The sequence below is a fragment of the Neoarius graeffei genome, chromosome 1, assembly GCF_027579695.1.
Source record: "Neoarius graeffei isolate fNeoGra1 chromosome 1, fNeoGra1.pri, whole genome shotgun sequence".
NCBI classification, from domain to species: domain Eukaryota; kingdom Metazoa; phylum Chordata; class Actinopteri; order Siluriformes; family Ariidae; genus Neoarius; species Neoarius graeffei.
In genome coordinates this window covers 75,007,222-75,079,310 of record NC_083569.1, presented here as the reverse complement: position 1 = coordinate 75,079,310, position 72,089 = coordinate 75,007,222, and the positions used below count along the sequence as shown (strand labels likewise).

The window sequence follows — 72,089 nt, the reverse complement described above, 5'->3', positions numbered from 1 at the left end:
GTTATCTTTAGCAAACTGCAGACGAGCAGCAATGTTCTTTTTGGAGAGCAGTGGCTTTCTCCTTGCAACCCTGCCATGCACACCATTGTTCAGTGTTCTCCTATTGGTGGACTCACGAACATTAACATTAGCCAATGTGAGAGAGGCCTTCAGTTGCTTAGAAGTTACCTTGGGGTCCTTTGTGACCTCACCGACTATTGCATGCCTTGCTCTTGGAGTGATCTTTGTTGGTCGACCACTCCTGGGGAGGGTAACAATGGTCTACTTTTGCCACTCACAGATATGTAATATTGGATCATTTCCTCAATAAATAAATGACCAAGTATAATACTTTTTTTCTTTGTTTAACTGGGTTCTCTTTATCTACTTCAAGGACTTGTGTGAAAATCTCATGTTTTGGGTCATATTTGTGCAAAAATATAGAAAATTCTAAAGGGTTCACAAACTTTCAAGCGCCACTGTATATGCCTTACCTTAGCCTTCATGTCAACTAGTCTGGTTATTCTGCTCTGAATTCTCTCCTTTCTTCTCTTGGAATTGCTACTATATGGGTGGGTGAGTGGGTTGGCTTTTCTCATATGTCCACTCTGTGCATGAAAATCCCAGATGATCAGCAAGAGGTTTTATTGAGCAATTAATCCAAAAACTTAAAATTGTCACATGAACACAATTGTTTTTGTGTCACTTTTAATTTCCAGGTAAATGGCAACTGGCTCATTTATTCCAATAAGCTGGTATTTTCCCCTGGTTCACCTCTAACCTTGGCTGGTGTCCTTGTATTACAACATCCACCTGCAGTCGTTCCTATTGAGTGCCGTTATCAAAGGTGGGTTGTATTGCTGCATTTGAAATGGTGTTGTGGCTTGTGGTGTATCCATCCTTCCTTCTTACCAAATGTTTAATCTCTTGCTATGGATTCTACAGAAAGTTTAGAGTGAGTGCAGAACCACTGAGCCCCACCTGGCTGCCCATGACTTCAACCATTGAAGCAGTAGGATTACTGCACTTCTCTCTCAGGGTTATTAAAGGTGAACTGTATGCTCAGATGTACCTTGGTTTTCAATGTCTACTGCTCCTTTTCTGCCATTTGTATCATTTTTGTTATGCATTAGATGTAGCTGCCAGTAGATTAGTGCTTGCTTTTTACTTTGTAACATTTCAGTGAGGTAGTAAGTTCCTCAACTCCATTTGAAGCTTCCTTGATTCCTCAATTCTACATCTTTCAGCCCATGACCCAGAAATCAAAAAGTCCACCATCTAAGAATATACCAGGTTTTAAAATGCAGTTTGCAGAATTGAAGGTGGACTCCTGAGACAAATGCCCCAGTGATCTTGCATATGTCTCCAAATCCAAATATTGAAATTTCCTGAAGGCATACTAATGTATATTTGGAGAGATGTACCAGACTGTGTTTCAGATGTACCAGACTGTTTCAGACTGTGATTCAAATCTATGGAACTTCAGTATATTTGAGGATGTATAAGTTCTAAGAATGTAGTCAGGGGAACGGAGGAGCTAGGAGGCTTTGAGAGCAAGGGGTCATGGGTGCTTCTTATGCACAAGTATTTTGTTGTAGCATGTGACTTGGGACAACAGTATAAATGCTCTACCTCCCCAAACACATTTCATTAATTGATGGCATAGTGAGAAACATGGATGCAAAATTAGATATGGTTTATACAGTGTCTCATCACTGTGTATATGCAGATCTAAAGATGGTCAATAAAGGTGGGCAACATGTCCTCAGTTGGTGCAATGGCTTTAAAGTAATGCTTCAGTAAACAAGGATGTTTCATTTGGCAAATGTTTGTTTTTGACTCCTTGTCTTTGTATCCTTTCTTCACTTCCTTGGAGAGAGAAACTAAGAAGCAAGGAAAGGAGTTGCTGTGTAGTTTGAGAAATGAGAAGCATCCATGTTTGTTTCATGTCAGGTGAGGTCAGCTCCCTTCATCAGTCCACTGTATTCCAGCAGGGAGAGCCATTGCTCCTGGAAGCAGCAGTGAATGGTCCTATGCACCGTCCATTGCGAATCTATGTGGACCGTTGTGTGGCTACTATTGATTCTGACCTGTTCTCAAGGCCTAGCTATGAGTTCATATCCAACCATGGGTTAGTGATACAGTGTGTATCCAAACATTATTGACTGAATGACTGTTCTGCTCTGACCAGCTGCTCTTTGCTCATGTTGTAGGTGCCTGATAGACAGCATGTTGCCGTACTCCTCATCCAAGTTTTACAGCAGGCCAAAGGAGAATATACTCCGGTTCAGTATACAGGCATTCTACTTCCCTCAAGATCAGAGAAAACAGGTGACTTTCTGTTCATGCAAGTAAGGCATAGGTCATTTGGTTGCTCCAAGTTCGTTGTAATATGATAAAGCCATGTACCCAACACCGTGTAGGTGCCTTACAGTTCCACTGGTGGTTATATGTAGCAGTTTATATTATTTGAAATGGATGAACTACACCTTTACCTACCAGTTATGACTTTGCATTTCTTAGGTTTTCATCAGTTGCCACTTGAAAGCTGCTCCTGGTTACAGTCTGCCTGACTCCCAAAAGAAAGCGTGCCATTTTCATCAGCCTTCATTTCGGTTAGTCCACTGATGTATGATGGTTTCAACTGCTCATCAGATAAGGAGTACAAGGACTTCATTTAGTAAAACTTGACCACTGGTACCATCTTGATTGCGGGGGGGGATGACTCCTTTGTTTTCAGAAGTTACTGGAGCTGTTGTAACTCATGAATGTTGATTTCTGCAGTTGGCATGAAGTCGAGGGGAGCAGCAGTGTGTGTCTTTGTTGTCAAACTGCAGACTGCAAATCTGAGATGGCCATGTCCAGCAAATATCTAGGTTTGTTTTGAGGGCAAATAATTGTACGTTCTCTGGGATCAGTGCTATAATGAAGTTTGCATGAGGGAGAATTTATTAATCAGCAGATCCCTTCTCTTGTCTCTTAAAGCTGAGCAGACCAGAGTGGTTGGCCCCCTTCAGATTCTGCCCTCAGATGTTCATTGGACTGGGAAACTTACTGCAGGGATACGAGTCTGACCTGAGCCCTTCATCTGAGGTATGCACCATTTTACACTTCACTTATTTGTGGATAGAAATGAACAGCATGATAGTTTGTGCAAAGAGTGTGTTGGCTGGCATCTACGTCCATCTTCCTAATAGATGACTTAGTTTGGAAATTTATTCAAAATGGAATCTTTGTTACCTTTAGGAATTTCACATTCTGATATTCCCGCTTGGAAAACAAGTTCAAATCTCAGGACTGCCAGAGAGCCACTGTGCCTTTAACCCTCAACTGCTCAGCTCTGTGCCATGAATGTATTCTGCTTCCCTGTACATGGCTTTAGAAAAATGCATCTGCTGAAAAGAAATTAATGTAAATATGTGGAGACCAAAATACTGAATTATACTTATTGATTGTTTTAAATGTAAATGACATGGTTTCCTTTCATGTATATCCTAATGGATCTGCATTGTCACTAAGCAATTACCAGCTTATTTGTACTTTGTCATTCTAGTCTATATTTGTAGTTTTTTTTTTTTGTTTGTTTGTTTAATTAAATCTACTATTGTGTGATGAAGCCTCATGAAATGGCATTTCAGTCTTTTGAATTCTGATCTTTCTCAGAGATTTGCAGGATCTGTATTCCCCCCCCCCCCCCCCCCCCCCCCCGTGCAGTGCCCTAAGCTTGCTATATTCTCAAATGGATGCTATCAGCACAGAAATGAAGAAAAAATGCCTTGTGCTGGTTCTTGTGTGTAAGCCATGTATACATACATGGGTATTTCTGTTTGCTCAAATGGTTTGGATTAAAGAGATTTGACAAATGCTTAGACTGTCGTCTTTGTTTCTCATAGTCATGTTTTCCATCTCCTATATGTTTGTTCGAACTGTTTGCTTTGCTGGTGTTTGGTTGTCGACCTCCCTGCACATTAAACTGCATTAAACCTTCAACCTGGTTTTGTGCCTTTCACAGTCTGTCATGATGGCTTTTTTTCTTTTAAAATATATTAAGGAGTTCTCAACAAATACATTTTTGGCCTTTTTGATTAATCATGTTGCAATGTAGGAAAGTGGTATCCTGTAAAGCAGTTTATATTTTCCTAGAAATATGGCAACAAGCTAGCTCTGCACATTTCAGCAAATGAGTCCCTTATCAAGCCTGTCCTATGTCTGCTTCACTGAAATGGTAGTACATGCTGGATCATCTCCACTACCCCCATCCTTCTAGAAGGTTTTCATCTTGCATGTCTTTTCAGCTTTCTTGCATAGCACCCCCCACCCCATTTATTTATAGTTATTAAATCCATTACACCTCTGTCTCTTCTGCTCTTAATGTTCCCAGTTAGGCTGTTCAGCAAGTTGGTCATTGCTTGGTGATTCTTAGCAGGAAGCCTGTCTTTCTGCTCGTGAGTTTGTTTGCTTTAAAGAGATGTTATAAAGTGAGAATTTAGTTGACCAACAATGTCAACACAACTCCTATTTAGTATAAGTTGCAAAGGTCTATGGACTACTGCAATATTGGTTTTCATAACCTTGTAGCAGTAGGAGTGTTTTTGTTTCTTTAAGGACACCTGTTTTGGTTTTGCACTAAAGATGTCCAAGTCCTCCTGTTTTTGTGGTTGTCCATGTTTTGTGGCATCACTTGACTCTTACTGTTCAGTTGGTAGGTAGATAGATATAACTGTCTATATCTGCACAAGTACACCCATCACTAATCAGTTATTGGTTACTTTGGATTATTGCTGGTGGTTGGCCTTTATTCATTCAGTCATCTGTTGATAATCTGTATGAGAAATGAGACCATGAACCAAGTTACACAACAGGTGCCTAAAGGCTTGAAGTATTCCACAAATATCTGTAAACAGACTGCAGACATAACAATGGGCAGCACAAACAAAGCACAATTGGAGCTGTGAACACTTCTGCTCCAGAATTTTACCCTATTGACTTGAGATGGAGTTAAGGAGAGGGAGGGGGGGGAAAGCACAACTTGGAGTGAGCTTGATGCGGTAAAGCACTGCAAAGAGAATGGAGCTGCCGGCAATACTCAAATGGCTTGAATCATCCAAAGGTGTGTAGCAATGGATGTAACTGGACACAGGGAGAGGTCCAAGACTGCAAAGAGATCTGCTGGTGTGTACTGAAGGGTTCTTTAATGCACTATTGTGGCACATATTTTGATTGCTGTTTTTTTTTAAATGAGAAAGTACAGCTTAATATGGAATCATATTTTTATTTGGGAATAACTGGTGTATTGCAGATTTACTTTGAGACAGATGCAAATTTTGTTCAATGGACTATTCACTCTTTGAGAAGTGTTCATGTTATCAAATGAGATTATAGATATACAATGCCAGTCAAAATTTTGGACACCCTTTCTAATTCAATGGGGTTTTTTTTTCTTTTTATTAATTTGAAGGCCCTTCATGTGTAAAAATAATGGACTGTTTCTCTTCACTTGGTGGAGTGGTTCTTGATGTAATATGTAACTACAGTTGTGGAATAGGGTTATTTACTCTTTGATCTTAAATGGATTAAGAAAGCAAGAAATTGTACTAATTAACTTTTGACGAGGCACACCTGTTAATTCAAAAGCATTCCAGGTTACTACCTCCTGAAGCTGGTTATGATGATGCCAATAGTGTGTAAAGTGTCCAAGGTAAACAGTGGCTATGCCTGAAGAATCTAAAATATGGAACAGATTTTATTTTACACTTTTTTTTTTTGTTTACCATATAATTCCATGTGGTACTTCATAGTTTTGATGTCTTCAGTATTGTTCTACATTGTAGAAAATAGTTGAAGTACAGAAAACCCTGAATAGGGGTGATATTTTTTTGTTTGTTCTCCATCAGCAATCAAACCAAATCCTCAGTATTTACCTCATCTAACATTGTGCTGATCTTGGCTAAAAATTCTTCCTACAAATAATTTGAAATCGATAAACCTACCTTAGAGTTTATCGTATTAGAAGCTTTTGCTTTAATCTACATCCCAGATTGTTTCATATTCTTGAAAACTGGGGTGGTGTGCCTCGCACTCATGGATATGACTTAACTTTAAGGCCATAGTTTTGTGCATTGATCTTGCTTTGCAAAGAGAATGTACCGATTTTCACTAAATATTTGGTGGTTTGCTCTGTATTTTTATTATTCCATGAGAAGTTAACAGGGGCCTGCTGCTCTGACATCACAAAGGGGGAAAAAGCTTTAGTTACAATGGTATTTGATAGGAGAGAACATAAGTATTAATAGTGAGGTTTTATTGTCAGCTCTTTAAAACCAAATAATCTTTCCTCCCCCGCACCATATTTCAGTGATTTTCTTCCCCCCAATTAATAAGAAATTCCATTAAGAAGTAGTAGAGAAGCAAATGTTGGGTTCAAAGTTCCAGAATGCAATGCAGCACGGGCGATTACTCTAAGACAACGAGGGAGGCTCAGCCTCCTCTAAAAATGACGAACATCGTGTAGGATGAATTGCGCTAGGCTTATGTTATAGCCGACCTTATAACATTGCTATTTCAGATCCAGAATCATAGAAATATGTGCTCAACCCAACTACAGTGCAAAATCATCCCGTTATAACTTTCCCCAGTTCGCCTAATGTGTGCGTGAGTTTTTCCCCCTCGTGACAGCGCGATGCAGCCCAGCCTCAGTGCACTTCAGTGGCATTTGGGAGCTATGCGCTCTTCAATATCAAAATGCAAGATGATTATTGGACAAATACTGCGAAAACACCTGCCCACGGACTCCCAGCCTCAGTGGACTTCAATGGCATTTGGGAGCTATGCGCTTTTCAATATCAAAATGCAAGACGGTTATTGGACAAATACTGCGAAAACGCCCACCCACGGACTCCCAGCCTCACAGTGGGAGGGACATGGCAAAGCTTTCCGCGGGGAGACTGGTGATTGGTGAAAGCGGCCGGATATTTTCTTTGATTGACAGCTCGTTTCAAATATAGACAGGCAGCGGTGAATCTCAGTTCAGTCCCATGCGGATTCGCAAGTGCTGTGGTGTATTGTAAGAGATCAGCTTACATTTCGATTTCATTCATTACATATGGTTTCTACCAGCTTTTTTAGTTTGTATATATTTTCATTGTAAATAGTGTAAATATAGTGTTGTCAAGTTTGCTATCTTAGTTCCAGAAATTTCGTTTGAGTGACTGAACTTGAGGGGGCTAGTCAGCTAGCAAGAAAGCTGCACACGGATGCCAAGCATTGCTGATTTAATTTTGGCGAAGCCATTTGCCAGTCTTCCTTTCGAGGAAAAAATTAAAGAGCAGGGTAGACCAACGCCTCAAATTGACTTGGTGAAAAAGGTAGGGAATAATACTCGTTCCTTTCAGCTCTCCTGGTACGAGAAAGTGAATTGGTTAACAGCAAGTGACCCACATCAACAACAGTAAATAGGCTACTTTAGTAATATGTCATGGATGGACCAAAAATATAGAATCTATTTTAAAATGTTTATGCTGAGTATATTATATTGGAATATATATTTTTCTGGATATGAATTAAACACAGCTACAATTTGGAAAACATTTTTAAACAAAAACACAGCTGAGAACATTTCACACTACAGACCTGGATTAAAAGTGAAGGGTTATCAAAATTGTCAATAAAACATTTCTCAGTCAAAATAAGTAAAATATAGGGAAAGTGTCATTGAATGAAATGTGTGGCACCCAGCTCTATGTTTGGCTCCCCAAGGTCAGTGCTTGTGCCTATTCCAGAACACTCTGCTGTTACTGCTGAGGTTCCTGACAAAGACCTGCTTTCAATAATGATCAGTTTTTAAACAACATGCCACAATTTTAAAATATCAAATGTTAAAATACCCCCCCCCCAACACCACCATCATGTATATTGGACAGTAGGCTAATGGGCCAAAAGAACCTGTTATTTCACAGTTTGTGACCCTGCCAACAATCAGCCAGATCAGAGGCAAGAGTATGGGCAAAATTGATGTGTTTTTTTCTTTTAAAATCTGGAAATATCGTAACCGACCAGCCTCCCCGTTTAAAAGACTACCAGCCGCCACTGCAATGCAGTTATATGACACAGCTGCACTGCATTATGGCAGAGACTTGTCTCTGCTCATTAGCCATCTGCAAGGTGACTAGCACAATAGCATTGATGGTACTGGTGTGAATGTTGAAGCTTTGGCCCTTTAGTTCTTTGAGAACAGAGTACAGATGAGCAGGTGAGCATTGGATCAATTCAAAGACTAAGGCCCTGTCCACACGGCAACGGATTCAGGTGACTCCGATACAATTGCTTATCGTTTAGGCCTGGCGTCCACACGGCACCGGCGTTTTGGGTGCCCAAAACGCAATCTTTTTGAGAACGGGTTCCAGAGTGGAAAGATCTGGCAACGTTGCCGTTGCGAAGTCATCTGGATGAGTAGAACGGATTTGTTTACGATGACGTCACAACCACATGACTGAGTGCTTCACACCGGGTAGAAGTGTAACGAATATCACCAGGAAAAAGCCTTACAGAGCACTAGTGAGAGTGAAACACGAGCTTGGATATTATTATTATTATTATTATTATTATTACAACCCCGATTCCAAAAAAGTTGGGACAAAGGACAAATTGTAAATGAAAACAGAATGCAATGATGTGGAAGTTTCAAAATTCCATATTTTATTCAGAATAGAACATAGATGACATATCAAATGTTTAAACTGAGAAAATGTATCATTTAAAGAGAAAAATTAGGTGATTTTAAATTTCATGACGACAACACATCTCAAAAAAGTTGGGACAAGGCCATGTTTCCCACTGTGAGACATCCCCTTTTCTCTTTACAACAGTCTGTAAACGTCTGGGGACTGAGGAGACAAGTTGCTCAAGTTTAGGGATAGGAATGTTAACCCATTCTTGTCTAATGTAGGATTCTAGTTGCCCAACTGTCTTGGGTATTTTCTGTCGTATCTTCCGTTTTATGATGCGCCAAATGTTTTCTATGGGTGAAAGATCTGGACTGCAGGCTGGCCAGTTCAGTACCCGGACCCTTCTTCTACGCAGCCATGATGCTGTAATTGATGCAGTATGTGGTTTGGCATTGTCATGTTGGAAAATGCAAGGTCTTCCCTGAAAGAGACGTCACCTGGATGGGAGTATATGTTGCTCTAGAACCTGGATATACCTTTCAGCATTGATGGTGTCTTTCCAGATGTGTAAGCTGCCCATGCCACATGCACTAATGCAACCCCATACCATCAGAGATGCAGGCTTCTGAACTGAGCGCTGATAACAACTTGGGTCGTCCTTCTCCTCTTTAGTCTGAATGACACGGCATCCCTGATTTCCATAAAGAACTTCACATTTTGATTCGTCTGACCACAGAACAGTTTTCCACTTTGCCACAGTCCATTTTAAATGAGCCTTGGCCCAGAGAAGACGTCTGCGCTTCTGGATCATGTTTAGATAAGGCTTCTACTTTGAACTATACAGTTTTAGCTGGCAACGGCGGATGGCACGGTGAATTGTGTTTACAGATAATGTTCTCTGGAAATATTCCTGAGCCCATTTTGTGATTTCCAATACAGAAGCATGCCTGTATGTGATGCAGTGCCGTCTAAGGGCCCGAAGATCACGGGCACCCAGTATGGTTTTCCGGCCTTGACCCTTACACACAGAGATTCTTCCAGATTCTCTGAATCTTTTGATGATGATATGCACTGTAGATGATGATATGTTCAAACTCTTTGCAATTTTACACTGTCGAACTCCTTTCTGATATTGCTCCACTATTTGTTGGCACAGAATTAGGGGGATTGGTGATCCTCTTCCCATCTTTACTTCTGAGAGCCGCTGCCACTCCAAGATGCTCTTTTTATACCCAGTCATGTTAATGACCTATTGCCAATTGACCTAATGAGTTGCAATTTGGTCCTCCAGCTGTTCCTTTTTTGTACCTTTAACTTTTCCAGCCTCTTATTGCCCCTGTCCCAACTTTTTTGAGATGTGTTGCTGTCATGAAATTTCAAATGAGCCAATATTTGGCATGAAATTTCAAAATGTCTCACTTTCGACATTTGATATGTTGTCTATGTTCTACTGTGAATACAATATCAGTTTTTGAGATTTGTAAATTATTGCATTCCGTTTTTATTTACAATTTGTACTTTGTCCCAACTTTTTTGGAATTGGGGTTGTATTATGTTCAGTGTTAGTTCACAGTAGTAATGCAAGAAGCAGAATAGTGACAGTAATAGTGAAGCAAAAACATGCAATTGTACAAACACTGCAGCTCTACAGCAAAATATTCATTTATAAAATGGTCTGATTCTTAACACCAGTAGTGCCAATGATCTTCTCATTGCGATGCGAGTTGTCAACAAATCCTATAACTTGGTTCATGAAACGCGCTTACGAAATATTTTCACTGTGAATATTTATTGTGTAATGGTGCAAAGTGAGAGAGAGAGAGACTCTGCCCTTAGGGCAGAGTCAATCCCACCAGCAAAAATAGGGAAAAAAAGGAGCGATCTCACCTCTTCAGATGCTGGTTTAAGTCCGACAATACATTCCTCAAAAAGGGTGTAGAGGAGCAAATTAATCCATCAACGTGTATCATTCAATTTATTCCGGACCATTAAAGACGCCGCCTTCCGCGTAGAATCATACGTCATCCTCGCCGCCATATTGGATAGGTCAAAGCGGAGAATAAAGATTCATGTGCTGCCTTTAACTGTACCAACAGGTTTACCATCCAAACGAGATCACATGGGATTACCTTTCACAGGTGAGAAACGACAAATTAATCCATCAACGTGTATCATTCAATTTATTCCGGACCATTAAAGACGCCGCCTTCCGCGTAGAATCATACGTCATCCTCGCCGCCATATTGGATAGGTCAAAGCGGAGAATAAAGATTAGCTGCGTTTAACTGTACCAACAGGTTTGCCGTCCAAACGAGATCACATGGGATTACCTTTCACAGGTGAGACTGGAAAAATACTTTTCATTGTATTTGGTCATTATAATGTAATTTTACGAACAGATTTTCCTGACTTTGTGGCTAATATGAAGTCTCGCGCATAATAGTTTATGCGCATGCGTCCTTACTTCTTCTATTGTTCTGGTGTCTCCAAAGGGACCGTCTTACAGCGCCCCTAGAGGTGTGGCATGTGTATTGCATCGTTTTCAGCAAGCGTTGCGTTGCCATATGGACCTGATATTTTACTGATTGTTGCCCATTTGGACGCGATATATTTTTAAATAACATCTCGTTGCCGTTGTCGTGTGGATGTAGCCTAAAGTGACACTACACTGGTCTCATTAAGTACAGAGGTTAGCAGCACCAGCACCACTATCAGTATTTGAAAGGCCTTGTGGGTAACGTCAAAAACTGCTGAAAGTGAAAGACCATATTGACGAAAGAAGTAACTAAAATGAGTTAACTAAAAAAAAAGTAAAAGTTACAAATTTCAGAATTTCATTATAAAATAATGGATTCCAATGAAGATCAAATGTTAATTATAAAGATCATGTTTTTCATGGTGGAGTCTTCATTTAATAAGGAGTTTTACGTTGTTAGTTGGGATCCTTAGTAAGGTTTGGTCTGTGGATTGGAGTTTGCATTTTGCTGCATTTTCATTTTTAAAGTAAGGGAATCAAATCTCACTCTATCCAATGTATGTTAATGTATTGCAAAGTAATTACATGTTTGCATTCACATACTGAAATTTAATGACTGCTGATTATTAATAGTGCAGCAATAAGTAGTTGAAATATGTAAGATCTCACATTTTCAGATCATTAAATATATCTGCTGAGTATCAAAGGAGTTGCACTGCAATTATTTAATAGGTACGAAGCATTTATAAAAGTTTAGAACGTGTTGCTTGTGGTTTTTATGCACAGTATTTTCATACTAGCTTCCAATCATGTGCTCAAAAGGGATTGAGCTTTTCTGTGGATTTCTTGAACTTTAGTTTTGGTCCAAACTTTCAGTGGTGGAAAGTACATTTCGTTCTCCAAACATATGTATGTGCCCCCCTGTCGTGTTGTGTTTGCACAAAAATGTGACCTAGTAGTGCACTAGGAACTGAACAACTCAGAGAAAAGAGTTTCACAATAAGAACTAAACGTAGGCGATAGAAATGTGGCAATGTCCAGGTCATCATACCCCTTATTGATTACTTTAAAAAAAATAATAAATCAATGAATCTCAAGTTGTGGTAACTGCAAGGCAGTAAAACACAAAAATGCTTGTGAAAACGGTTATCAGTTTTATTCAGTTTAATCCATGCTTACTCTTTTTATAGAAAGGATTATTCAACATATTAGATTTATATGGAGTATATTTAGTAACACACTGACCTCTGGAGTGCGCCTGTTGTTAGAGTTGTCTCAGGAATCTCACTTTCACCTTGCTACAATGGTGATGTTAACCTTTTAATACAAATGTTCTCATTAGAGCCATAGATAATGCAGTGTTTATTTATTTTCCTGCTGCTGCCAAGAGCAACAGGCAAGGCTAAAAATATCTGAGTGTTTCCATGTAGAAAAAATGACAATGTAGGTATGTAAGGTGCTGTTTATATCAGTACGTTATGTGGTTTTAATTTGGTTAAGTTTTTTTTTTGTCAAATATTTGGTTGATTTAATCTCCAATCACCTTGTGGAACACAAGTTTCACCCATAACACATCCATCAAACTCAATGCATTACATAATCAATCAAGGTGAGCCAGAAATAGTATCGGGACTGTAGGTGATGAGTAATTAAAATTTAACCAGACTATCACCCATTTCACCTATAAGTTCTGCACAACATTGTCAGACTATCCATCCATCCATTATCCATAACTGCTTATCCTGTACAGGGTCACAGGCAAGCTGGAGCCTATCCCAGCTGACTATGGGCGAGAGGCAAGATATACCCTGGACAAATCGCCAGGTTATCACAGGGCTGACACAGAGACAAACAACCATTCACACTGACAGTCAATTTAGAGCCACCAATTAGCCTAACCTGCAGGTCTTTGGACTATGGAGGAGACCAGAGCACCCGGAGGAAATCCATGCAGACACGGGGAGAACATGCAAACTTCAGACAGAAAGGCCCTTGTCAGCCACTGGGCTCGAACCCAGAACTACCTTGTTGTGAGGCAACAGTGCTAACCGCTACACCACCATGCTGCCCAATGTCAAACTAGATTTATATAATCAATTTGTCAGTCTTATGACTTTTTTTTTTCATTTTAGCAGTGTGCTGTCTCTGTTTTTTGTATGTATTTGTTTTCTTTATCTTTATTACTGACTGCTTTATGAGAAGGCATTGTACTAATCAGTTAGATACCCTTTTGAAAAACATGGTTGGTACAGAAGGCAACTGGAATTGCTTGAAATTCTTGAAGACATTTCACCTCTCATCCAAAAAGCTTCTTCAGTTCTGTCTGACGAGTGGGGAGTTTCAGGTATTTATCCTCTCGTGGATCAAAAGCAACCGTAAGGAGAGTCGTTGAGGTCACCTAGGTCATTGAGTCATCCTGTAGGTGTAGGTCACTGGGGGCCGGGTGTGAACGGTGTTAGCAGCCTAGAGAAACATTAGGGTGATCTGTGGGTCATTGGCTCTCTCTGCGATCATGTGAGTCATTGAAGTCAGCTGAGTTTTGGTGTGGATGTGTGTTCAGTTTTCTGGGAAGTGTGCCAAGGCCATTATAGGTGGCAGATAAGTGGTGTCTCAGACCACCTCCTATGTTCAGTGATGGTTGTTCTGGGTTGACAAAGATGGCTTCTTTTACTTCTCTTTCAAACAACTGGTCTTCTCTGGCTAAATTGCGTCCATTGCAGTCCTGAAATGAGTGCCCTTTGTTATTAAGATGAAGATAGACTGCAGAGTCCTTGCCTGAGGAACTGGAGCTCCTGTGTCAGAGAAGACCAGTGGTTTGAAAGAGGAGTATAAAAGAAGCCATCTTCATCAACCTGGAACAACCATCACTGAACAGAGGAGGTGGTCTGAGGCCCTGTCCACACGGCAACGGATTCAGGTGACTCCGATACAATTGCTTATCGTTTAGGCCTGGCATCCACACGGCACTGGCGTTTTGGGTGCCCAAAACGCAATCTTTTTGAGAACGGGTTCCAGAATGGAAAGATCTGGCAACGTTGCCGTTGCGAAGTCATCTGGATGAGTAGAACGGATTTGTTTACGATGACGTCACAACCACATGACTGTGAGTGCTTCACGCCGGGTAGAAGTGTAACGAACTCGATGCAAGTTGTCAACAAATCCTATAACTTGGTTCATGAAACGTGCTTACAAAATATTTTCACTGTGTATATTTGTGTAATGGTGCAAAGTGAGAGAGAGAGAGAGAGAGAGAGACTCTGCCCTTAGGGCAGAGTCAATCCCACCAGCAAAAATAGGGAAAAAAAAAGGAGCGATCTCACCTCTTCATATGTTGGTTTAAGTCCTACAATACATTCCTCAAAAAGGGCGTAGAAGAGCAAATTAATCCATCAACGTGTAGCATTCAATTTATTCCGGACCATTAAAGACGCCGCCTTCCGCGTAGAATCATACGTCATCCTCGCCGCCATATTGGATAGGTCAAAGCGGAGAATAAAGATTCATGTGCTGCGTTTAACTGTACCAACAGGTTTACCATCCAAATGAGATCACATGGGATTACCTTTCACAGGTGAGAAACAACAAATTAATCCATCAACGTGTAGCATTCAATTTATTCCGGACCATTAAAGACGCCGCCTTCCGCGTAGAATCATACGTCATCCTCGCCGCCATATTGGATAGGTCAAAGCGGAGAATAAAGATTAGCTGTGTTTAACTGTACCAACAGGTTTGCCGTCCAAACGAGATCACATGGGATTACCTTTCACAGGTGAGACTGGAAAAATACTTTTCATTGTATTTGGTCATTATAATGTAATTTTACGAACAGATTTTCCTGACTTTGTGGCTAATATGAAGTCTCGCGCATAATAGTTTATGCGCATGCGTCCTTACTACTTCTATTGTTCTGGTGTCTCCGAAGGGACCGTCTTACAGCGCCCCTAGAGGTGTGGCATGTGTATTGCATCGTTTTCAGCAAGCGTTGCGTTGCCATATGGACCTGATATTTTACTGATCATTGCCCATTTGGACGCGATATATTTTTAAATAACATCTCATTGCCGTTGTCGTGTGGATGTAGCCTGAGACACCACTTATCAGCCACCTACAATGCAGTCCTTGGCACACTTCCCAGAACACTGAACACACATCCACACCAAAACTCTGCTGACTTCAATGACTCACGTGATGACAGAAAGAGCCAACAACTCACAGATCATCCTAATGACTCTCTAGGCTACTAACACCATTCACACCCAGCCCCCAGGGACCTACACCTACAGGATGACTCAATGACTCTCCTTAGGGTTGCTTTTGATCCACGAGAGGATAAATACCTGAAACACTCGTCAGCCAGAACTGAAGAATCCTTTTCGGATGAGAGGTGAAACATCTTCAAGAATTTCAAGCAAGACCAGTTGCCTTCTTTATCAACAATGGTTTACTATGACCTGGATGACTGAGAACCTTCAGAGACACTTTTTTTTTTCCCAAAAAATCACAGTTTAAAGAAAAACCATTGCAACCCTTATATAACAGCTGTAATAAAACATCATCTGATGCTGTGCTAGGGTACATTTTCAGTAATGTTCCGAAGGTTATTGAGTGTTTCAGGTCTTTCAAGCATCAGACACTCACTCTTTGGTGACCCAGCTGAGGTTGATCAACCCTAACTTGTACCCTAGCAGCATTCTTCTATGGATCTGCTCTCTTAATCCAGAACCACCTAAAGGCTTTCTCTGCTGCCTCTGTGTTATTGTAAATGGCTCTCCTCCTTTTCTTGCCTGTGATGCCAAGTGGAATATAAGCTCTGCAAAGAGACTGCACTGAAAAGCACTACACTCCACCTCCACAGGTAAGCACCTTGACTTCCAGCCTTGTCTGTGGCGGTCACTGATGAGGTCCTCATATTTTTTCCTTTCTTCCTCTCATAGGCCTTATCCATGTGTTCCTCCCATATCACAATAATCTCCAGCATGATGATGACTCTCTTATGGCCTCTGACAACAAAATGATGTCAGGTCTCAGGGTGGTCTTGGCTACATGTTAGGGGAACTTGAGCTGTCTGCCTAAATCCACTGCCAGTTGTCAGTTCTGTGCGGTATTGAGCATCTCTGACAGGGGCTATTTCTCAGAGACAACAAGGGAAGCCGAGCTTCCCCTAAAATTCTCTCCCCAAACTGCGGCATCTATGACGTTGAATTCTCATTAAAACAATAACTTGCATAACATAATATATGCCCAAGATTGTATTTACGTTCATAACTATCCTGTAACTTATTTGAGTGATGTCTGACAAACTTGCAGTTCGCTATGAGAATCACCTTTGCTGCCAGGCTGTAACCAGCGTTGCCAGATACTGCTGACGTTTTCCAGCCAAAATATGTTCAAAACCCGCCAAAATGCACTTAAAACCGCCCAATCTGGCAACACTGGCTGTAACAAAGGGGCTCTATGCGCTGGCAGCCGGGTATCCGTTGCAGTCTATGAGAGGGCTCTGAACAGCCAATTTCGGCTAGTTGTTATTGGTTAAAATCGACAAAATCGTCACTTCCAGGGAAGCCGGGCTTCTCTGGGACTAAACGAGACAGTGGGAGGGACAAGAAGCCGGGCTGATGAAGGATTATTGGAGGTGGTGTTTGAAAGACATGAGGAGGGCGGGCTCTGTACTTCGGCGTCGGCGAGGAACACGGAAGCATGATCAGTCCCTAGCGGATGTCGAGAAAGTGTAGTCGTGTGCCAAAGTGCTGTCCGAATTTCTTTTCATATAAACGTTTCTTCTCATTGATGTCTCTGTACATTACTCTGTAAATAAATGTAAATATTACTCGTTGTGCTCTGTTAACTTTCATCCATTCTATCAGTTTGATCATTTGTGAATTCACTCATTTATTTCATTTGTAGTTCAATCTGGTTGTAGGCTAGCTTGAGCCTTATTGGGATCTGCAGTGCTAGCTGCTAACATAAATTGGTGAAGTCTCTGGAAAGCACAACCAGCTAGTATGACAGGGTCACAGACCATTTTCTGGAAAAGGAGCGGAGGGCAGAATTTGTGTATAAATAGTGTGCATCATATAGTGTTCATGAATCTGAAGTGTGTATATTGTTCAGTAATGTTAAAGGGATAGTTCGGGATTTTTGACATGAATCTATATGGTATCCCCGTCAGCAGTGTCGTGCATCCTCACTGACTTACCCCCGACAGTGTTCTGTGAGCCTAGATATTGTACAGTGTTGGTCAGTGCACAAGTAGTTCCGGCAGGTTTCCTGGGGTCTGCAAAGTAACACGTTTTTCTTCTCAAAACAGCTCGTGTTCAAATGAGTGATTTATTAGCATAACAAAACCCTTGTAGTCCAAAAAGTCACACCTTGTAATTGCTTGGGGCTACTTTCTCTCAATAGCCATCAGTGCGCGCTGTCACTGTTAACAGTTGTGTGCGAGCTAGCCAACAACTTTCATTAGTTGTTCGACAGTGTTTAGCAGCAGCAAATTGCTTTCCTCCTCAGTATACAAGTGCACTTCCATGGCAGGGAAAAAGAAACTACCACTGCTGCCTATGTAGTGCCCTATTTATACAAATAGGAGTCATTCAGGATTCAGCCATGTTTTTGCTCCGTGTCATGGCTGAATCCTGAATGACTCCTATTTGTATAAATAGGGCACTACATAGGCAGCAGTGGTAGTTTCTTTTTCCCTGCCATGGAAGCGCACTTGTATACTGAGGAGGAAAGCAATTTGCTGCTGCTAAACACTGTCGAACAACTAATGAAAGTTGTTGGCTAGCTCGCACACAACTGTTAACAGTGACAGCGCGCACTGATCGTTATTGAGAGAAAGTAGCCCCAAGCAATTACAAGGTGTGACTTTTTGGACTACAAGGGTTTTGTTATGCTAATAAATCACTCATTCGAACACGAGCTGTTTTGAGAAGAAAAACGTGTTACTTTGCAGACCCCAGGAAACCTGCCGGAACTATTTGTGCACTGACCAACACTGTACAATATCTAGGCTCACAGAACACTGTCGGGGGTAAGTCAGTGTGGATGCACGACACTGCTGATGGGGATACCATATAGATTCATGTCAAAAATCCCGAACTATCCCTTTAAGAGAATGGTGGGCTCTGTGTTATAGGTTATACCTGGGTATAATATTCAAGGTTCTGTGTGTTGCATAGCCTACCTGGTTATGAATTTCCAGACTGTGTTGCAGAAGATGTTCAAGGATGTGTTGCACAGCTGGGTGTTGTGTTAAAGACTCTGTGTTGCATATCAGGGTATGATGTTCAAGGCTCTTCGTTGAATAGCCAGTGATTTTTGGATGTTTGATATTTTTTATTAAGGATATAAGGCACTAGCCTGGCAAGCCAGACTATAGAGATCTTGCATGTGACGTCACAGCCGATCCAGATTGTGACAGACGCCATCTTGTAGGTCAAACGCCATATTCTGCCTTCTACTTCTGGTTCTACTTCTGCTTTTACTTCTACCTTTCCTTCTGGAAAACCCTACTATATACAATTCTACTACAATGGCTGTGGCTACAAGCTCTCCCTACCTGTGCACGGTTTTTATGTTTTTTGTGTGTATTTTTGCGTGTTGTTCGTCTGTACCGGACTTCAATATCCACTACAACCGTATGGACTTACTGGACATTGGTTTCCAGCAGAAAATGACGGTTTGTAGCGATTTCCATCGCATGCACAACATTCCGGACGAGAAAAAAAAAAACAAACATTCCGGACGAGACCAGATTGTGAGACCAGCGAGGTCTCCGTGGATTGTTATCGGAAGCAAAGTGAAGGAGGCGGCACCGGGAGCCGAAGCAAAAGCGAGGCTACAGGCAGAGCTGGCCTGTTGACTAAGCTCAGAAAACAGCTACTCAAACCTCCACTGCCAAGCCTCTACCTCTCCAACGCCAGATCCATGTAAACAAGACGGACGATTTGGAATTACCTTATTCTATTCTATAATCGGCTGGTCAGTGCTATACTCAATACTTAAGTGACTTACCCATCCAGTGAGGATCATTTTCTTGTTTACAAGATGCCACATCTGAGTCGCTGACAAATCCTGAATTTCTGTAGAGATAACTGTCCAGAGATTTATAAGCACGCAGTGCTTCACCACTGAACAGCGAGGGAAAGTTGATGAGGTAATCATACACGTCCGGGTATTCCGCTGGCAGTTCAAAATCCGGTCGTGAAAACTCCGTCCGGTAAGCCATAAGGGTCACAAATCTGTAGATCGTTTATTTTAGACATATATCTAGTTATCTGTTCATTAGAAAAATGAGCCGTGTAGTCCGTCGGTTGAAATTGATCCATTCTGTACACGAGTGCAGCAGTATTCAGCGGTGTTTTTGACCGACACGATGGCGGTTGTGTACTTTCCGGTCACGTGACTGCAAGATCTCTATAATATGAAATGTACAAGCAAAAATACTTTCTGCCACTAGGTAGGGTTGTCTAGTTCACTATGCTAATGGGGCACACCTTTCTATGCTTTGATATCCGGCCTACAGGTTTTACGATGAATGCATAAAATGGGCTTCCCCTGTTTTAAAAACCAGCAGCCGCCACTGATCTCTGATGTTGTCTTGGGTGTTTTCCTCAGCTTCTGTCCAGCTTTAATGAAGGTGATGGTTTGCTTGGTGGGTTGTGTCCTCCAGCAGCTGGTGATGGCACTACTGTCAAGTCGAGACAAGTTTATTTGTATAGCTATCCCCAATGAGCAAGCCTGTGGCAACGGTGGCAAGGAAAAACTCCCTCAGATGACATGAGGAAGAAACCTCGAGGGGAACCCATCCTCATTTGGGCAACAACAGACAACATGACTATAACATTAACAGTTTTAACATGGTCAGTTTCGTTGATGTTATAAACTCTTCATTGATGGAAACTTGAGTGCAAAACTGTTCATGACAACTGCAGTCCTATAGTTAGCAAGTCTACTGTAGTCCTCAGCCATAAAAGCATTACTGTAAGAGTCCAGCGCGTCCTCCAGGTGTGACTTTCAACTGTCCACATGGGGCCATCCTCCACAGGAGTGATGCGATGAGACTCCAACCAGACACAGGGCACCAGGATGGATCAGGCAGGTCCGAGGAGCAGAAGAGGTCAGCATCTCGATCCCAGGACTGACATGTAACTCAGAAGGACAGATTGGGGGAGGAGGGGGGGGAGAGAGAAAATGCAGGTTGTTAGGTATGCCCAATGTCACCTGAATAAGTAGGAACAGTATACATATTGCACTGAGTACAAGTAGGGATTCCGGCAAAACTAACTATGACAGCATAACTAAAAGGGGAGAGCCAGAAGGTAACACAGGCATGAGGGAGCCCTGGGACATAAAGCAGCCAGCCACTACACCATCAACAAACTCAAGTGAGGAAGCGAGTGAGGGACTGACAGCATCTATACATCCCGATTTACCAAAACACTCTATGTCTGAGGACCCTCCAGATCTACTCCTTTACCTCATAAACACCATTAACAAAAGGCTTGACTAAACAGATGTTTTCAGCCTAGACTTAAACGCTGAGACTGTGTCTGATTCCCGAACATTACTTGGAAGGCTGTTCCATAACTGTGGGGCTTTGTAAGAAAAGGCTCTGCCCCCTGATGTAGCCTTCACTATACGAGGTACCAGCAGATAGCCTGCACCTTTTGATCTAAGTAGGCATGGCGGGTCATAGAGGACCAGAATTCACTCAGGTACTGTGGTGCGAGACCATTCAGTGCTTTAAAGGTCAATAGTAGTATTTTATAATCAATATGAAATTTGATTGGGAGCCAGTGCAGTGTGGATAAAACAGGGGAGATGTGGTCATATTTTCTAATTCTAGTAAGGACTCTTGCTGCTGCATTTTGAACTAACTGGAGCTTGTTTATGCACTTATTGGAACATCCAGACAGTAAGGCTTTCATTATCTCCAGGTTAGAATAATCCAACCTGGAGATAATGAAAGCATGAACTAGTTTTTCTGTGTCATGTAGTGACATTAAATTTCTTATCTTAGCAATATTTCTGAGATGAAAGAAAGCTATCCGGGTGATGTTATCAATGTGAGTTTTGAATGAAAGACTGGGGTCAATAATCACTCCGAGGTCTTTTACTGCTGCACGTGAAGAAACAGAAAGGCCATCCAGAGTTACTGTGTAATCAGAAAACTTACTTCTAGCTGCATGTGGTCCTAGTACAAGTAGTTCAGTCTTGTCAGAGTTAAGCAGAAGGAAGTTAATAAGCATCCAATGTCTACTGTCCTTTACACATTCCTCAATTCTATTAAGTTGGTGTCTCTCATCAGGTTTTGCAGAAACATACAACTGTGTGTCATCAGCATAACAGTGGAAACTAATGCAATGTTTATGAATAATATCACCCAGAGGTAACATATATAAAGAAAAAAGCAGTGGACCCAAGACAGAACCTTGTGGAACACCAAACTTTACCTCAGTATGTCTAGAAAAATCACCATTTACATCAACATACTGATAGTGATCAGTTAAATAAGACCTGAGCCAGGAGAGGGCTGTTGCTTTAAAGGGATAGTTCGGGATTTTTGACATGAATCTATATGGTATCCCCGTCAGCAGTGTCGTGCATCCACACTGACTTACCCCCGACAGTGTTCTGTGAGCCTAGATATTGTACAGTGTTGGTCAGTGCACAAGTAGTTCCGGCAGGTTTCCTGGGGTCTGCAAAGTAACACGTTTTTCTTCTCAAAACAGCTCGTGTTCGAATGAGTGATTTATTAGCATAACAAAACCCTTGTAGTCCAAAAAGTCACACCTTGTAATTGCTTGGAGCTACTTTCTCTCAATAGCCATCAGTGCGCGCTGTCACTGTTAACAGTTGTGTGCGAGCTAGCCAACAACTTTCATTAGTTGTTCGACAGTGTTTAGCAGCAGCAAATTGCTTTCCTCCTCAGTATACAAGTGCGCTTCCATGGCAGGGAAAAAGAAACTACCACTGCTGCCTATGTAGTGCCCTATTTATACAAATAGGAGTCATTCAGGATTCAGCCATGTTTTTGCTCCGTGTCATGGCTGAATCCTGAATGACTCCTATTTGTATAAATAGGGCACTACATAGGCAGCAGTGTTAGTTTCTTTTTCCCTGCCATGGAAGCGCACTTGTATACTGAGGAGGAAAGCAATTTGCTGCTGCTAAACACTGTCGAACAACTAATGAAAGTTGTTGGCTAGCTCGCACACAACTGTTAACAGTGACAGCGCGCACTGATCGTTATTGAGAGAAAGTAGCCCCAAGCAATTACAAGGTGTGACTTTTTGGACTACAAGGGTTTTGTTATGCTAATAAATCACTCATTCGAACACGAGCTGTTTTGAGAAGAAAAACGTGTTACTTTGCAGACCCCAGGAAACCTGCCGGAACTACTTGTGCACTGACCAACACTGTACAATATCTAGGCTCACAGAACACTGTCAGGGGTAAGTCAGTGTGGATGCACGACACTGCTGACGGGGATACCATATAGATTCATGTCAAAAATCCCAAACTATCCCTTTAACTCCCACAACATTTTCTAGTCTATCCAGAAGAATGGAATGATCAATGGTATCAAATGCTGCACTAAGGTCAAGCAACACAAGCAACGAGACACAGCCCTGATCAGACGCCAACAGTAGGTCGTTTACTACTTTAACCAGAGCTGTCTCTGTGCTATGATTAGGTCTAAACCCTGACTGATACATTTCATGGATGTTATTCCTATGTAAATATAAGCATAACTGCTGTGCCGCAGCTTTTTCAAGGATCTTGGAGATAAAGGGGAGGTTTGATATTGGCCGATAATTGGACAGCTGACAGGGATCAAGGTCAGGTTTTTTAATCAGGGGTTTGATAACTGCTAGTTTAAAGGATTTGGGTACATAGCCAATTGTAAGAGAAGAATTTATTATTTTTAGAAGCGGTTCAGTTACTTCAGGTATTATCTGTTTGAATAGACATGTAGGTAAGGGATCTAGTACACAAGTTGAGGCTTTTGATGCCAAGATTAATGAAAGTAATTCAGTTTCTCTAAGGGGAGTAAAACATTCTAATTGCTGATCTGATACAGTTATATTGTTAACTACAGGGTCACTTACGTTGTCTGACCTTAAATTAGTAGTTTGAATTTTTTTGTTGGATATTCTCAATTTTGTCATTAAAAAAATTCATGAAGTCGTTGCTACTACATACTGCAGGTGTGCATGTGTCTATCGTGAACTTATTCATGGTTAATTTTGCTACAGTATTAAATAGGAATCTAGGATTATTTTTGTTATCTTCTATTCAGGAGGAGATATGTTGATCTAGCAGCACTAAGAGCTTTTCTATACTTCAGGAAGCTCTCCTTCCATGCTAATTTGAACACTACCAAATTTGTTTGACACCATTTACATTCCAACTTTCGAGTGGTCTGTTTTAAAGTGCAAGTGTCATCATTATACCAGGGTGCTAATTTTTTTTGTTGTTGTTACTACTGATGTTCTCCGTGATGGCCTTGAGCCACCTGGCCATGCCGCCACCGATATTGGCCTTCCCCCAGAGCCTTCAGACAGCAGCTTAGAATGTGCTTGAGAGTCCCCTTTCTCTGGGAAAGGGAGCATGCTAGTGTGTCAGCTAGGCCTCAGCAGTGCAGGTTGCACAGGCTGAGAAGGACATTGTAGATTGCCTGGACTTGATACAGTGTGGCTCTGCTTGCCACAGGTCTGCCTACATGATCTTTCTCTTCACAGTCTGCTCCCATCAAGTCCAGGCCCCCCGCCATGCCATTCCCACTGCTCTGCTGGACCTCTCCTCCTCAGTAGCTGCCCTCACCTCATTCTGTACTAGTTGCCTCTGCTCCCTTCCCAAAGTTTTGTCATACGGGGAAGAGGGTGCAAAGGTTCCTAGCCCAGCTCTTCTTCTGGCCACCACTCCTACCAGGGCTCCATGGCATAGCTGCTTCCTGCCAGTCTTGACTGTTACCCTTGTCCCAGAGACTTTAGGGTCACTTGACTCTCAGAACTGCAGCACCTCCCTTGTACACAAGACCTTGAACTCCTCCTCAATGAATTTCAGGAGGAGCTTCAGTTTGCAGGTCTTTCCATAGAGGGCGATGCTGCTCAAGCTCCTTGGTAGCCCTAGCTATGACCTCAGGTTGTGACCGATTCTCCTTTCAAGATCTGAATTGGTGGAGATCGGGAACTCGTAGAGAAGCAAGGGCCACAGGATCCTTGGCAAAATCCTATGCTGATGGATACATGCCTTGAATTTTCCTGGAAGGCCAGTCTTGTTAACATCTCTCAGCCATCTCTCCAGCTCCTCACATGTGCTCTTTATGGTTATTGAATCCCTGAGGCTGCTGTCAAAGATCTTCCCAAGACTTTTGACAGGTTTCTCAGAGAGGGTAGGGATGGGTGTTTGAGACAGAAAAATGAAATCTGTCCACTACTTTGCCTTTCTTGAAAACCAAGGATCTTGATTTTGTTGGCATAATGAAATTCCGGGGCAGCACGGTGGTGTAGTGGTTAGCGCTGTCACCTCACAGCAAGAAGGTCCGGGTTCAAGCCCAGCAGCCAGCGAGGGCCTTTCTGTGTGGAGTTTGCATGTTCTCCCCGTGTCCGTGTGGGTTTCCTCCGGGTGCTCCGGTTTCCCCCACAGTCCAAAGACATGCAGGTTAGGTTAACTGGTGACTCTAAATTGACCGTAGGTGTGAATGTGAGTGTGAATGGTTGTCTGTGTCTATGTGTCAGCCCTGTGATGACCTGGCGACTTGTCCAGGGTGTACCCCACCTTTTGCCCGTAGTCAGCTGGGATAGGCTCCAGCTTGCCTGCGACCCTGTAGAACAGGATAAAGCGGCTGGAGATAATGAGATGAGATGAAATTTTGTCCCATCCCATCAGTCTCTCCAGCCCCTTTAAGATCCATCTGCCTCCAGGCACTGACTCAGTGGTCACTCGTCAAGTCATCCATAAAAGCATGAATCAGTGGTTGGCGTATCCTGGTCTTGGATTTGGGGCCTCTACACTCTGGTTCAGTGGATTACACCAGCATGTTCATCACCAGAGTGAACAGGATCACCAAAATGGTGCAGCCTGTGATGAGTCTCACCTCCAGTTTGTGCCACTCTGATGTAGTTGGCCCTACTGATTACTCTCAAGCTGAACCCACCATAATAGTCCATGATGTGGTCTTTTACTTAGGCTGGAACAAGGTGCCTCTCCAGTGTCTCCTGCAATAGCTTATGAGGCATCCAGCCATAGGCATTGTCCAGATCTAACAACAGCACCACCAGATCACTCTTGTTCTCCTTTGCTTCTCTGAGAAGCTGTGTGACCATGCCTGTAACAAACCCTGGGATGCCACCCTTCTGCACTGAGGTGTTGATGTATCCAATTTTGAGGAAGAAATCAGCCAGTTTCTTCACTAAAATGCTGAAGAAGATCTTTCCTTCAGCACTGAGCAATGAGATGATCCTGAACCAGTTGATGTTCTTGGAGTCCTCCTCTTTCAGAATCCACACTCCCTCTTCAAACCGCCACTGCTGTACTGGTTTTTCTTCTACTCCAGATGACCTTCAGGTTCTCCAGAGCCAGTATAGTAGTATAGGATAGTAGTGGCTGCTTCAGGTCAAAATCTTCTGCCGGCCCTGATACTCTTATCACTGCATTTTATTGCCCTAGAGCTTGGTCTCCGATGGGATTGCTGAAAGTGTCATGGAGGTGCTGGTTGACTTCCTCCTTCAAACAAGTCCACTACATTTCTGTCCTAGGAACTGCCTAGTGAACCCAAATGGGTTGTTAATGAAGGCAGTCTGCTTTCTAGCCCTCTCTCTCTGCCACTGCTTATGATGTTCAACTCTGCATAAAATAGGGCGCCTCTTTCTCAGCATGCGGCAAAGTTCCTCCAGTGGTGCATGCTCCGCTTCGCTAGCTTCCTTGTGCTGCTTCTTGAGGGATTTCGGTTCTTTCCTGAAATTGTGAATTTTTACTGCTCTCTGGTTGTTTGGTGTATGGTTTCTCACCTCTCCTTGCCTCTTCAATGCCAAACCTCTCAGCAGCCATGCTCACTATGATAGTTGTCATAGTTTGTAACCTCCTCTCCGCATCACCTTTGGAGGTTACTTGCAGCACCTTATCTACATCCTTGTCAAAATTTTGTCACTCTGTTTTGCCAGCTTGAGGCCACCTGATCCTTCTCTTTTTGGATTGCCTGACTAAAGAAACCGGTTGCACCACTTGGAGGCTCTGGGCTCTGATGTGCTTCTGGGCCCGGCTCCTCCTCTGTCCCACCAAGTGAGACACAATCACCTGTGCATTGTGATGCCTGCAACTTCTCCTTGCATTTCATCCTAGACTGATGGATCTTCAGGCATCTCTTGTTTTTACAGATCTTGTTGTACACTGCAAAAGATTGAAAACTGAATTTGAGGAGAAAATTACTTAATACTAGTGAAATTATCTTGCTGCATGGACAGATATTTTTACTTGATAAGACATCTTAGAATAAGTTGGTTGCAATCTAGAACTAGGTTTAATAATCTCAGAATTGGTGTCTTGTATTCTTCTAATAGGAAATGGTAGATCGTTTCAACTATTTTCAAGATATTTTCACTTGCTAAGATATTTTTTGCAGTTCACAAACACTCAATACTCAATGTATTTTTGTTCTCAAAAACAAAATTACACAGTGCAGATTGATTTACAGTTGGTATCTCGTGTTTCAGGTAGCATGTGTCTGTGTGTGGTTCCCTCCACGATTATTGGCACCCCTTGTCAAGATTAGTATCGGTTGAAAGAAAAAAAATCTGCTTTTTGGTGAAGTAACTTCATCTCACGGGGGGGTAGGGAATGAGGAAAAAAATCCAACCTTTAGTTGAAATGGTTATTCAGAGAAAAACAGATCCCTCACCAAGAAATAATTATTTTCAACTAAAAAGACAGGTACCACTATTATTGGCACCTCTGGAAATTATAGTGTACACAGTGTAATTAAAGCATGTTTCCCATTTAAATTGTACATTTTTAAGTTGATTGCAGTGTGTTGGAACTTTCAAGTTCTAATCCATGACTTCCTGATTAACTGGAATACAAGTATGAGGTGATTCAGAGGCCAAATTCACTTAATATGTTGACCTTCATAAGTCAAGGAATTGTTTTTTTTTTAATTGCTACATGCCTGAAAATGTCAATTTAGTAGACACCAACTGGAACTGTTACAAGTTTGCCTGGAAGAGAACCCGAATTTATTTTGCTCTTACATACAGTGAAGAGGATGGTAAGAGAAAAACAATCCCCAAGGATCACTGTTGGTGAATTACAAGAAAAAAATATATATAAAATCTTGAGGTTTCCAAGTCTCCAAAACCACCATCAGATGCCACCTCCATGACAAGAGATTATTTGGAAGGTAGGCCAGAAAAATGCCTTTTCTGTCAGGGAACCACAAATGAAAGCATCTGAAGTTTGTGAAACGCTAAAACAACTTTGACTGGAACCATGTTCTATGGTTTGATGTTACAAAAATGGAGTTTTTTGGCAATAAATACTCAAGGTGGGTTTGGTGTAAAAAGAAGGATGGCTATAATGAAAAGAACCTTATCCCAACTGTAAATTATGGTGGAAGTTCTGTGATGTTCTGGGGCTGTTTTTCCTCCAAAGGCCCTGGAAACCTTGTTAGAGTACATGGTATCATGGACTCCATGAAATACCAGGACATTTTAAATCAAAATCTGGCTGCCTCTGCCAGGAAACTAAAACTGGGTCATCACTGGATCATCCAGCAGGACAATGATCTGAAGACTATGTCACTGCAAAAATGGTTAGCTGACCACAGAATCAAGCTTCTGCCATGGCCACCTCAGTCCCCTGACCTGAACCCCACTGAAAATCTGTGGGGTGAGCTGAAGAGGAGAGTGCACAAGAGAGGGCCAAGGACCCTGGAAGATCTGGAGAGACTGTGTAAAGAGGAATGGTCTCCGATGCCCTGCTCTGTATCTCCAAACTTATAAAATGTTATCGGAGACTCAGTGCTGTTTTACTGGTAAAGGGAGGTTGTACAAAGTATTAAATGCAGGGGTACATGAGTTTTTGTTGAAAATGATTATTTCTTGATGAGGGATTTTGTTTTTCTCGCCCATAGTCAGCTGGGATAGGCTCCAGCTTCCCCACGACCCTACACATAAGTGGTTATGGATAATGGGATGGATTTGTTTTTCTCTGAATAAATTTATTTTAATTAAAGGTTGGATTTTTCATTTTTTCAGTGTGAGATGAAGCTACTTCACCAAAAGATAGATTTTTTTCCTAATCCTTTTGAATAATATTTACAAGAGGTGCCAATAATCATGGAGGGCTAGTGTGTGTGTGTGTGTGTATATATGTATGTATGTGTGTGTGTATATATATATATATATATATACACACAGGTAGTCGGCAACTTACGACCGATCGACTTTATGACCGTCTGGTTATGACTGGCAAGTGTTTCCCAGCTGAGCTAGCTGAGCATACGACAGTTTCCGCCCCAGCTCCTGGCAGCGCCCAGCATCCAGCCTCTCGCCGCGTACAACAGTTTCCGCCCCAGCTCCTGGTTTATGAAACGAGCAAATCCTCCTGCCAGCCCAAGCGCTGCAAGAGCTGATGATGATGGAGACAGCCCACAGCCAAGCACCAGTGATGCCAGCGGTCACTAAGTTTTGTATTTTGCTATGTTTTACATTTGTATTTTGGTATGTTTCAAACTAAAATGTTTTTCTATTTTTCACACCTGTATTTTGTATTTTTTGTTTTGCACATATTAAACGAATTGTATTGTACGCAGTGTAGTATGCAGTGTTTGACTTAAACCAAATAATGAGCCAAGGTAATGAAATAAGAAAATGTTGATAAAATAAGACTTTAAGATGATTACAATATCATTACACATCACAATATACTTACGTTCATTTAACATAGGCCGACTTATGACCAGATCTGTTTACGACCGGTCAGTCGTAACCAAATGCAGTCGTAAGTCGACGACTGCCTGTGTGTGTGTGTGTGTGTGTGTGTGTGTGTACTGAACCTTTAGATGTCCAGTGGCAAAACCTCAGGCTCAGACGCAATCCCTGCTGAAGTGTTCAAAGCAGCTGGACCATCCACCCTCTTATAGCTGACCACCCTCTTACAGCTGACCAACCTCTTCCATACTATGTGGAATGAAGGAAAAATTCCTGAAGACTTCAAAGATGCCAACATTGTCCACATCCACTAAAGGAAATGCAACTGTTGGCTTTGTGACAACCATAGAGAAATCTCCCTCTTGTTAATTGCCGGAAAGATACTGGCCCACGTCTTGCTCAACCATCTGCTGGGGCACTTAGAACAAGGTTTGCTACTAGAGAGCCAATGCAGCTTCCGTGCAGGCCAAGGAACTGTGGATATGATCTTTGCTGCTTGCCAACTACAGGAGAAATGCCAGGAGCAGCACGAGACCTTTTATACAACTTTTGTTGATCTAACAAAGGCTTTTGACACAGTCAGCAGGGAAGGCCTGTGGCAAATCATGGAGAAATTTGGCTGCCCTGACAAGTTCATCACCATAGTGCAACAGTTTCACAATGGCATGATGGCTCATGTTCTTGATGACAGAGAGATGTCTGATGCCTTCCCAGTAACAACTGGTGTCAAACAAGGCTGCGTACTGGCCCCCTGCTTTTCAGCATGATGTTTACAGCAATGCTAATGAATGCCTTTGACAGCGGCAGTCTGGGAATCCACATCAAGTACTGCATTGATGGCAAGCTGTTCAATCCCCGCCATGTTCAAGCTGTAACTAAAGTCAAGGAAACTGTTCTCAGGGACTTCCTCTTTGCAGATGTCTGCTCTCTTAATGCTGGAAACGAGCATGAGATGTAGCAGCTGATGGACCAGTTCTCAACAGCATGTAACAACTTTGGTCTGACGATCAGTACAAAGAAGACAGAGGTCATGCATCAGCCTGTCCCTGGAAGACTGTACTGGCAACCTCAAGTCTCTGTCAATGGACAAATCCTGCAGACTGTCAACAAGTTCACCTACCTTGGCAGTACATGCTCAAGAGCAGTTAACATTGATGAAGAGGTCAACAGCAGAATCTCCAAAGCCAGCACTGCCTTTGGTAGACTACGGAAGAACATACTGTATGGGATTGCAGGAGTATTAGCCGAGCAGTTGCTCTCACAACCCTACTCTATGCCTACGAGTCCTGGACTATCTACTGGAGACACGTGAGAACTCGATCACTTCCACATGAGATGCCTCCATAGCATCATGCACATCCAATGGCAAGAAATGATCCCAGATACTGGAGTGCTCCATTGGGCCAACATCCCAAGCCTCTTCACCCTCTTGAAAAAGGCACAGGTGAGATAGGCTGGGCATGTCCACCACATGCCTGACCACTGCAACCCAAAGCAACTGCTCTATGGTGAGTGCAGCAGGGGCAAGCGTTCATTTGGAGGACAAAAGAAGAGGTTCAAAGACTGTCTCAAATCATTAAAGGACCTTAACATTGATGTCAACACCTGGGAATTACTTGCCCAAAGTCGATCAAAGTGGCACAGCCTAATCCACACTGGTGCCCACAATGCTGAAAACAAAAGGACCACTGCTGCAGAGAACAAGTGTACAGCCCAGAAAATGGGAGATAACACTTCCCAGAGCACCACAGCCACCCACCTGTGTACAACATGTGGAAGAGCTTTCTGGGCCCACATTGGACTTGTTAGCCATCTGTGGACCCACCAGCCCCATCAATGAATCTAGGAGTCTATGGTCATCCTCAACAACGAGGGACGATCAACAACATGTATAATATTTCAATCCACATTCACTGGATATGAGCAATCGGGCACTCTGATTACCTACTCTACTACTTGGATATCAGCTCCAGCTCTTATACCGTGAGTAGCAAAAAACAAAATGGCAGAGTGTGTTGCTGAACCAACCGAGGATGAAATAAAAACTCTACTCAAAAACAAAACCCCAAAAAATACAAAAAAAGCAACAAAATATGGAATAAAAGTATTTGGTGGTAAGAACATAATTCCATCTATCTATCTATCTATCTATCTATAAGAATTATTATTACAGCATTTTTCACAATCTGTGTCTGTTATTTCACCGGTTTGTTTACATTCAAAGCGGAAATGGTTTTGTCGGATGTTTTGTATAAAGTTTTTATTTATCAAATTTGCAAAAAATAAAAATGCTGTTTCTCAAAATCCAGTGAATGGAATAAAACAGTTATTCCACTCAGGCCACATCCACACGACAACGGCAACGTGATGTTATTTAAAAAAAATATCGCCTCCAAATGGGCAACGATCAGTAGAAATCAGGTCCATATGGCAACGCAACGCTTGCTGAAAACGATGCAATACACATGCCACACCTCTAGGGGCGCTGTAAGACGGTCCCTTCGGACACACCAGAACAACCCATACGAAAAAGAACAGTAAAGAACTTAAGAGTTTACCACTGTCTTAGTAGTAAATCCTTATAAATATAAATAAATATATATGCCATGTATGATTTACTCCTGAAAGTGGCCCATTTTGCATTTTCCTCATACAAATTTTTTATGAAAATCTAGTATGTATGAAGTGAACATTGTGCATGGTTTTTACAGATAATGTGTATGATGAATTACACTGTCTTTGTATGCTTCATGTAATGTTTGTAGTTTTAAATTATATTTTACAGTTTAAAATGTACATGCCTTTTATATGTAAATCCAACACAAACATATGTGGATTTACATATAAAAGGCATGTACATTTTAAACTGTAAAATATAATTTAAAACTACAAACATTACATGAAGCATACAAAGACAGTGTAATTCATCATACACATTATCTGTAAAAACCATGCACAATGTTCACTTCATACATACTAGATTTTCATAAAAAATTTGTATGAGGAAAATGCAAAATGGGCCACTTTCAGGAGTAAATCATACATGGCATATATATTTATTTATAAATCCTTATAAGGATTTATCCTTATATTTATAAGGATTTACTACTAAGACAGTGGTAAACTCTTATAAGTTCTTTACTGTTCTTTTTCGTATGGGAATAGAAGTAAGGACGCATGCGCATAAACTATTATGCGCGAGACTTCATATTAGCCACAAAGTCAGGAAAATCTGTTCGTAAAATTACATTATAATGACCAAATACAATGAAAAGTATTTTTCCAGTCTCACCTGTGAAAGGTAATCCCATGTGATCTCGTTTGGACGGTAAACCTGTTGGTACAGTTAAACGCAGCTAATCTTTATTCTCCGCTTTGACCTTTCCAATATGGCGGCGAGGATGACGTACGCGGAAGGCGGCGTCTTTAATGGTCCGGAATAAATTGAATACTACACGTTGATGGATTAATTTGCTGTTTCTCACCTGTGAAAGGTAATCCCATGTGATCTCCTTTGGACGGTAAACCTGTTGGTACAGTTAAACGCAGCTAATCTTTATTCTCCGCTTTGACCTTTCCAAAATGGCGACGAGGATGACGTACGCGGAAGGCGGCGTCTTTAATTGTCCGGAATAAATTGAATGATACACGTTGATGGATTAATTTGCTTTTCTACGCCCTTTTTTGAGGAATGTACTGTAGGACTTAAACCATCATCTGAAGAGGTGAGATCGCTCCTTTTTTCCCCTTATTTTTGCTGGCGGGATTGACTCTGCCCTAAGGGCTATTCTCTCTCTCTCTCACTTTGCACCAGGCATTACACAATAAATATTCACAGTGAAAATATTTTGTAAGCGCGTTTCATGAACCAAGTTATAGGATTTCTTGACAACTCGCATCGCATCGCAATGAGATCATTGGCACTACTGGTGTTAAGAATCAGACCATTTTATAAATGAATATTTTGCTGTAGAGCTGCAGTGTTTGTACAATTGCATGTTTTTGCTTCACTATTACTGTCACTATTCTGCTTCTTGCATTACTACTGTGAACTAACACTGAACATAATAATAATAATAATAATAATAATATCCAAGCTCGTGTTTCACTCTCACTAGTGCTCTGTAAGGCTTTTTCCTGGTGATATTCGTTACACTTCTACCCGGCGTGAAGCATTCAGTCATGTGGTTGTGACGTCATCGTAAACAAATCCGTTTTACTCATCCAGACGACTTCACAACGGCAACGTTGCCAGATCTTTCCACTCTGGAACCCGTTCTCAAAAAGATTGCGTTTTGGGCACCCAAAACGCCGGCGCCGTGTGGACGCCAGGCCTAAACGATAAGCAATTGTATCGGAGTCACCTGAATCCGTTGCCGTGTGGACAGGGCCTCAGTCTCGTCGTACATGACTTATAGCCAAATCAGCTCTATGCGATTTGTTGGCTATCAGCTCATGTATGACTCGATTTCATGGAATAACTGTGTTTAAAGTATAAAGAATCAAAATATACCTGGTGTAAAAAAAATAAAATAAAATAAATAAATAAATAATAATACAGGTTTCAATTGGGTAATTACCCTTTCTGGATATTTCAAACAATAACTTCTGCTCAGGCCACCATAGTGACTCCTATCTCCCTGTCCCCGATTCTTTTATATGGATTTCCTGTCTTAGTCGCGCCAGTGGACATGCAACCAAGGTCTATTTGGCTGTTTTCCCATTCAAGCGGCAAGACAGGATGAATAGCCATACACTGTTTCCTAGGCAAACGTTCCTCACATTCTCTTTTGAGTGCTCTGTGGCTTTGCATCAGTGACTCCTTGCTGTCTTTGTTTATTATCAGAAAGAGCTGTGGGTGGCCTTTAGTTACACATGCCTCCTTTCCTTTCTAATCGTATTGATTTCAGTAACGGCGTGCAAGCTGTGGAGTCACCGTGCCGGGACGCCCCCGTCCCCCTACCCTCCCCCCAGCCTTAGGCACATGTGTTAGAGCACGTACCTTGTGGCGCTCTCTGCTCTCAGTTTGGCTCAGACACAATCCAACTGGAGTTTGATCAAAAGGAAACAAGCGTCAGTAGGATAGACAGGGAACTATGCTAAAGTGACTACAGACGACTTCCTGTCTAAAAAAAAAAGAAAGTTGCAAACATCAAAACAGGATAATTTCCCAATATCACTGCCTTGAAATCACTGTAACTACTAGAAAGAACATTTATAATATCTCACCCATTTTTAAGCACTTCAGATTGTACTGAATTAACATTCTCCATTCGCAATCAAACTGAATCCTTCATATTTGCCTACTTTTTGTATTTGTACTTCTATTCGAACATTATAAGGTTAAACTGAAATTGATTCCTATTTGCAAGACCAAAGACCATAAGCTTTTGTATTAGAGCATCACAGAGAGAGTCATACTAACACGTTCCATAAGAGGAAGAAAATTCTTCCACTTAGGGAATTTCCATGATGATACGAGGAGATTTATAAACAGGGAGGCCATAGGGAACCTTTATAGCAGTCTAAGAAAAATCTTCCAACATAATGTTAATGTATGAATAAATAATTTTATAATAGTTAATAGATCATGTGATTTTGTATGACATGTTAAACTATGAAAGGAAATTACAAAAGAGGTAGCAAGAGTGCTCCACTACATTTCCACATTGTGTCTTGTCCTCTCACTGACCTTATATTTTTTCCGTAAAGCATTTCTTTCTTGATTTGCCAAAAGCTTAATTGGCCCCTCGTGCACAATTTAAGGCCCACCTCATACTGAACCCACTAAATATGGACCAGGCTTATTCTTTGTCAGGATCAGTAATGGCTAAATTGATAGAACCTATCCCATCTGTGCTACTTTTTGGTGCATCGTTTTTGGTTAAGCTGTTATGCCTGGGTATTCCCATGCCTCAGCTTGCACTGTCATGTGCAATGTAAAAGTACCATAAGCTCCAATCTAATTGTTGTATCTCTTTGCCAAGCTTTCCATGTGCTCCCACTCTCCAGTATATCTACTACTAGATCCTGACATGGTGCTTTTCATTAGTCATGCTTGCTCTCCAGACCTAGTAGGCAATTTCTGAGTCAGCTGCAGATACCATTATCATCTCCTTTTTAAGTTCCTGTTAGATTACAATTTCAGGAATCTTTACTGTGTTTGAGCTGAGTCTTTGTTAATCTCACTTGCACTGTTGTACTCTACTACTACTACTACTACTGTAATTCTACTGTCCAGTTTTGGTCAGAGAAGAACCTGTCCTCATAATAGGAGTTTGTGATAGGTTTTTTTCCCTTGTAAGGACTGTTTTTTGAAGAAATGTTATTGACAAAAAACTTTCACTGAAAGTCCAACATTTTCATTTTGGTCTCTGATGTCAAGGTTGCAGTTAGCAGTATGTGTAGACAAAGTTGTGCATGATTCACAGTGTCAGTGTTTCTTAGTTTTTATCTTACTTCAGATTATGTGCTGTAATGATGCCTTCTATATCTACTTTTGCATGTATTTTCTTCCCTTTTTGTGGCTACTGTTTCATAGAGGCAGGAGCCACTTTGTCATCGTGTTGTAAATTCTACTGCCTCATAGAGTAAATCTCATCTCATCTCATTATCTCTAGCCGCTTTATCCTTCTACACAGGGTCGCAGGCAAGCTGGAGCCTATCCCAGCTGACTACGGGCGAAAGGCGGGGTACACCCTGGACAAGTCGCCAGGTCATCACAGGGCTGACACATAGACACAGACAACCATTCACACTCACATTCACACCTACGGTCAATTTAGAGTCACCAGTTAACCTAACCTGCATGTCTGTGGACTGTGGGGGAAACCGGAGCACCTGGAGGAAACCCACACGGACACGGGGAGAACATGCAAACTCCACACAGAAAGGCCCTCGCCAGCCCCGGGGCTCGAACCCAGGACCTTCTTGCTGTGAGGCGACAGCGCTAACCACTACACCACCGTGCCGCCTCATAGAGTAAATATATATGCTATATTTACTGTGTGGACATGGTATCAGAAAAAATTTATTTATAAGCAGTAGCCACATGTACCCATAGGGTACCTATTTTTTGCATGTGTCTTCACAATCACAGAACGCCATGTGCACCTTGCATGCATTAAACCCTTAATGGGGGGATTTGGGGCCTGAAAGTTAGAGAAGCAGTCTTGGGCCCAAAAGGTCGCCAGTTCGATTCCCAGGACCGAAGAGGGGAATTGAGTGAATGAACAATATTTCCCCCTCCCTCTGTATCATGGCTGAAGTGCCCTTGAGCAAGGCACCTAACCCCCAACTGCTCCCCAGGCACTGTAGCATAACTGCATACTGCCCTGGGTATGTGTGTATGCTTAGTGCATGCATGTGTTCACTGCTTCAGATGGGTTAAACCAGAGGAGGAATTTCACTCTGCTTGTGACTGTACATGTGACAAATAAAAGCTTCTTCTACGTCTGTACATTTTGCAAGCCTTTATACTTTGGGTTTCATTACATTTACAAAGGCTTTATTGCAAATAATGGCTGTCTGGTTTTAGAGCAAATAATCATACCTAAATTAATTGTAGTGAAATGCATCTGCTGTGTGTAGTTGGAAAATCACTTGCTGTATGAAACACAGTTGAACAAAGCTATGTCTAAATCACACAAAATGCAAACTGCTAGACTGTTAACTGGGATAATTGTGTGCTGTTGGCACTCGGATGTCTATTACAGGGTTAATCTAAAAATTCACCTGATTTGGTTTGAGGCTATGTCATTATTAATAATGTTGACCTGCCTCACCAAAATCAATGGTCATGAAAATCTGCTTTCAGTTTCCTATCAAATTGGGGAATAAAACTAAATGCCATACCTGTCCAACAAGAAAAGCCTAAAATATATTTTATTTTATAGTACGATATTAGACTTCTCTTTCTTACTCCTATTTGTTTACATACTTTCTGTCTATTCATTGGTTCCCAGCTCCTGCCAGTCTGACTTCCTTTGCATCTAAGGTTTGGATGTGATGATGTTTGTCATAGCTGAACTGGTGTACAAATTCTGACCCTGCACTGACACAGTGCTGACTAAATTACTCGATCATATTGCAGGCTTGTCGGGGTGACTCAACAGCTCAGGGACATTATTTTATAAAATCTTGATTTTCCCTGACATGTAGGGGAGAGCGGGGTAAGATGAGCCAGGGGGTAAGATGAGCCACCCCCTGTTTCTAAGAAACAGTAAACAAATGTGACCATGTGACCACATTCAAAGGGGGGCGGGACCATTTACTTACACTTGTGGAGAGGAGCACCACATGTCAAACTTGGTGAGGGAGATATTTATAAAAATGTGTTTTTGTGCTTTCTAAGTCAATTCCATGTTTGTCCACAGTGAAGATGATTTAGAGAAGACAAAAGTAGAATAATATTTAGACACATTAGGGTTAAGTTAGTGGCTTTCTAAACTATGATACGAATGCTAATAAAAATAATTTTGATTAGCCTAATCCCCCTTTATTAGCATTTTTCTACAAAATGGTGGCCACGGGGTAAGATGAGCCATTAGATGTGGGGCAAGTTGAGCCACTGGCTCAACTTACCCCATTGGTGGCTGAGCTTACCCAATATGGATGACACTTAAGTTTTCACATTTACTGGTCATATATGACAACAACAACAAATAAACAAACAAATAAATAACATGTTAATGTAAATAATATGTTTAAAAGGTTTTTAATAAATAAAATAATGCCTTCTGTTATTACAGGTGTGCATGATGCCACGCTCATACAAAAGAAAAACAGACAGGGCCGCGCAGTCCCGTGCAGTTTTGGAGAGAGCCGCAGAGGAAGCCAGGAAAGGCAGGCCTATTCGGGCTGTGGCGAGGGATATGCATTTGGACAGGATGACTCTGACTAGGTTCATTGAAAAGATAAAGAATGGAGAGGTAGAGACAGGTTATACCAAGTTGGTGAAAGTGCATTTCTTCATTGGCCAGATAATCAAATTGGATGTCTTTGAAATAGAGGCAAGATTTCTCAAAAGAAGCCGGTCATGCCATGGCTCTGCAAGAAAGCCAACCTTTGTCTTCAAAGAGAAAGATGAGGCTGTCCTGTCAAGACAGGATATTGTGAAAAAATTGCCCCGCCCCTTTACTGTTGGGGGGACAGCACGGAGGGAGAGGCAAATGGTGTTCCCTTGCAATTTGAACGCTTGGAACACTGAATAACGATGAAATGAATGACTGATGGAATGATTGCTGCATGTTTTAGCAATGTTTTAACCTACTGAAAGAAATAAGATTTTTTTGGCACTGTTCTACTGTTTTAGTAATTTCTATAATATAGTATATCTCTCATTCCCTCGCTAACCATCCCTCTTTCTATCTATCTACGCATATCTCTCTCTCTATCCATCTATCTATCCCTCCCTATCCCATCTCGTTCTATCACCTCTTTCTTTATCTCCCCTTCTCTATGCAACGGCCCTATCCCCCACTTGATTGACTTGACTTGATTCATTGATTGCATTTCTAATAATAAAAGTTGTTTACTTTGTTAACCTACCATGTTTTGTGTTGGCTCAATTTACCCCACACAGTGGCTCATCTTACCCCGTGCATGGGGTAAGTTGAGCCACTTGACTTTTTTTTTTCAAGAGGTAATATCACTCTAACCATAAGAGCTTATCAATTATTTTTTGCTCAGATAGTAACAGTACACTTTGAAATTTGGTATGGTGTGTAGACTGGAAGCAAAAATGGCTTTAACATGTAGTTATGATGAAAAATGTAAAAAGTGGCTCATCTTACCCCGCTCTCCCCTACATCTGGTTTTTTTTAATGATATGACCCAGGCTATATTCAAATTTGTCTAAGCATTTGTTTCATTCGCTGTTTTCTTTTTATTATGCTATATTTATTTTCTATGACTTGTTCTCAAGAAATTTCTCCTCCTAGGATTTGTATTAGACCTTTTTCCCCCCTGACACTAGCCCTCTCTTTACTGCTCATTATGCACACACTGAGCATATCTCTCTCTCTTCCACTTCCTCCTCCACATGTTAAATGGCTCTCTGAGCTGCAGTCCAACTAACAGAAGTAGTGAGGAACTCTGCCTGGATCCATCAGCATTGTTTATCCGTCTCATCCGATCTTTGGGGTTTAAGCATCAACAACATCGTGTGAGATAGATGCTTGATTATTGCTATTAGGCCTATTTGTTTGCAGTGTCACCATTTATATGGATGTCAGCCAAGAGGAAAATACATAATCAGAGGATTAACTGGTCAGAGAGGAAACATTTTTAGGATTATTTAGGCTACCTCTTTGGACTGCTGCATAAAAATACACACTATGTGACAACAGTGAAAGAAAAACAACCTTTCCAAATAGGAAGTAGGCTAGTTCAAAAACCTTTCCAACCAATTGCATAGTCAAAGCTTTAAAAAAAAAGTCAAACGGATGCCACAGGATAAATCCGAACTCATTGACCGTTCCGTCAAAGGGCTTCACTTGCAATTAATGGGCAATAGACAGGACTGCAGGCAATGCAACAAGAATCCTGCAAGGGATTATGTGAATTCTTAGATGGAGATGCCCAGTGAGTAAATCAAACCATCTGTGTGCTTTTTTCTTTTTTTTTCTTTTTTTTTTGCATGACTGCATGACTTGTGAGTGTCTTATCAGTAGCTGGAGGTGAAGGTCAGGCCGCTAGCTACCAGTAGAGTGATGTAGTGGCAGACAGGCAGCAGATCAGATCAGCACTTCTGCAGGCTTTCCTCCCTCTCTCTCTTTCTCTCTCTCTCTCACTCTTTCTCCCTTTCTCTGCCCATCTGTGACAGAACTTGCAGTTTCAGGGACACATGTCTTTTCCCCAAGTGGTTAACGTTGGCTGTTTATTATTTGATGACTTGATTTGTTTTTCATCATGTGTTTGAAAAATGCTGGGGTGCTTCCCGAATGGTTTCTTGCACAGGTAAGTTGGGGTTTTTTGCAGATCTTGTCTCAGGTTGATTTTTAATTTCTGGTAATCTCTCAATAGTGAAGGCAATATCGATATTGTGATCTTTCATCTTTCCTGAACTTGTACCTTGTACCTTAGAAGTTAATGTTTATAACTCCTTTTCTGGAAGGTCAATTGTCATTGCCTTTAATTAACCCCGTAAATGCAAGTAATTCGCACTGACTAACTTGCCTAAAGCCAAAGAAAAAGCTTCAGCAATCCTTTGTTTGTTTGCAACTAATTTATCTGAGAATTTGTATCCACATAAATGAGCACTTTCAGCTTGTTCTTTTTCCAGGCTACTCATAGCTTTTTCATTTTCAATGAAACATAACCCCTGATTCATTCATTCATTATCTGATCAACTTAATGATTCATAACTTTATTCGTCTATGAACTGATTGTTTGTTTGGCTTTTCTATTCTAATTTCTCTTAACGTGCATAAAGATGATTGTCATTTGGAATACTGTTGCAATAGTAATCCATTTTTATGAAACACTTGATTTAGACAGTTGTCTTGCTTTTCTATTTAAATCCAAAAGGTTGTAAAAGGTTACTGTAAATCCAAAGCACAGCAGAATTTGAGCTCACAGTCTCAATTTCACAAGCATAACTTAACAGTCTTTAAGCATGACTTACTGTTCATGGTTGCTAAGAGAAGATTGCTGAATCGTTGAAAATTCTGCATGAGTTAAACACCGATTGTGCAGGAACTGGGTCAGGTGTATGGCTTTTTCCTTAACAATGCCAAGGCATCCTTTTTCCATTAAGTTTCTTTCACAAAGTGTTTGTAGGTAGCTTATCTAAAACTAATTGATTTGAAACGATAGTTGTTGGGATTTGCTTTCTTTTGTTTCTTTAAAGAATGGCTATTTAAAGGGGAACCTATGGAGAAGGGGGTTTTCCTCCATGCCCTTTCTTGCTCACTCATGCAATTCTCAGTCACTGGCTGAATAGAAAGTACAATAAAAGAAGCAGTTGTCATGTCTTTAATGTTAAGTCATAGGACCAGCGTGTGTGCAAGGCTCAAATTTAGGACTGCAGCCAGTCCTGTTAAAGGTAACAGAGACCGTGCCAACAGTGAATGTCAGCATAGTGTGAAATTTCTGCCTAGGAAGTGTAAGGTCTGGATTACTGACAAGTCCTTGTCCTGGCAATCTGAATGTTTTATTGTATGATATATTTGTTTGCCTTGCCCAATATTATCACGTAAAGCCTAATAAATGCAAAGTGCCCTAGTAAGACAATGTGGGCTGTTTATAACTATATAAGAACTTTTTAATGCATTGCAACCTTAGAGCATAGATAAAGTAACCTTGTGTCGGGGAATCACAAAATGTGCACTGTGAGAAACTGTAAAACTGTTTTCTAGGTACTTCACCAGAAGCGCAATCATGACTAAAGCTCTGCATATTTCTGACTAACATAGTTTTGAATGCTTTGATTTCCAGTTTCAGATTGTATCATAACTGTTTAAATTGGGGGGGGGGGGGGGGCGGTTCTGTTAACATACAACATTCATTCAATAACATAAAGACCAGGTTAAATCCTTCACTTCATACAGAACTTTATATTTGATATCAATGTGAATGTCATGTGTAACATCAGTCATTTTTGTGGGGAAAGAAATATTAGTGGGGCGGCACGGTGGTGTAGTGGTTAGCACTGTCACCTCACAGCAAGAAGGTCCAGGTTCGAGCCCCATGGCCGGTGAGGACCTTTCTGTGCGGAGTTTGCATGTTGTCCGCGTGGGTTTCCTCTGGGTGCTCCGGTTTCCCCCACAGTCCAAAGATATGCAGGTTAGATTAACTGGTGACTCTAAATTGACCGTACACTGTAAAAAAAAATCCGTTGTTTTTACTGGCAGCTGTGGTTGCCAGAATAATCCTGTTAAAAATACAGTGAAATGTAAACAACATTACAGAATAACTTGTACATTTCACTGGGATTCCATGTACAATTAATGATAACTAAATGTAAATTTTACAGGTATTCAATGTACAATAATCAATACATAACTGTTAATTCATCTAGGAATGAATTGTGAGTGTTCTCGATTATTGGTTTTTGTGACTCCAAAATGATGGTTACAAGCAATGATCTACTAGACAGATATTTTATTTGATTTAGAGTTTTACGAAATGTGCCGGAGAGCCTCTACTGACATTTTTTTTATTGTTTTAACAGGGCAATGATGTAATTTTAACTATCACATTCTGTTTTAGTATTACAGTTTTTCTGTGTTTAAACTACAACAATTTGTAAATTCTACAAAAAAATATGATCAATTCAACATATTCTTACTGTTAAATTAACAGTGGTATTTGGTTAGGAGTTTTACAGTATATTGATGTAAATTACACACTGCTTCATTGTTCTTGTATTTACAGTTTTTTTATGTCATGATTTTACATAAATTCACTGTTAATTCTACGGACATTTTTTTACAGTGTAGGTATGAATGTGAGTGTAAATGGTTGTTCGTGTCTATGCGTCAGCCCTGCGATGACCTGGCGACTTGTCCAGGGTGTACCCTGCCTTTCGCCCGTAGTCAGCTGGGATAGGCTCCAGTTTGCCTGCGACCCTGTAGGACAGGATAAAGCAGCTAGAGATAATTAGATAAGAAGAAATATCAGTATATTGTACTCTCTGGCTTTATTCCTGATGAACTCCAGTATACCCTGGTGTCAATGGAACTCACTAAGTGCATTTTGCCAGCACATCATCTTCTGATCAGCAAAGCCTGTTATCTTCAGTGCCTCATCATCTAGTTGCTATTAAAAGAGCACATCCAGAATGGGAACACAAATGTTCCCATGACTTGGCTGAAAGCTTGTGTTGAAAGACGGAGGTGTGGCATAGCTTGATGATTGTTTTAGCCACTACAAATTTAATATTTTCACATGATTTATTAGCTGACAAGGCAGGACATTTCACTAGTGACTTTTTATGGATATAGAAAATTAATCTCCTGCAGATTAGTCTTGCCTTTTGTGATTCATAAACATTAACTAACTATTCAGATGATATTACAACCTAATTCTAATAATAATTTAGCTTTTTAATTACATAGGTTACCTTACAGGAGTTGACAAGACTGACAAGACCAATATACAAAGACTTGGAGCACCTTTTGCCATATAAGATTTCTATTACTAAGGCTTGTTTTGGGTTTTTTTTTAAATATAAAAAAAAACCAAGCCTTAGTAATAGAAATTTTATATGGCAATAGGTGCTCCAAGTCTTTGTATATTGGGAGATTGCTAGTAAGATTTACCACTCTTTTTCTATGAGACTTATTTACCTTAATTTTACATTGAATACTTGAGGTCATATATGGGCAAATAACACAAATTTAAGCCTGTGGTTGCTTGCTGGTTGAAGAGACTGTAAAGCCATGAAGGAGACTGACTTAGGTTTAGAAACAAAAAGGACAGGTGAAGACTGCAGATCTCTGCCAAGGACAATCGTCGACTTGTCTATGATATGCAAATCTGCAACCACAATGACTTTATATGCCTGGATATATGTCCAAAACTATTAGAATTATGTGCTTACATGTGTCTCCCAGAAGATTACAGGTACCTGTGAATATGGGTTATACATTGGCTATGTTTTGTCACTACTGAACTTTAATGCCATCTACTGGATTTTAAGATATATGTCATTTTGAGCGCAGACTTCCACAAAGTCCAAATTCCGTTTCTCAAAACCTTAGTGAAAGAGAAAATCAATTTGTGGTTCTGTCCCATGATTTGGCTCTGTATCAAAATTTAATGGGCTCTTCCTTGACCCATACTACACCCTTCCACCAAGTTTCATGGAGACCAGGTTGGTTGGTTTAAGCCAATCATGTTTACAGACAAACAAACGGATAAACTGCACCAAAAATCTAAGCTACTTGGTAGAGGTAATTCGGAAACACTAATTGTAACACTAATACAGGTGCATCAAAATTTATAGACTTGACAAATATTAAATAGATTTTTACAGAATATTGCAGACAGTGTTTGTAAAATTGGTTGATATTAGCTAGTAATAGAATCCATTTTCCATTTTCTCGTATGGAATTTTGAACATGTTAAAATTTTGCTGAAAGAGTATGGCTTTCTCTTCAGTGTAGTCTTTGATTCAAGGTTCATTAACATTTGATTTGTGTTATCTTTGCTTAGCACTGCTGTGCTTTTAGTCCACCATAGCAGGACCACTACTGGTGGATGGTAGTCTGGATAAGAAGATCTATTAAATGACTAAATGTAAATAGTATTTGTGAGTCACCAAAACATCTCAGCCTTTAGTTTTCGGCATCTGGTCTAAGTGCAGTGGTTTGTGTGCTTCAGGACTCTTTGCCTTGCTGCTGATCGTGCTGGAGTGGATTCGGCCTGGCCTACCCTCCCCTTTGCGGCCCATCTGTGACCGGCGTGTTCTCGGCCGCTTCATTCAGGAGGCGCGGGATGCTGAAGCTGCTATGGTAAGACACATACACTTCCTACTGATTTGGTTGACATGGTCATGTATGCTACCAGTAATAAATAGGATCACTGCCAAACCTATTATAAGGGCTTACACTCTAAAAAAAAAAATAATGGGGCCAGTACCAGTTCTTCAGGGCGATGCCATAGAAGAACCTTTTTTCAGGGCTTCAAAGAACCGTTCATGCAACAGTTCTTTAAAGAACCATTTAAACCATTTGTTTGAGCAGTGAAGACAGATTTGTGTAAACATAGCCTATGTGCATTGACCAGCAAATGGTAAGAGAATGCCAGGCTCTGAAGAACCATTCCAATGTGAAGAACCTTTCGCATAATGTAATGGTTCATCACAGAGTTTTGACTCTCCATGGAACCATCCAGAGATTTGAAGAACCACTGAAGCACCTTTATTTTTTAGAGTGTATTGCATTAAGGGGAAACGTTAGAGGGTAATGAGTTTTACCAGTGCTATGTACCATGCAGTGACAGCCCTTTTACCTGTGAACCACACACTGCCATGTCAGTGTCACTGCAGTGTTGTTCTCCAAATAATATCTAGCCAGTGGTGATCCAGTGGTAGTTTTGAGAAATTGGTGGGGTGTAGGGGGGCTGGCAAATTGTGCATCACTGATGTACTGCTGTCAGTAATTATATCCTTACAAAGTGACCTTGGGATAAAATGGTTAAAGAACATGTAAATAAATGTCAGTGCCATAAAACTTTCCATATTACACTAAGGAAACAGGAAATTTTGGATATTATGCCTTCATCCTGGAATAGAGGGAAGCTTATGTTTATATTGTGTAACTAGGTCTGTGAATAGTATAAAGTAATATTTTAGATGACCGATAGACTGCCCTTACAAACATTATCTCTTTATCTTGATATCCTAGAGATTTTGTAAAGAGGAATGCAGTATTGCTGGACCTCTCACAGTTCCTCAGACCAAAGTGGATTTTGATGTGTGGGAAAAGAAGAATGTGAGTAGTTTTCTTGTCTTTATCTGGGATGTAGACAACAAAATCGGTTTATTTTATATTTCAGTCATATACTCAGAATTAGTCTTAGAGGTAAGCAAAAATTTGTTCTTGCAGACAGAGGAGAAGGCTCAAGAAGTCCAGAGAGGACTATGGCTGTTAAACATGGCCATCAGCTCATTAGATGCATCCATCACCAACTCTGCACTTCACTCCCACATAGACACGAGCGTCAGGAACATCGCCAGCCTCAAGCAGGTGCTGCGCAGCCTCAGTATACAGGTGAGTCCCAGAGTCATGAGAGATGAGTCAGAGGGTTGTTGAGTTCACAGAACAGTGACTGAACACAACTGCAGTTCTGTTTCTGTGCGTGCTGATACCATATGTGGAAGAAGGCAGAGTGCTAATAATTCTGCTAATAAGAGTTAAGCCAGAAATAGACAGAGGCTAAACAGCTTTGTGAGAGTGAGTACGTGTGATAGAGAGCGAGGACAAGAGTGCTGGATCCCACCATATCACTGACTTTGTGATAGTGATGGGTATGTTTGTAGAAGACACAGATTCACTGAATTCCTGGAAAAGCCAGATTATATCACGGTATTCAGAGGATGCTGGGAGACGGCCCAGCTATGTAGTTATTCATTCATGAAAACAAACCTCAGCTAAACCTAACCTATGTTTTGTGCCAAAGTATATCATGCCTGTAATCTGATTTCAGAATCTTCCGGTAAAGTGATTGATTTTTTTTTTTTTTATTTGAATCAAGTGCATGATGATATCAATTGGGCTGATTTCCTCATTCTCTCTCTCTCTCTCTCTCACACACATACACACACAGGACTATGTGCCTTCAGATGGTGTGACAACAGAGACATGGGAAGTGTCTTCAGTGTCGGAGCTCTTCCAGATCCACGTCAACTTCCTGCGTGGGAAAGTGAGCCTTTTGCTTGCCAGTGTGCCTGTCTGCCCGTAACATATCAGATGATTGGAGCATAAACAGAACAGGAACCCTTCTGATTGGGTCAGACCATATTAGAAGGTGGGACATTAATACTGAACATTTCAAAGGCCTTGTGCTTGCCTGTATATTGGAAGCTGGTGGACTTTCTCACCCTGAATGAAGCATGGAATAAAATATTTATCTTCATGAATTCTAGATGGCCTTAGGATGTTCACCGCTGCCTTGACCAACACTGCACACGTTTCTGTATGTGACGCGGCCTGTCACTCCTTTATCCCCATTTGACTGACATTAATTATACCTTGGATACATCTGCATCAAGCCTGATCAGATACCACCTTTAATATTTTTTTACATGTTGATTTTATGACCACTTAATATTTATATAGATTTCTACTAGCTGGATTATGCTATAATTTTTTAGTATGAGGAAGCTGTCTGCTTTCTGTCTTAACCTTTCACACCTGTAAAAATTGACCTGCTGCTTTTTAGTCATATTTATCATTTTCAGTAATGCACTGATTTTATACATATATATATATAGTGTGTGTGTGTGTGTGTGTGTGTGTGTGTGTGTGTGTGTGAGAAAACAAGTGTTTGGAGAACGTGTGTGTTTGTGCAAGAGTGGGTGAATTTGGGTATTTTGGGGAACGTGTTTGTGTGCGAGAGAGAATGAGAGAGTCGCGGAGATATCAGTGGACAGGCTGTTTACAGGTCACTTCTGGTGAGGGGAAGAGACCAAATAGTGGCGCTTTTGTGGGAAAACTTGGGGGGGAGGGGGTGTTATGTGAGGGCTGATGAGATTGTGTGTTGATTATAAGCGTCTGCACTGGATTCACATGCAAACGCACAGCGCCGCACAGACAACGGCCAAGAACAATACTGCGTCACTTCCAGGAAAAATATTGATTGGTTTGCATGAAGAACATCCTGCCTGACTCCTGCTCTGTTCACAGTCTGGTGTAATGGCCTGGGAAACTTTTGGGTAGTTGATAGTTGTCTCATGTTTCTCTTTGTGTTAGAGCTTGGATTGGTCATTCTTGTTTGTTGTCTGTCTTTTTTTTTAAACAATGTTTTTGCTATGGGGTTCATTTTTGACGTTTGTGAATCAGCGTGTCATGTAAAGAAGGAAGTTTGTAAAACTACTTTCCTGTTTGTGACTGTCTTCTTCTTTTACCACTTGTCCTATTTGGTTAATAAAATGCAAAATATTATTCTGAGAATTAGTTGAAGAAAATCAAGGAAACAATATGTGGCCTGCTTGATTGTCTTTGTTCATGTATCTCAGTGCATTTCTTGCTTCCATCAAGCCTGTGTAGGCGCAACGTGAAGATCACATGACTTAAAGATACACTCTTAGAAAGGACATGTTAAAACTGACACAAACCGGATTAAATTCTTACACATCAACGGGTGAGTTTTGGGACAACGTTTGTTGTGTTAATTTTGACAGTGTGTGTCAGGAAGGTTCACACTTGGATGTGTAAACGTGTAATATTAACACATTGTGTGCTGTCCTTGGTTCCACACTCTGAGTATATATTTTTAAAAAAAATGCCTAAAACCCTACACAAAAAAGTATTATTTGACCCAGATTAGTTAATGAAAATAACACACTTTATGACTTCAACATATTATCATGAAGTATTAACAATAAAATTCATACAAATCAAATTGCAGAATATAACCATACAAACTTATAGAATATAATTTCAGCAGTAATAAAGGTGATGTCTGACATGGGGAAAACAGTTCTTTTTCCAATTTCATTAGGCAATATGACACACAACCATAGCTTCTACATTTCACTTATTTCAAAACTTTGTATTTTGGATTGATGTAGATCTGATTATTCAAGGGTGCAGCATGAAGATTCTGGGTTCAACCTCAGTGACCAGCGAGGACCTTTCTGTGTAGAGTTTGCATGTTCTCCCTGTTTCATTCCAGTGTCTGTGCTGGAATTCCAACACAAGCACACCTCATTTTACTTAATGAGGTACTAATTAGGTGATCACCTGAACCAAATCTTATTTAATGAGGAAAAGTATTCAAACCACTGCTGTGGTCATCACTATCCTCTTGCAATAGGACCAATTTGTATGGCAAAAACAGTGCTAGCAGTACCTTAAATGTAATTTAAATTTTAAAAAATACCTGGTCATCATTCCAAAAGAGTTAAGTTTTGAGTGAGAAAAGACGGCTTCAGTTCTGGCTTTACTGGCAGAGGGATACAGTGAGCGTCAGGTTGCTTCCATCCTCAAAATTTCAAAGATGGCAGTTCATAAGAACAAGGTCAAGCAACAGACAGTGGAGACAACAAAATTACAGACTGGCAAAGGGCGAAAATGACTCTCCACTGCCCGGGATGATTGTCCCCTCCTTCAAATGTCACTCAACAACCGTAGGATGACCTCAAGTAACCTACTAAAAGAATGGCAAATGGCAGCTGAGGTTAAGTGCACAGCAAGGACTGTTCAAAACTGGCTCCTCGAGGTGGGGCTGAAGTCATTCAAAGCTAGAAAAAGGCCTTCATCAATAAGAAGCAATGAAGAGCCAGACTGAGGTTTGCTAAAGACCATAAGGATTGGCCCATAGAGAACTGGAGTAAAGTCAAGGTTTTATTATTTGCCATTTGTGCATAGACCAACAGTTCAGACACATTGGAATTTTTATGCAGGGCTCTCTCAGAGTCAACAATTTAGGAAATAAAACACTATAATAAAAAATATAATATAAAAACACTATACAATACAAAGTTAGGAAATAGAACACTATAATAAAAAAATATAAAATATAAAGCACTATACAAAAAGGTGGTAATATGTACAAAATAAAAAAAATACAAGTATTAAACAAAAGGAGAGGGCAAATGTTAAATAACAGTAATAAAATAAAAGGCTAGTCCTGAGTGCTGTTCCTGGATTATGAAAAGAGGGGAAAGTTCTCATCTCATCTCATTATCTCTAGCTGCTGTCCCACAGGGTCGCAGGCAAGCTGGAGCCTATCCCAGCTGACTATGGGTGAAAGGCGGGGTACACCCTGGACAAGTCGCCAGGTCATCGCAGGGCTGACACATAGACACAGACAACCATTCACACTCACATTCACACCTACGGTCAATTTAGAGTCACCAGTTAACCTAATCTGCATGTCTTTGGACTGTGGGGGAAACCGGAGCACCCGGAGGAAACCCACGCGGACACGGGGAGAACATGCAAACTCCACACAGAAAGGCCCTCGCCGGCCACGGGGCTCGAATCCGGACCTTCTTGCTGTGAGGCGACAGCGCTAACCACTACACCACCGTGCCGCCCAGAGGGGAAAGTTATATGGAAATATTGCACATTTTGGGAGGGGGGTGAGAGTTATGTGGGGATATTGTACAGTTAGAATATTGCACATTTATCAGAGGGTATATAACACAACCCTATTTCACAGATAATATATCACATATTGCATATGACAAGTGAAGTGAGGTAGTAGTAATGGGTTATTGTTACACTTATTCAATAGTTTTGTTTTGCCATCAGTCTGACTGTGGCAGGGAAGAAGGTGTTGAAGAACCATGTTCTATGAGTGATGATGCTGTCCGTTCTGCTGTGTCTCAGGTTGTACGTGCAGTGTTTGTGTCTGAGTAGAGAGTGAGCTGGGTGGAGTGAGTCTCTGATGATTCCCTCTGCTCTTTTCCGACAACGCTGCACATACATAGAGTCCATGGAAGGAAGTTTTGTCCCTATGATCCTCTCCGCAGTCTTTATGACTCTTTGCAGAGCCTTCCTCTCTGCCTGTGTGGTGTTACCATACCAGACAGTGATGCCTGTGGTGAGGATGCTCTCTATCAGTCCTCTGTAGGCCAGGGTGAGAGGGTGATGGTTCAGACCAGCTTTCCTGAGCAGCCTGATGAAATAAAGCCTTTTCTGGGCTTTTTTTTTACTGTGGATGTGGTGTTAAGAGTCCAGCTCAGGTCAGATGTAACCTGCAGTCCCAGGAATCTGTAGCTGTCGGCCCTCTCCACCTCAGTCCCTTTGATGATGAGAGGCTGTAGAGGGGGAGGATTCTTCCTGAAGTCCAGTATTATTTCTTTGGTCTTGTCTGTATTGAGGATGAGGTCGTTCTCCTCTCCGTAGACAAGAATGTTGTTTACCAGGGTCCTGTACCCTGACTTATCTCCCCCCTTGATGAGCCCCAGGATGGTGGTGTCATCAGCATATTTGATGATGATGATGATGATGATGGTGGTGGTGGTGTTGTCCTGGGTGGAGACACAGTCATGGGTGTACAGGGTGAAGAGTTTGGGGCTAAGGCAGCAGCCCTGTGGGGATCCTGTGCTGTGAGCTCAGCAGACACCTGTCCTCCCATTCTCACCACCTGTGTCTTCTCTGATGAGTCCAATTTTCAGCTTTTCCCATCACCTGGTCATCTAATAGTTAGACAGAGACCTGGAGAGGCCTACAAGCCACAGTGTCTCACACCCATTGTGAAATTTGGTGGAGGATCGGTGATGATCTGGGGGTGCTTTAGCAAGGCTGGAGTGGGGCAGATTTTTGTTTGTGAAGGACACATGAATCAAACAATGTACAAGGTTATCCTGGAAGAAAACTTGATTCCTTCTGCTCTGACAATGTTCCCTAACTCAGAAGATTGGGTTTTCCAGCAGGACAATGCTCCACGCCACACAGCCAGGTCAATCAAAGTGTGGATGGAGGACCACAAGATCAAGACCCTGTCATGGCCAGCCCAATCTCCAGACCTGAACTTCATTGTAAACCTCTGGAATGTGATCAGTAGGAAGCTGGATTGTTACAAGCCATCAAACAAAGCTGATTGAATTTTTGTACCAGGAGTGGCATAAAGTCACCCAAGAGCTATGTGAAAGACTGGTGGAGAGCATGCCAACATGCATGAAAGCTGTGATTAAATGTCTGGGTTATTCCACCAAATATTGATTTCTGAACTCATCTTAAGTTCGAGCCTTAGTATTGTGGTGTTTAAAATTAAACATGATCTTGATTTCTATGCATTATTTAAGGTCTGAAAACAGTTATTTATTGCTATTTTGACCAGTTGTCATTTTCTGCAATTAAATGCTCCAAGTAACATTTTTCTGTGGGTTTTGAGAGAAATGTTAACAGTAGTTTATGGAATAAAACAAAAATGTTCATGTTCCTCAAACACATACCTATAAATAGTAAAACCAGAGAAAATAATTTTGCAGTGGTCTAATTTTTTTTTTCCAGAGCTGTAGATCTACATCTGATAGACTCTAATGTAGACCTATAATAGCCTAATATCTGTAATGATCTAAAACTAATGGGTCAAGGTCATTGCCCTGTCAAAATAAACACTGTTCGGTGCTGTCAGATACTAAACGTGCTGTTATAAACTATCAGCAGATACAAGAGCCACTTGCAAGTTTTGATACCAATATAAATGTCATAAAAATAAGCTGAAATGCATGGAAATTACATATTTCAATGTCACTGAAAAAAAACTTCTGGGGGAGAAAATTTATCCCTGGGTATCCCCAGCTGGAGGGGGGTAGCCCCTCCTGCACCCTCCCCCCTTAGCAGCTTTGCCGCCGTCCATTGACCGCTGCACATCCTCTGGGATGACTTCAGAAATAAATCAGTGTTTGGAAGTTGGAAACTCGGGACCCCCATGGATAACAGTATACTACAATAAAATGAAAACAAATTGGCAAGTCAAGGTCATTATCAGACTAAGGACTGGCTGCTCATCTCATCTCATTATCTCTAGCCGCTTTATCCTGTTCTACAGGGTGGCAGGCAAGCTGGAGCCTATCCCAGCTGACTACGGGCAAAAGGCGGGGTACACCCTGGACAAGTCGCCAGGTCATCACAGGGCTGACACATAGACACAGACAACCATTCACACTCACACCTACGGTCAATTTAGAGTCACCAGTTAACCTAACCTGCATGTCTTTGGACTGTGGGGGAAACCGGAGCACCCGGAGGAAACCCACGGGGAGAACATGCAAACTCCACACAGAAAGGCCCTCGCCGGCCACGGGGCTCGAACCCGGACCTTCTTGCTGTGAGGCGACAGCGCTAACCACTACACCACCGTGCTGCCCTGGACTGGCTGCTGTTCAGCTAAATCATTTAGCTCATGCATTAAAAACCCGACACAGAGTTTGTGTAGAGCAGATCTGTCTACATGTATAATGTTGAATGGTATGAACAAATTCACAGGTTGTGTTTTAAAATTTACACATAATTATATGTTAAAAAAAAAGCTGAATTCTTCCAACACAAATTTTATTTAATACCTACACAGTGTGTAAACAAGAGTGTTACACATTCCTTCTTAGAGTGTCATCTCAATAACATGGCTTCATAAAATAGTGGCAAGTTAACTGATATCCCCATACTGTTTTATTAGGAGTAATGAGCTATTATTGGTGGCTGTGTTGGCTTCCCTATAACATTAGGCAAACAGTGGGCCAATGCTAGGTGGTACAGTGGTGTAGTAATTAGCACTATCGCCTCCCAGCAAGAAGGTTCTGGGTTCGAGCCCAGCAGCTGATGAGGGCCTTTCTGTGGGTTTCCTCCAGTTCCCCCCACAGTCCAAAGACATGCAGGTTCGGTTAATTGGTGGCTCGAAATTGACCATAGATGTGAATGGTTGTTTGTCTCTATGTGTTAGCCCTGCAATGGTCTGGTGACTTGTCCAGGGCATACCCTGCCTTTCACCCATGGTCAGCTAGGATAGGCTCCAGCTTGCCCATGACCCTGCACAGGATAAGCAGCTAGAGATAACAGATGGACGGGCCAATGATAAAAATAACTTTTCATAACGAATGGTGAGCTAACACCAGTTTGCTACCTGAGTAGTATGAAGCTTTTAAGAGATAATTAGATCTATGCCAAAGCTTGTTAGTCTTCACATTGCATGAAGTAATAATAGATGTGCTAAGGTCACAAGGGGACAAAAGTCCTTTCAAAATAACAGAATATTACTCAGTAAGACTTGCAGAGAGGATAAGGAGGAAATTGTATAAGTATACAATAGTGCTTTATTTACACAACAAATATGCTCAAAAATAAGATTAATTAAAACAATAACAACAACGTCAATTTGTCCTTCAGGAAATCTGACATGCATAGTCACAATAATAATTATAATTCCAAAACAACACAGCAGCACAAAGTGTGTAATGTGCGGGTTGAATGAGAACTATGGAAACAGGATTCACAGACACAGGTCACAGTTCTCCTCCCTGCAGCGTATTTGATCCCATCTACTGTCAGTGAATTGGTAGGTTTGGACAGCACAGCTCAGCTAAATTCACACAAGGCCTTTCTAAAAAAAAAAATTCCAGTTCAAACAGAAATATCATTTTACATTATGCAGTTTCATCTACTGAATGTCTCCGATTGGCACGTCTTCAGCAATGTTTGTAATTCGTTGTAACAGGTGGCATGTTCAGCGCATTAGCAAAGAAGAAAGCTTACAACTCGGCTCAAACACTGGCTTGTCCTTTTCTCATACATTTTCAACGTGGACATGAAGTCAATAGTCTTACTTCTTAAACCTCATAGTGGGATCTGCCTTTAAGCATTGGGGTAGAACACTTTGATGTGGATGGCAGAGTTGTTGCGTGTGCGTGTTAGTGGCTCCCCAGCTTCATCTGGATCCTCAGGTTCCAGATCATCTATAAGCTCTACAGTGGAGGTGTTGGCAGCGAGTTGAAGTGCCCCCTGACTGAATGCCTGCAACTGAAGAGCAATGTTAATGGCCCGATTGATAGCAAGTCCGAGGCCATGAATGCAGATCTCCTTATGACCTGCACCACCATCCAGCAGCTTCTGACACCTGGCCAGCTGTGCTTTGAAATCGGTCTTCATATTGATGTAAACATCATTGCGCCGCTTTGGTAGTTTCCTGGGCAGCCGCTTGCGGAGGGTATACTCCACTGGATCCATCTCTGTTGCTGGCCCCTCCGAGGCTGAAAATCCCAGGGACTTCTGGGACATAGAAGCCGAGACCTGACTCCGAGGCTCTGCCATTTCACAGCTTCTGAGGATTAAAGATGAACAGATGCATGGAACAACGGCAGAAATGACAAGTGAATTCACACAGGCCGTTCAGGCACACAACAAATTTGGTTTGACCAATATTTTATTCTGTAGACACTACAACTAGGAGACTATTCCTGTTGCGAACAAATGGAGCTTGGCAAGGTCATGAGCGAGTAGTAACTTTCATGAGTCAGTATGCTGGGTGACATCGTGCTATCAACATCAGGACCTGTTACATGCGTTTTTGTGACAATTTAGGATTTTACTCTGGACCTCAAACTTGTCAAACCCGGTTTAATTGGGAAGGGAGACCGGTGAAGCATTTCAGCAAGCCGACGGCATTGAAGCAATGAGCTGGGCAAGGTTTTTTGAGCTCAGTTTCTTGGACATTTTCAAGGGTTGTCCTCATGAAGCATTTCAAGGGAGACCGTTACCAATTTCCAGAGTTTGACACTGAATTTGAAAGCTTGAGACCATTCGCAAATGTGAACATGCATGTGGTCACCAAAACGCATGTAATACAGGTCCTGATGTTTACAGCACGACATCATGTAGCACACTCACTCAGAAGAGTTACTGGTGCATGTCCTTGCCTCACGCCATTTGTTCGCCACAGGAACAGTCTCAGAACTTTTTGATCACAGCTTGTACATGCAGCCCATGTTTTAAAGGTGCATTAAGTCAGGTTAGTTAATTTTCCCCCCAAGATTAGGTATCTAACTGTTAAAGTCGGCTCAGTATTTGAATGATTATTTTTTAATCCTTGAGCTCACGCCCCCTGCCTACGTTCACGAAGTTCTGCTCCCAGGATCTTGGGTGACCCATAGACAGTCAGTAAAAGGACTAAAGGGAGGCACATCCAAACAAGCCAGCATTCCAGTGGAATACCAAACTCCGTATTCTGTGACTCTAGTAGGTGCTGTTGCCACTGGGAGGGTTGCTGTTGTAGTAGTAGACCAATAGCCTAACCCTACTACTATTTACAGTCATGTGAAAAAAAAAAAGTGAAAATTGTAGGCTTTTCTCAATATATTTAAATAAGCAAACATTTCACCCTTGTGATTCAGTGCCTACACATAAAAGGTAATATACTTGAACAAAACAACAAGGAAAATGAGCTCTTTCAATCATTTATGGCCCTTTTCCACTACCCTTTTTCAGCTCGCTTCAGCTCACTTCAGCCCGACACGGCTCGCGTTTCGACTACCAAAAACCAGCACGACTCAGCTCGTTTCAGCCCTGCTTAGCCCCTAAAACTCGCACCGTTTTGGAGTGGGGCTGAAGCGAGCCAAGCCGTGCCGAGTGAGGCTGGGGGCGTGAGCAGACACTCCCCTGTGCACTGATTGGTGAGGAGGAGTGTCCTCACATGCCCACACACGCCCCGCGAGCGCGCTGGGATCTGTAAACACCGTAAACCCGGAAGGAGAATAATTACGAATTACGAGAATTTCTGAAGCCTTATGCGCCTCACCTCATCTATACGCTCTTGCCAGTATCTGTCCGCGTTGTCGGTGACAACAAGCCACAGCACCAAGACCAGCAACACTAACGACTCCATGTCCTCCATGTTTATTGTTTACTATTCGGGTCGTGAGACTACCCCTTAAAAGATCACTGATGTCACTGTTTGCGCTGCTTAACGACATCACCTGACGTCCACCCACTTTCGCTAACTCCACCCAATGTGTCCACCCACTTCCAGCCAGCACGGTTCAGCGCGGTTGTAGTCGAAATGCAACTCCAACAGCCCCGCTCAGCTCGACTCAGCACGGCACGGCTCAGCCCGACTCAGCCGCGTTTGTAGTGGAAAAGCAGCATTATTCAACAAAAATAATCAATACATGTAATATACTTCTGTGGAGAAAAGTAGTACACCCTTGACATCAGAAGCTAGGACTACCCCCTTTAACAGAAATGACAACTTCTTGTAGGCGTTTTGTATAATGGTCCACCAGTCTCTGACATTGGCTTGTTGCAATTTTTGACCACTCATCCCTGCAGAAATCCTTCAGCTGCAAGATGTTTGGGGGTTTTCTTGCATGTACTGCCCTTTTCAAATCTCCCCACATTTCAAGGGGCTTCAAATCTTGGCCTTGATAAGGCCATTCCATAACCCTCCATTTCTTCTTTTTGAGCTGTTCCTTGATGGATTTGTGAGTGTGCTTAGGATCTTTATCTTATTGAAAGGTCCACCTTCAGTTCAGCTTCAGCTTTTGAACAGATGGCCTCGCATCATCTTCCATCACTCTTTGATATGATTCAGAATTCATCGTTGAATCAGTGAAAGCAAGCTTCCCAGTCCCTGAGGCAGTGAAGCAACCCCAAACCAGAACATTTCCACCACCATGCCTCACAACTGGTACGAGGTTCTTCTGCTAAAAAGCCGTCTTTGGTCTGCGCCACACGTGTCCACTTACTGTGGCCAAACAACTCTACCTTTGATTTGTCTGTACAAAGCACGTTTTTCCAAAAGGCCTGGTCTTTGCGTACATGTTAACTGACAAACTGTAGTCTTGCTTGAACGTTCCTTTTGGACAGCAAAGGCTTTTTCCTGGCACACCTCCCTTACAGGTCAAATTTGTCCAATCTCTTTCTGATTGTAGATGTATGCACTTTCACACCAACAGGAGCAAGAGTTACCTGCAGATCCAGTGATGAAATTCTGGGGTTCTTGTAGACTTCTCTTAGCATCAAACAATCTGCTCTTGGGCTGAATTTGCTGGGGCAGCCAGTCCTGGACAAAGTGGCAGCTGTTTGAAATCTATACCACTTGTAGAAGATTTCTCTTACAGTGGAATGATTCATTTCTAATAAATTTAGAGATCTTTTTAAATCCCTTGCCAGATTCATAGGCATCCACAACCTTTTTTCTGAGGTCCTCAGAGAGCTCTTTAGATCTTGGCGTGATGACGCCATACACTTCAGTAGCAAAGAGAACACCAGACCCTCGATGTCAGGTTTAAATACGATGGGTTCCACCTGCTCCTTCACCTGTAGGAGGTTCTAATCAATGGCAGCTAATCTGAAACACCTGATTCTAATTTTATGGACTTGAAAGTGTGATAAATGTAAAGGTGCACTTTTTTGACTGATTTTTTTTTTAAGCTAAATTATGAAAATCACTACAATGTCAATTTTGTGTGTTTGTTGAAGAATATTACCTTTATCTGTAGGCACTGTCTCAAAGAGAGTGAAATGTTTGCTTGTTTAAATATGTTGAGAAAAGTCAACAATTTCCATGGGATGTACCTTTTTTTTTTTTCTTCCACATGACCATAGATGAGCCATCTGAATACCTCATTGTTACTAGGAAGAAAATGTGCGACACCAACCAAACCATTTCAGGTGACTAATCTGTCCTTCCCATACAGTTAGGTCCATATATATTTGGACATTGACACAAATTTTGTTTTTTTACCTGTTTACTGAAACATATTCAAGTTATAATTATATAATGAACATGGACAAAGTCCAGACTTTCAGCTTTCATTTGAGGGTATCCACATTAAAATTGGATGAAGGGTTTAGGAGTTTCAGCTCCTTAACATGTGCCACCCTGTTTTTAAAGGGACCAAAAGTAATTGGACAATTGACAAAAAGGCTATTTCATGGGCAGGTGTGGACAATTCCTTCGTTATGTCATTCTCAATTAAGCAGATAAAAGGCCTGGAGTTGATTTGAGGTGTGGTGCTTGCATTTGGAAGATTTTGCTGTGAAGAAAACATGCGGTCAAAGGAGCTCTCCATGCAGGTGAAACAAGCCATCCTTAAGCTGCGAAAACAGAAAAAAACCATCCGAGAAATTGCTACAATATTAGGAGTGGCAAAATCTACAGTTTGGTACATCCTGAGCAAGAAACAAGCACTGGTGAACTCATCAATGCAAAAAGACCTGGACGCCCACAGACGACAACGGTGGTGGATGATCGCAGGATGAAGAGAAACCCCTTCACAACAGCCAATCAAGTGAACAACACTCTCCAGGAGGTAGGCGTATCAATATCCAAATCTACCATAAAGAGAAGACTGCATGAAAGTAAATACAGAGGGTTCACTGCACGGTGCAAGCCACTCATAAGCCTCAAGAATAAGAAGGCTACATTGGACTTTGCTAAAAAACATCTAAAAAAGCCAGCACAGTTCTGGAAGAACATTCTTTGGACAGATGAAACCAAGATCAACCTCTACCAGAATGATGGAAAGAAAAAAGTATGGCGAAGGCGTGGTACAGCTCATGATCCAAAGCATACCACATCATCTGTAAAACACGGCAGAGGCAGTGTGATGGCTTGGGCATGCATGGCTGCCAGTGGCACTGGGTCACTAGTGTTTATTGATGATGTGACACAGGACAGAAGTAGCCGGATGAATTCTGAGGTATTCAGAGACATACTGTGTGCTCAAATCCAGGCAAATGCAGCCAAACTGATTGGTCGGCATTTCATAATACAGATGGACAATGACCCAAAACATAAAGCCAAAGCAACCCAGGAGTTTATTAAAGCAAAGAAGTGGAATATTCTTGAATGGCCAAGTCAGTCACCTGATCTCAACCCAATTGAGCATGCATTTCACTTGTTAAAGACTAAACTTCAGACAGAAAGGCCCACAAACAAACAGTAACTGAAAACCGCTGCAGTAAAGGCCTGGCAGAGCATTAAAAAGGAGGAAACGCAGCGTCTGGTGATGTCCATGAGTTCAAGACTTCAGGCAGTCATTGCCAACAAAGGGTTTTCAACCAAGTATTAGAAATGAACATTTTATTTACAATTATTTCATTTGTCCAATTACTTTTGAGCCCCTGAAATGAAGGGATTGTGTTTAAAAAAATGCTTTAGTTCCTCACATTTTTATGCAGTCATTCTGTTCAACCCACTGAATTAAAGCTGGAAGTCTGAACTTCAACTGCATCTGAATTGTTTTGTTCAAAATTCATTGTGGTAATGTACAGAACCAAAATTAGAAAAATATTGTCTCTGTCCAAATATTTATGGACCTAACTGTATATAAATATAACATTTCATCACAAATGTAAAATAAATGCACCATTTAGTACCACTGTATAGATGATATACAGTGGTGCTTGAAAGTTCGTGAACTCTTTAGAGTTCTCTATATTTCTATTTAAATATGACTGTGGTCCTAAGAAAAGTCCTAACCTTAAAGTAGATATGCAGAACCATGGCCTCACTTTTCGTTTATAAATGCTTTGAGATCTCAAGAATGGCACAGGAATAGTTTTAAGCATTAACAATAAATCTAATATAGTCATTTTTACGATTAAAATGATTCATATAGGTAGCGGTCTGAATGAATGACCGTGACACCTGTGACGTCACTGCAGGAAGTCTATCGGTCTCATCGCCATTTTCACTATACTAAAACACAGAGCTAACTACAACTTTGATCTTCCATTTTGAGCTAATTTATCGCCATGCCATGTAGATATGTTGCTGGCGGGTGCAGCAACACAATAGAAGGTGGATTTATGTTGCATTCATGGCCCAAGAATGTTCAAACTGCAAAGATTTGGATGCGTCTCTCCTTTGCTCTGCACATTTTACTGAGGACTTGTACGAAACCTCTGATCTGTTGAGGAGCATTGGCTATAAGCTCATATTGAAAGAGGGTGCAGTACCAACAATTAAAGGAAAATAAAACGACAAGAAAAGAAAAGTAAGTTCAGTTGCACCAGTTCTCTCGGAGTGTGAGCCGAGCGGTAATGGCAGAGTACTCAGTATGGAGAAAATGGAGAATGAGTGGACCAGTAGTCAGATTTCTCCATTGGATATGCTTGCCTCAGCAGTAATAGCTCACCCTTACGTGGAAGAAGTGAATGAACGAAGAACTGAACAAAGAACTGAAAGTCAGATTGTTTGACTTTCAGTTCAAAGGCATGCAGTTAGGTTAATATGGAACGGCCTTGGGCTGAGGTGCCCTTGAGTGAGGGCACCTAACTCCCAACTGCTCCCCGGGCACTGTTAGCATGGCTGCCCACTGCTCTGGGTATGTGTGTGTGTGCTCATTGCTCACGTGTGTGTGTGCTCATTGCTCATGTGTGTGTGTGCATGTGTGTGTTCACTGCTTCAGATGGGTTAAATGCAGAGAGGAATTTCACAAGCGTGTGATGAATAAAGTTGCGGCCATTTCCTACTCGGATTCTGGCGGACCGTTTGGTGAGTGACCAATCCATTGACGGTAAACAAGGATCGAGTGGACTTCAGTGGCGACTATATTGAATTAATTCAACAAAAGTGTAAATTCAATATCATAGTCGCCACTGAAGTCCACTCGATCCTTGTTTACTGTCAATGGATCGGTCACTCGTCAAACAGTCCGCCAGAATCCGAGTAGGAAATGGCCGCAACAGCCTCCGGGGAATGGCTGAGCGTAGCTGTCAGTCAAACACAAGTTACCCAATGGGAATGCATTCCTGGACAGCCCACCCACACGTGAAGTTTGTGCCAAAACTGCAAGCAAAAAGTCAGGGAGCGCAAACGAGAAAGCTGGAATCGCAACCAAAATAAATTATGTCAAGCAAAACTGAGAAAGACGCGGAACAAAAATAAAAGGTTTCTGAAGAGTAATAGACTGATATTTTGCACGATTACACGAATAATGAAGTTAAAATAACTTCAATAACTTAAAAAAAAAAAAATCAGAAAGGGAGGGGATGGGGAGCTCAAAACCAGCCCACTGCACAGCTGTAGGACTTCATGGGATCAGGCCTTTGAACATGTATTGTTATGACCTTTGTTGTTCCAGATCCAGTGTGACATGTGACCGACGATGCCAAATGAAGTGTGAAGTGTGTTCAAAGGCCTGACCCCGTGAAGTCCTACAGCTGTGCAGTGGGCTGATTTTGAGCTCCCCATCCCCTTCATTTCTTATTTTAAAAGCCATTGTTGAAATTATTTTAATATTAAAAAAGTTAATGTTAAGTTGTACACATGTTACTTTGATTTATGTCATTTAAATAATTTGTAGAACATAGCTTTGACCAAAAAAACATTACAACACTTCAGTGTAAAAGAACAAATTGTTTTTACTTATCGTTACATGTATACGGCAGTATAAAATGGTAATAAATGTGTTTTCTCCCAAGGTCATATATCCTGATGGCCCATCTAAATATTAACCCCATTTCCAGAAAAGTTGGGACATTTTCCAAAAGGCAATAAAAACAAAAATCTGCGATTTGTTAATTCACGCAAACTTTTATTTAACTCACAAAAGTACAAAGAAAAGATTTTCAATAGTTTTACGAAGTGTATTTTGTAAATATAAATGAAGATAGAATTTGATGCCTGCAACACACTAAAAAAAAATTGGGACAGAGAGAAAATAAGATTGAAAAGTTTATAGGATATTCAAGAAACATCATTTTGGAAGATTCCACAATGAACAGGTTAATTGGTAAAATGATTGTGTGTAAAAGGAGCAGCACCGAAGACTGAGGTGGTGTTTACATTAGACCGTATCAGCGGATCATCAGATTAACGTTTTTAAAACGATTCGCGTGCACACAGCAACGCCAATACACGATTCGCGTGCACACAGCAACGCCAATACACGGACACGCTAATCACATGACTAAATAGACGGCACGCAAGTTGAAATGTGTCAGTGCGGCTCAGCGCTTTCTCCTCAGCGGCTGCGCTCCAAATCACTCCGCCCTGAACAGCGAGTGCCCTCTGGAGGGTGCGCACTCCGGCCCTGCGCAGCTCACAGAGCGCGCGAGTGAAGCGCACGAGCAGTGATTCGGGACTGAGCCGCTGTGTGTGTGATCCCAGTGCATATCGGGCATGCGCAAGTCACTCACCACTTGCAAGTGGAAGGATGGCAAGCCTAAAGACAATCATAACTACACAATGGGCAGTATTTGCATCTTACCATGAACAACATTAAGAATGACAAAGCAAAGCATTATATTCATACTTTTATACTCTTTAATGAAAAACAAAAAGGTGATACAAGGCGGAAACAATAGCAGGAAGTGAAGTCCGCGCCGTTTTTCAGCAGTCGCGTCACATGACCAACGTGGCATAAACAATGCCAGCGAATCAGGAAGGTGGATGTCACAGTGACGTTGTCCAATGACGACGTCAGCTAGAGCTCAGCACTGCGTTTCCTCGTATCTCAATGTTTACACAGCACCAGATCAGATACGAACTGGGTTGAATAAGTGGGCCCTGGCGGATTCAAGTTGTTCCGTCTGTGGAGTCGTTTCCCAGCGTTTTAATGTGAACGGACAGTGCATCCGCGACGAAAACGAGACGGATACGGTCTAATGTAAACACCACCTCAGTCTCTGCAAGCAAGGAGGGGTCGTGGCTCACCCCTCTGTGTCAAAATTAATGAGAGAATTATTAACCAATTCAAAAATAACATTTCTCAATGCAAGATTTCAGATCTTTCAAAATCTACACTACATAATATTGTGAAAAGATTCAGAGAATTTGAAGACACCTCAGTGTGTAAACCACTGTTGAAAGTGTGTGACCTTCGAGCCCTCAGGTAACACTGCAGTGTTTTCCCCAGAAAAAAATTAAAGCCCTAAGTTCTGGCATGATAAAACACAGACAATTGAGTGTGAATGGCACGAAGTGAAACTAGGGGGGTCCGGGGGCATGCCCCCCCGGAAAATTTTTTGAAAATAGATGCTCTCAGGTGCATTTTCAGGGTCTCTGAGAGGTTTCAGATCCATGATTATAGGATAGATTTTAACAGTGCTTCAATGATTTCTGACCTAAATAGTATTAATGTATACACATTTGAAATTTCACCTTAAAGTTCAACATGCAAGTTAAACTGTTTTGTTATAGATTACTTAGGTATAGAGTAGATTTGAAAATCTACGGGGATCCCTTGCACTTAATTATCTATGATCAAGTAGTGTTGTAACAAAAATGTGCATGAAAATATGAACAGCGGTTTGCTCCATCTTATGCAATCCAACGAAGAGAATCGATCATCATGACCTCCTGTTGATCACAAAGGGATCTGAACCTAAGAACTGCCACCTTAAAATAAAGTTGCTGTATTACTATAATTGTAATCATTTAGAATGTTTCGGATGCAATTACCATAATATATGTATAACTAAGATGCACTGAAAAGAAAAGTAAGGCAATTGCATATTATAAAGTTTAAATTTTGGCACTTTATTAAATGGACTAGATTAAGATTAAAACATATTTAAAGGAAAAGAAAACTTAATTCATACATTTAAGTTTGCAGAAAGATTATGTATTTATAAACACATTCATGAAGATAATTTGTTAAATGTCAAATGTAGCATAATTTGGAATAATAATGATAAGCGTATTTGGCAGTGTGATGTCACTGTGAGCCTTTAACAAAAGAATAATCCAGAGCCGCCTTTTGTTAAATGGATCCCAGTGACATCACACTGCCAAAAATGCTTATGATGATTATTTGAAATTATGCTGTATTTGACACATTTGGACAACTTCACTTTGTGAATCTTTCTGCAAACCCAAACTAATGAATGAAGTTTTCTACTCCTTTCAAGCAGATTAATTTTCCTTGGCTTTTGCTTGGCCCAATGTTGGGCGACCCTCTCATAGTCCATCTCGCTGTCATCCATGCTGATGTGGATCAAATTGTCCAGCAAGTCTTCTCCTAGCTTATTAAAGTCAGTCGGTTTTGTCCGTCTGGTGCGGGACAACATCGTCAGCCAATGAGATCGCTTATAATGAATCGGAAACTTCCGGGATGTTTGACGTTTTCTTTCGATATTTTTATTGGACGGTTTGAACACGTGATCTTGACATAGCCAACAGATTACAGTTTGTTTACATCATACCACGCCGACATATTACTTTGACAGAATCAACACAAACATTGGGAAAAAAGACCGCTTGTTTAACCCAAATATCAATCAGTATGTAAATGGATCTGTTATTTGCTCTCCTATGTATCTAGTTACTTGTGGGTAGGAAATTTTAACATATCGGTATAAATCTAAGCATATCGGATTTTAACTAAAGCGACTAAGCGTATCGGCAGGCAGAGCAAGCGTATCGGGCCCGATACGCTAAAACGCTTTGGGGAAAACCATGCACTGCCTGAGAAACCATCATGCTAATGTGACAAATATAGCCACATGGGCTCAGGAGTATGTCGGAAAACTGCTGTCACTTAGCAGAGTCCACCGCTGCATCCAGAAACTGTATTATGCAAGCAGGAAGGCATTCAGCAATTCTATGCAGAAATACTACCAATTTCTCTGGGCCTGAACTCATCTCAGATGGACCGAAAGACAATGGAAACATGTGCTGTGGTCAGAGGAGTTCACATTTCATCTTGTTTTCGGGAAAAACAGACATCGAGTTCTCAGTACCAAAGGTGAACACGACCATCCAATTTGTTATCAGAGAAAAGTGTAAAAGCCAGCATCTGTGATGGTATGGGGGTCAGTGACCACAGAATGGGTGAGTTACAGGTGTATGAATGTACCATTGATGTATTGCAATTTTAGAAAAACATCAAGGTGACATCTCTTCCCAGGAAGTCCATGCTTATTTCAGCAGGACAATGCCAGGCCTCATTCTGCACGGGCTACAACAGCGTGGCTTCAGAGACACAGAGTGCGTGTGCTTGACTGGCCTGCCGCCAGTCCAGATCCGTCTCCTATTGAGAATGTATGGCACATTATGACGAAGAGAATCAGACAAGAGCAACTACGGACTGTTCAACAGCTGAAGTCTTGTATCAAGCAAGAATGGACAACAATACCAACTGCAACACTGCAACAATTAGTATCCTCAGTTCCTATATGATTAAAGTGTTCATAAAAGGAAAGGTGATGTAATACAATAGTAATGACGCCTCTGTCCCAACTTTTTTTGAGTGTTACAGGCATCAAATTCTAATTCATTTATATTTACAAAATACAATTAAGTTGGTCAGTAAAACTATTGAAAATCTTTTCTTTGTACTTTTGTCAGTTAAATAAAGGTTCATGTGAACTAACAAGTCACAGACTTTTGTTCTTATTGTATTTTGGAAAATAGCTCAACTTTTCTGGAAATGGGGTTAGTAGACTAGTCACCTAAAATTATCCATATGAGGTCAGCTTAAATCACATTGCATTCACCTTTATTTGTTTCCAGTCTATGATGGCCGCCAGCCCATATGAGGGCCGCCAGCCCATATGAGGGCCAGGTTGGCCCATGAATAGAACTGAATAGAATAGGAAGCAATTATTGGACAAAGTTGAACAAAATATCACGATTTGTTAGTGGCGAGCAAGCAATTAATTATTTGCCGATACTGAAGGCAGAGGTGCTTTTGCGACACGAACAAATCACGATATTTTCTGAAAAATATTATTGAACTCTGCTTATCATTCAAATTATTTTTTTAAAAATAATACTGATTATAAAGTTGACACAAATCAAATGATAAAGAAATTGAGCCATGTTGTCAAAAGTGTGAAGCAACTGCACATGAGCAGACCATTATTTGTAGGCAGTCATTTCCAGTTCTATTAGCCAATCAAAATGGCATAAAAAAATATACATACAATCAAACCTCGGGTCACGAACGTCCCATTTCACGAACAAATTGGGCTACGAACACCATTTCTGAACAAATTTTGCTTCAATTTGCGAACAATGCTTCGATGCACGGACGCACAAGCTGGCGGGCTTCCGCACCACGTGAGGCGTGCGGCAGCATCAGTCGTACTCAAGGTGGCGCACTGTGAACATTGTTCATCATTGCGTTGTATTGATACGATTTCTTTTTTGCTTTTTGCATTAAATTAACCCTCATTATGGCTCCCAAGAAAGCGAAAAGTGTTAGTGCTGTTATGAAGCCTAAACGAAGAAGGAAATAATAGTTAAACATGGAGGAGTACATTTGTACTCCATTGTGGAGGAGTACAAATACCTGGGTGTTCACCTCAACAACAAACTGGACTGGACTAACAACACAGATGTCCTGTACAAGAAGGGCCAAAGTCGTCTCCACCTCTTGAGAAGACTGAGGTCTTTTGGTGTGTGCAGGACACTGCTTAGGACTTTTTATGACTCTGTGGTAGCATCAGTGATTTTCTACGCTGTGGTCTGCTGGGGCTGTGGAAGTTCAGAGAGGGACAGGAAGAAACTTAATAAACTGGTCAGAAGGGCTGGCTCAGTCTTGGACTGTCCTCTGGACTCCCTCTCACCCCCTACATGAGGCTGTGGGGGCTTTAAGCAGCTCTTTTAGTAGTGGACTGCTACACCCACGGTGTAAGAAGGAGAGATACCGCAGGTCATTCATACCTACTGCTGTCAGACTGTATAACACCCACAACTTGTAACGTAGCACCAATAACCTGTTTGTCGTTATATTTGCACTACTTCACCACTACTACCTCTGCCATCTCTCATCGATGCAATTATTATGTGCAATAATATAGGCCCTAAACTATTTTTATGCATACTTATTATAATATATATATATATATATAAATAAAAATAAATTTTATGTATACATGTGTGTATATATACAGAGTCTACCTGTAATATGCAATTTTTTTCCGAGCCTCTCAATAAGGCAATTTTTCTATACTTTTTCACGGTAGATAATGCAAATAGCCATCTGTATTTAATCTTTCATTTGTCTAATTTTTATTTCAGTTTTATTTGTTATCTGTTTGACATTTTCTTGCTACTGTAACACGTGAATTTCCCCGATGTGGGATGAATAAAGTGAATCTAATCTAATCTAATGAACTCCTCCTCCTCCATCCACATGTGCCAGCAACTATCGACCACAAAGGTAAAGTGTACTGTACAATTATGTTTTATTTTAGTATTAATGTATTTTTCTCTAATTAAGGTCATCTTTAATTCCTTTCTGTATTTTTTCCACACATAAACCCATAAAACGTTACAAAAAAACCTGTTTCTGGGGCCGGTGAACAGATTAATTGGATTTACATTAATTTCAATGGGAAAAATTAATTCGGTGTCAAAGAACGAATTAAGTTCATAACCCGAGGTACCACTGTATATAAATTATAAAATGCTTTGTCATTTCACACAGTACAAGGAAATTTAAGTTGCAGACCTCAATGGTGCTATAAACATACAGGTAAAGATAAAAGTAAGTAAAATATTAAAATGTAAATAAAATATTAACAGAACATCCCCCGAGTGATGGTGAAAGAGGTTGTACATGCACCAGTAGAATAAAATATTATAAATAATGGGACAAATAAAATAAATACTAATGTAATAGTATGGATTAAAGATTAAAATAAAATACAGTCCTTTTTACAATAATTAATGACGCTGTTTGTGTAACGGACTGGAGTTTGATAATGACGTCACGCTGCCTAGGTGACAACAGCGCCCACTAGAGTCAGAGTACGGTGTTACACAGCCCGGATTTTCTCAGACTTAATAAACTTTTCTAAAGCCACTGCTTAACCCGTTGTTTTTAATCAAGCTCTATATATCTTCCAGATTATTTGTACAAATAAGTGAATAAATTAACTCGACTATTGCACCTTTAAAAGTCAACCTTTTATTTTTTTTTTCTTGGCCAGCTCCTGCTAACTATCACCTATAAACTGCACAAGAGCGCTTTCTCATGTACGAATTATTACATCTTAGTACACCATATCACTTTATAGTCGTGTTACTATGTTTACCATCTTTCACAGAGAAAACTACATGCTATTTTCACAAAAATACCTGTTTTTGCGAGTGGTGTTCTTCACCTAACCTCACTGCGGATAATCCCGGAAGTACTAGTAATTGCACCGGAAGAAGTCACTAGCCTGCTTGGCGAGAACAGGATAAATAGTATGCCAAACATTACACCACCAGTAATGTTGATAAATTTAGATTAAAATGCTTGTACGTAGTATGTAAAAGTGTGCAGAGAGAGGTTTTGACATAGTGACACATTTAAAGCAAAAAAAAAAAAAAGAAAACCAAAAAATAAAAATAAATTTTTTTTGACGCACCAGACACCCAGCTCTATTCTGCCATCTGCTGGAGAGTCAATGCGTTCCTGCATCTAAAAAAAACTTGATAAGACATTCGGATATACCAACAACACCTGAAATTAAAGTTTTATCTGTTATCAAGTTTGTGATCTTTAGCTAGCAGAAGTGGATAAAGTACCCAACTTCATTACTTAAGTCAAAGTACAGATCCCACTGGTCAAATGTGACTCCGATACAAGTGAAAGTTGTTCAGTCAAATTTTTACTTAAGTACTTGCTTTTAAAATACTTAAGTATTAAAAGTACATTTTCTGTCAATGCATTGTTGTATTATTGCTACAACAATTACAAAACCTAATGCCTCTGAAGCAACTGACTGGATTTACTGGGTGGCACGGTGGTGTAGTGGTTAGCACGGTTACCTCACAGCAAGAAGGTTCCAGGTTCGAACCCAGCGGCCGGCGAGGCCTTTCTGTGTGGAGTTTGCATGTTCTCCCTGTGTCTGCATGGGTTTCCCCCACAGTTCAAAGACATGCAGTTAGGTTAATGTGGGGTGGCCTTGGGCTGAAGTGCCCTTGAGCAAGGTACCTAACCCCTGACTGCTCCCCGGGTGCTCTAGTGTGGCTGCCCACTGCTCTGGGTGTGTGTGCATGTGTTCACTGCTTCAGATGGGTTAAATGCAGAGGACGAATTTCACTGTGCTTAAAGTGTGCATGTGACATAAAAGTTTCTTCTTCTTAAAAACTTGTAGAATCTGTAGCGCTGAAGTTCCACCTGACATGCTAGCAAACTCATACTGGGTAGCTAACATTACTAGAAAAGAAAGATTTCTACATTCTGTTTATTTGGCAAGATTATGCTAAAACATATTTCTGAAAGGACTTCAGATAAGTTAACGTTATTCATGTAAGTGTAACTCTGTTTTTACATGCTAACTAACAGTGTCAACATTAGCCGTGGACAAGGCGATGGCAACTTGGCGGGTAAATCCACAAAAAGTCATTTGACTAACCAGACTGCATAGCTATTGCAACATTATTACTAGCTCTAAAAGCACAGACAACTTCATTGCAAGCTTTCTCATGGAATAAAACATTTACGTCCCTCAATATGCTTCCACAGGTTGGATGGCGAGTTTTTGTAGGCCGTGATGTGGTTCGTTTTCGGCAAACAAAGCAAACATTTAAATCCTTTCAGAAAATTGAAACATGGGTTCTAGGTATGGCCCTGGGTGCGTGTATTCGTGTTAAATAATGCTGCGGATCACCGAACTTGATTTTATCCAGTCTGTGGACGTGACGTGACCCTAGTGATTGCTGATCGGCTGTCTCAGTGTCACCTGCGGAACAACCAATCATGTTTTAGGAAAGAAAAGAAAAAACATCCACTTTCAAAGTTGCTTCATAGTAACGAGTAAAGAGGACCTTGATAGAAATGTAGTGGAGTGAAAAGTCTTTCAAATGTAGTGAAGTTAAAGTCATAAGTTTCCAACAAAAATAATACTCAAGTAAAGGACAGATAGTCAAAAAGTGTACTTAATTACAGTACTCAAGTAAATGTACTTTGTTACTGTCCACCTCTGTTAGAAAGTGACCCATAATTTAATAAGTTCTAAGGAGATACATCTTAAGTCTAAAAGAACTTTAAAATTAAAACTTATACACATTGTAGCCTATGTAGCTTTATACTGTATGTAAATGCAAAGAAGACTGAATATATAAACATCAACTGTCACAGAATCATCAAGTCATTATCAGGTATTCCAGTTAACTCAGTGGAAACTTTTTCATACCTTGGTAGAAACATCATATCTTCAGAAAAAGACATTGACATCTGAATTGCCAAAGCATGGTCAGTTCTTAAATGACTCTCAATTATCTCATCTCATTATCTCTAGCCGCTTTATCCTTCTACAGGGTCGCAGGCAAGCTGGAGCCTATCCCAGCTGACTACGGGCGAAAGGCGGGGTACACCCTGGACAAGTCGCCAGGTCATCACAGGGCTGACACATAGACACAGACAACCATTCACACTCACATTCACACCTACGGTCAATTTAGAGTCACCAGTTAACCTAACCTGCATGTCTTTGGACTGTGGGGGAAACCGGAGCACCCGGAGGAAACCCACACGGACACGGGGAGAACATGCAAACTCCACACAGAAAGGCCCTCGCCAGCCCCGGGGCTCAAACCCAGGACCTTCTTGCTGTGAGGCGACAGCACTAACCACTACACCACCGTGCCGCCCCACTCTCAATTATTTGGAAATCAAATCTTCCCAACGAAGTTAAGAAAAACTTTTTCCGTGCTGTAGTTGAATCTGTCTTGCTCTATGGTTCCTCAACCTGGACCCTCACAAAAAAAAATTGGAGAACACACTAAATGGCAACTATACTCGGAGCCATTCTCAATATCTCATGGCAGGAACATCCTACAAAAACCCAACTTTATGGCAATCTTGCCCCCATCTCAGAAGTTATACGAGAAAGAATACTCAGATGTGCTGAGCGTAGTTTCCGAAGTAAAGATGAGCTGATCAGTGACCTAATTCTCTGGAATCCATCTCATGGTCATAGAAGTGCTGGAAGGCCTTCAAAGACTTACATAGACCAACTCATCTGTGATTCTGGACTCAACCTTGATGAATTACCTACTGTGATGATGGACAGAAATGCTTGGTGTGATATTGTCAAAAGAATCCGAGCAAGCTCGATGATGATGGCTTTATTTATATCTCCTTAACTACTTTGTCTTTCAGATTTTAGAGCAACATAAACCTTATTTTTGCCGACTTCAGAGAAAATATACTGATATGGCCCAAAACCCAGAGCTTGTCCTAGAGGCCAGAGTCTAAAGATGAGGGAATACTTCAAAATGTGTTCTCCAGTACTCAGGGTCATTTCAGTTCAAATCAGTTTTATTTGTATAAAAATACACATTGTCATAAAGCAGCTTTACAGCAATTCAGGTATAGATTTAGATCCCTAATGAGAGCCAGAGATGACAGTGTTAAATTGGCTTTTAAACTGATGCATTGATTCAAACTGTCTGATCATTATACCCCAATGTGTATCTGAGCTTCAGTATTCAAGTGAGTGCTTTTGTTGTAAATCTGTCAGATACCTCCTTATCTATGGCATCAGAATTGGCACTTTGTACCTTCTGAGTTCTAATGACCCAGTAACTTGCACAAGTTTCTTCGCCTCAGTTGCAGTTTCTGGACTGCCAAATCCAAATACCTTAAAATCAGCAAAGTTGGGGGCGTCGTGGCTCAGGTGGATAAGGCGCCATATCATAAATCCGGGGACCCGGGTTCAATTCCGACCTGAGGTCATTTCCCGATCCCTCCCTGTCTCTCTCTCCTGCTCATTTCCTGTCTCTACACTGTCCTATCCAATAAAGGTGAAAAAAGCCCCAAAAAATATCTTAAAAAAAAAATCAGCAAAGTTGCCCAGGCCAACACACAAGCACTTTCCCTGTCTTTACGCTATATAAGATACGGGTGGAATATTCTGATTTAGAAACACTTCTGACAAAGCAAAACCAGGCCTGAGATGAAACATTGCAAGGTTTGAGTAAGGAGTGACCTAATGGCAGGTAAACTCAAAGAAACACATCTATGTT

General features: G+C 41.2%; 3 protein-coding genes across 6 annotated transcripts in view; 2 read left to right on the top strand and 1 right to left on the bottom strand.

Moving 5' to 3' along the window:
• Nucleotides 1–3,409, top strand: part of LOC132889500 (zona pellucida sperm-binding protein 3-like) — a 6,113-nt gene extending 2,704 nt beyond the window's left edge. The window contains exons 2-9 of the mRNA XM_060926114.1: nt 699–826; nt 925–1,028; nt 1,933–2,110; nt 2,193–2,310; nt 2,503–2,594; nt 2,764–2,855; nt 2,965–3,072; nt 3,226–3,409. Of these exons, the coding sequence (XP_060782097.1) occupies nt 699–826; nt 925–1,028; nt 1,933–2,110; nt 2,193–2,310; nt 2,503–2,594; nt 2,764–2,855; nt 2,965–3,053 (801 nt within the window). The 3' untranslated portion in view covers nt 3,054–3,072; nt 3,226–3,409. The remainder of the gene's footprint in view (nt 1–698; nt 827–924; nt 1,029–1,932; nt 2,111–2,192; nt 2,311–2,502; nt 2,595–2,763; nt 2,856–2,964; nt 3,073–3,225) is intronic.
• Nucleotides 3,410–39,827: 36,418 nt separating this feature from the next.
• Nucleotides 39,828–47,632, top strand: epoa (erythropoietin a). Of its 2 annotated transcripts, XR_009654968.1 has the most exons (6): nt 39,828–40,013; nt 44,382–44,512; nt 45,407–45,493; nt 45,608–45,772; nt 46,329–46,529; nt 46,648–47,632. XR_009654968.1 is itself a non-coding variant. In XM_060924860.1 (5 exons), exons 1-5 carry the CDS (start codon nt 39,998–40,000, stop codon nt 46,461–46,463), a joined length of 534 nt encoding a protein of 177 aa, XP_060780843.1. In that variant the 5' UTR covers nt 39,828–39,997; the 3' UTR covers nt 46,464–47,632. The 2 variants fall into 2 exon arrangements, 1 of the variants encoding a protein (XP_060780843.1); XM_060924860.1 differs by having other exon boundaries at nt 46,329–47,632.
• Nucleotides 47,633–53,491: 5,859 nt separating this feature from the next.
• Nucleotides 53,492–68,257, bottom strand: pop7 (POP7 homolog, ribonuclease P/MRP subunit). Of its 3 annotated transcripts, none has more exons than XM_060924833.1 (2): nt 68,208–68,257; nt 53,492–54,494 (listed from the first exon to the last, which is right to left on the bottom strand). In XM_060924833.1, the coding sequence occupies exon 2, from the start codon at nt 54,482–54,484 to the stop codon at nt 54,029–54,031; it is 456 nt and encodes a 151-aa protein (XP_060780816.1). In that variant the 5' UTR covers nt 54,485–54,494; nt 68,208–68,257; the 3' UTR covers nt 53,492–54,028. The 3 variants fall into 3 exon arrangements, with proteins under 3 accessions (XP_060780816.1, XP_060780823.1, XP_060780832.1); XM_060924840.1 differs by having other exon boundaries at nt 53,492–54,491; nt 68,208–68,256; XM_060924849.1 differs by lacking the exon at nt 68,208–68,257 and adding an exon at nt 57,137–57,243.
• Nucleotides 68,258–72,089: the final 3,832 nt, after the last annotated feature.

Coding starts and splice junctions, on each gene's coding strand:
- pop7 (XM_060924833.1), bottom strand. CDS start 54,484: ATGGCAGAGCCTCGGAGTCAGGTCTCGGCTTCTATGTCCCAGAAGTCC.
- epoa (XM_060924860.1), top strand. Junction 44,513..45,406: donor GGGATGCTGAAGCTGCTATG/GTAAGACACATA, acceptor TTGATATCCTAG/AGATTTTGTAAAGAGGAATG. Junction 45,494..45,607: donor ATGTGTGGGAAAAGAAGAAT/GTGAGTAGTTTT, acceptor TTGTTCTTGCAG/ACAGAGGAGAAGGCTCAAGA.